This window comes from Marmota flaviventris, chromosome 10, assembly GCF_047511675.1.
Source record: "Marmota flaviventris isolate mMarFla1 chromosome 10, mMarFla1.hap1, whole genome shotgun sequence".
NCBI lineage: Eukaryota > Metazoa > Chordata > Mammalia > Rodentia > Sciuridae > Marmota > Marmota flaviventris.
Window position 1 is genome coordinate 87228702 of NC_092507.1, and position 72089 is coordinate 87300790.

Here is a 72089-nt window from a genome sequence, read left to right on the forward strand (position 1 = left end):
TCTGGCTCTGACATCCCCTGAACAGATGTCCTGAGACATAAATGCCCTTCCCATATTGTCTTACACTCCACACTAGGCAACCTCTTCATGAAAGTGCCTTCCTTACATCACTTGAATTCAGATTACTCTCAACCACCCCCACACCTGTTGTGACCTCCACCTTCTTCCTTATACCTCTTGAGCGCTGACATCTTGCTTTGAAGTACTTGTAGTCTGTCTTAGTCAGCTTTCTCACTGCTGTGACCAAAAAGACCTGACAAGAACAGCAGAGAGGAGGAAAAGTTTATTTGCGGGCTCACTGTTTCAGAGGTCTTAGTCCACAGAGAGCTGGCTCTATTCCTTGGGGCTCAGCTCCATTCCTTAGGGCTTGAGGTGAGGCTGAATATCAGGGCAAAAGGGTGTGGTGGAGAAAAACAGTTCAAGACATCACAGCAGGAAGTAGAGAAAGAGCTCTACTCCTCAAGGACAAAAATATATATCCCAAAGTCACATTCCCAGTGACCAACTTCCTCCAGGTACACCCTTCCTGCCTACAGTTACCAGTTAGTCCCTGTCAGGAGATTAATTCACTGTTTGGGTTAAGGCTGTTATAACCCAACCATTTCACCTCTGAATCTTACATTTTCTCACATGAGCTTTTGGAGAACACCTAATCTAAACCATAACACTATCCTTTCCTTCTTTTCTCCTCCTCTCTCTTATTGTAGATACCCCCTTTATTCTGCCTGCCTAATGAATTTAGGGATGATTTTTTCAGAAAAGGAGACTTCTTTATACTAGTGTGGGTATGTTCCATGTACTAGTGTCCACATTTAATTGTGAGCAGCATAGTTTTATAATCTTATAATTTTAGTAATTTTATAACCTTGTTTTGTTTCATAATATCAGTAGGACTTTGTTATGGCCACGGCTGCCATAACAAAGCGCCACAAACTGAGTGACTTCACAGAAGCTGTTAAACAACAAGATATTGTGTCAATTTCTGCAGCCAATAATCTGAAATCAAGGCATGGGCAGGGCCATTTTCTCTCTGAAGTCATTAGGTCTGTGACAGCAAACCTTCAGTCTTCACTGGACATTCCTTTTGTGTGCATGTTGGTGTCCAAATTTCTCCTGTATAAGGATGCCAGTCATATTGGATTAGGGCCCACCTTACCCCAGTATAACCTCATCTTAACTAATCATATCTGCTGAAAACTAATCATGAATGTGGGCGATATAGTTCAACCACTTACAGATTACACAACTATCCAACTTCAGAGATTTGGCATTTCGCTCTGAAGTAACTTTAATACTTGGAGACATTTAAATAATTTTTCTATATTTTACATTTCTATTTGATAGATTTTTTTAAGGAATATAATACCAGGCTAGGGTCGTAGCTCAGTGGTAGAGTGCTTTTCTAGCACATGTGAGGCACTGGGTTCATTCCTAAGCACTACAGAAAAATAAATAAAGGTATATGTTCATGTACATATACCTTTATTAAAAAATGAATATAATACCTAGCTTCTTTGATAATACCTATCAAAAATAACTCATATTCATCTTATGGAATATTTTCCTATTTAATTATGAAATATTTCCTATATACAGAAGAATATTTGTAACACAGCTGAGTTCCAATGAAAAATAAGGAAATTAATATATTCTCACAACCCCACTTAAGAAAGAAACATTATGGGCTGGGGTTGTGGATTAGCTGTAAAGTGCTGACTTAGCATGGCAAGGCCCTGGGTTCAAAGCACCACATAAAAAAACAAATAGATGTTGTCTATCTACAACTAAAAAAATATTAAAAAAAGAAATATTACAAATTTCTGTATTTTTATTTTTTTGAAATTTGCTTCAAATTTAAGGATGTATTTTGAAACTAAGAATAAATTAGATACAATAATAGTTCTGTGTTCTAGAACACATTTTTAAGCTTTATTAATGCCTCTTAATTCTGTATTAGCGAGGAGTAATTCTAGCTCGTGTATCGTAGGGTTACGGTGAGCATTAAATGAGGTAATGTATATAAATTACTAAAAATTATAACATAAGTGTATACTATATAAATTTGTTATTTAGTAAAATGAAAATGGTCAGTTTTTCTCAGTGACAATTCCTAGTGTTTATTACTTTATTTAGTTTTACAGTTATATCAAGATCACACATGGGATGTACCTCAAAAGTAGAATGCTTGCCTAGCATGTATGAGGCCATGGAGTCAATTCCCAGCACCACACACACAAAAATCACACATACTATCTACATAATTACAACTTGAGTCTTATAATTTATTCTACAATAATGAAATTAAGCCTCAAAGAATATTCCTATATTGCCTGGAATGGTGAGGGTTTACTATATTTCTAATACATAAAAGGATCCTTTGTATTTGAAAGTTATAAATCCTAAGGATGGAATAGGAAAAAGGACATCTTTAGGATATTCTGGTTTATTTTGTTACAAGTGATTGTTTCTGTACTAAAAGGCAAAAAACATGAAGTATTAACTATATTGTTAAAATGTGTTAGATTATGTCTCATAAAAAATCTTTTCTACTTTTCAGATCCCCTTGGAAAGGACTTCCGGAACTGACCAATGAGAATGGCCAGTATTGTCCTTTCAGCTGTGAGACACAAGCCTGGTCGATTGCTGTTATTCTTGAAACACTTTATGATTTATAGTTGGTTCAGATATATTTAATAAATATACAACTTCATTATGCAATGCAAGATCATAATGCAAATGCCTATGTATACAAATTCAAGTTTTTTTAAAAAATCTTTCATATAATATTGATGCCCAATTAGGTAAGATTATAAAAGCATTGATTTATCTTTTTCTTTTTAATGTATGAAGATAGCTTTCAGTTTGAATAAGAGAAAAATATGATTACCAACAGAATTTTCTTTTGAGTTCATTAAGTATTCCTTGAAATCCAGAGTTAGGAAAAGAAAACTTATATAATCTTAATTTTCTACAAAAGTGAAAATGGAAAAGTATCTTTAAATTGTGGTATATATTCAGGAACAATACATACTGAACAGGCTGTGGATAATTAACATTCTCACCATGTACTATGACTTTTTTTTTTTTCTTGGTACAGGGGATTGAACTAAAGGGGCACTCAATGACTGAGCCAGCCCTATGTTTTGTATTTTATTTAGAGACAGGGTTTCCTGGAGTTGCTTAGCACCTGTCTTTTGCTGAAGCTGGCTTTGAACTTGCAATCCTCCTGCCTCAGCATCCCGAGCTGCTGGGATTACAGGCATGCACAACTGCACCCGCCCTGTGACTGCCTTCTTAATACCTTATTCAATATATATTTCAGAAGTGCTTCATGAATGTAGAATTATCAACATTTCTACCATATATGTTCATAAATGAAGCACAGGTGTTCAAACTGTGATATTATTTTTTCACTGATGTATCAATATGTTTTCAAATGTTATGAATGTCAATAGTTTATTAAAGACAACTGACTTGTGCTAATGATGCATAGACTGGGAAAAAAGCAGAACATTAAGAAATTGATTTCATTAAAACCAGTTTTGTAAAATTAGCCTCAAGTTCCAGTTTCCTGTTATATGAGATGACTTACATTTTCAAAATAGAAATTGTTGGACATATTTATGAGAACTTTCAAGAAGACAAGAATGTTATATTAATTTTTAAAACTTGATAGCTCTCTCTAGTTTCTGTGCAAAAGTCTATTGACAGAGCATAATAAATACTGGTTTCTGTTAATGAAAGCCTACATTGACAAGTTCAGTATTCAGAACAATCTATTTTTTTTTTTTTTTTTTGGTACTGGGGAATCAAACCCAGGACCTCATACATACTAGGCAAGCACTCTACCATTGAGCCACATTCCCAGGCTGACAACAATCTTAATATAATAAAAGTATAGATACAAATTCAGTAGTTATCTTGAATCCAATAAAATAATTTGAAACATATTTTGTTTTAAGATACCTTAAACTTGAAAATGACATAAAAGTGAAAAGGTTTTTAACATTTATAAGAATTTACATTTTTGAATAGTACTTATTTCCTAGATGGAATTTTTTTGTACTATTTTTTTTCTCAAGAGTAAATTAATTATATCATTATACTTTTGTTTGGGAGAAAGTAGTTGTAAAAATCCTTTCATTACTATTTAATATTATTCAGGGATATGTATGTTTATATATAAAATAATGATACAGTAGAACTTTTCTCAAGAGATGATATACCTAACAACCTAAGAAATGAAAATAAAGATAGGCATTCAAGGCACAACTTCTAGTACCAAAATCTATAAATGCATCAAATGTCAAATGCCCATGTTGAAAGGCTCATGCAGTTTACTGCAGGATTACCTACCCACCCTTCTGCAAAGCTGACCCTGCTTTAGAAATAGTTTTCACTAGCTTAGTTTTCTGGTACCTAACCTAGAGCAGATTAAGTCCTACAAATTCAAGGAAGCTTGTGATAGTAATCTGACCACCATTTATAAACAAGAATTTCCAGATTTTCCTTTTTTCTTCATTCCCTCCCTTACTCAGTATATAACCTCCTCTAAACTTTGGAGGTAAATGGAATGACCTTAGCCAGGCCTAGAAACCCATACCGGTTATCCCAGCAACTCAGGAGTCTGAGGCAGGAGGATCACAAGTTCAAGTCCTGTCTAGACAACTTAGTGAGACCCTGTCTCAAAATAAAAAATGAAAAGGACTAGAGATGTAGCTTAGTGATAGAGCACCACTGGGTTCAATCCCCAGTACTGGGGGTGGGGGAGAATGACCTTCCTTGAGGGAACTATTAGTTCATCCAAGGTTTATGTAGCTATGTGCTCTACCCTAACAATACAGGAAATAAGAAAGGTAACAGAAAACCTGCATATGTAACTAAAGCAAGAACTGACAGCTGGCAGTTAAATGTGACTAAATAAATAACAAGATGATGGTTTTTAAAAAATAGATATGCTACTTTATCTACTGTAGGGGAAATACCCATCTTGGTAAATCTTTCAGATATTGCATTCTTAATTAGGAGTATTAATGAAAGAACATTGTCATATTATGCATGGTCTGCTTTATAGTTTAAAAAGGCATGTTGTGAGCTAGGGATGTAGCTCACTAGTAGAGTGCTTGCTTAGAATTTGCAAGGCCCCTTGGTTAGATCCCCCACATATCTCTCTCTCTCTCTCTCTCTCTCTCTCTCTCTCTCTCTCTCTCTCTCTCACACACACACACACACACACACACACACACACACATACACACACACACACATACACACACACATTGGGGAAAAGACAAAGAAGAAGAAGGCATGTTCTGCATTATTCCATCCATGGTAGTTAAAGTAACACTTTTAGACTTTAGAAGGATAAATGCCATTTGACTGAAGAACATTTATGTAGAATGCTTCATTCCTGTGCAACACTGGATAAGCTGTTATTATATTACATTTTGACAATGGTCTGTGCCTTGGTTTTTCGTTAATCCAAATCAATCTGAACCCTTCAAAATGAGAATGAAACTTGCCACTTTTACCAGTGTGCTGTGATATTTTAGTAACTTTTCAAAGGTAATTAAGGAAACATGAAACTTATCATATGTATCAATATTGTAATATGAATTGTAATCCATTCTGATATCAGTCTTATGCTGCTGTATCTACTGGGCAAATGTCATTTATATCTCTGTGTGCCAAGAAAATAAAATGTTTTCTAAAGGACTGTGTTTTGATTTCCTTACATCATTTTCCAAATAACTTGACATTTATTAAGTACTTACTTATTTGGGTGCTTACCTTTTTGATAGGATGTGTGGGGACAGAGAAAGAAGAATTTTAAGACATTTGATAATTTAATTAGTCATGTCAAAATTTGGAGCTAATTAAACTCTTGATGTATAAATAGATCTATTAGCAACTATGCACTCCTCTTGTATGTCTTCAATACCATGAACTTTTTTATTTTCCTTTCAACTTATTAAATGCAAATACTACATGCCAAATAGACATACATACATAGTTTCTACTGAAGTAACCAATAAAGATTTTGTCACTTTTATATTATTTTACTGAACAATATATATGTGTGTATATGTATAACCTAAATTGATATTTTTAACTTTTGCCTTAAGTAGTATTGCTTCATTTTTTTAATGTAGATATATACCTTTATCTTCAGATAAAAGGTCTTAACCTAAAAATCTAAACCTGTAACTGTCAAATGGTTTAAGGTTAACTTATCAAACTTGCTAACTTTACTTATTTAAATCCTCAATGTGTTGATATAATGAACTCAAGGAATTTGCTTAGTGGTTTATTGTTTTTGTTTTTTCTATTTGTATGGGCCTTGAATTATAAAATTATAAAGCAGTATTGAAATCTTGTCATTTCGGCTGCAACTTTTTTTTTTTTTTTTTTTTTTTTTTAGAGAGAGAGAGAAAGGGAATTTCAGTATTTATTTTTTAGTTTTCAGCGGACACAACATCTTTGTTTGTATGTGGTGCTGAGGATCAAACTCAGGCCACAGGCATGCTAGGTGAGCGCACTACCGCTTAAGTCACATCCCCACCAGCCCCAACTTTTTTCCTAATATTTGTTTTCTTAATATATTTGGTTTTGTTATTTTGGCTAGGAGAATTTTTTGTTTAACTCATAAAGGCTTTTAAGTTTTCTTTAATCAAATCTTTAATTTTTACTTATCTCTTCTCTCCATTCAAATTTTAATCAGACACACACAATTTAATAAACATTCCTTCTATTTTCCTTTGGGCTTATGGGTTTTTAACAGTTATATCTGATAAACACTTAGGTAAAAATCACTTAGGTTTTTTAAAAATTGTTGCACTCTAAATTCAAGTTGAATATGTTTATGGTAATGCCTTTTTTCAGTCATTGAATTTTTTTTAATAGTAGGACCTACATTTAGGGATTATTGTTGAAGTTATCTGCCTACACATTCACTTAACTACTGTAGTTTTTGTTTTAATATTTATTAGTTTTTTTTTCTTATCACCTTACTTTCTAACCAATTCCCTACTCTTCATTTCTCAGAATTTTCTTATATATTCCCAACTTGGCATTCTTATGTATTTTTCAAATCCAAAAACTATTAGTCTTTTTCACTAAGTACATTTAATAAGAACTAACATAATTACAATATTTAATTTTATGTAAGAACATAGAATGTTTGGGATTTTTTTGTTTGGTCTAGTTTTTTGTTTGTTTGCTTTTGCTTGCTGCAATTCTTCCTAATTTTTATGTTTTGGTTGTTCAAAGCTATTTTAGTTCAACTGATAGCCTATTAGTCAAAATAAGAAATTCAAATACAAGGCTGAAAAGGTACATGTGAAAGTATGTATGAGAATACGTGTATAGACACACACACATACACACACATATAAATACATATATATGTGTGTGTGTGTGTGTGTGTGTGTGTGTGTGTGTATATATATATATATATATATATATATATATATATATATATATATATATATATTTTGAACTAGGGAAAGTTTTAATGTGAGTCATATGAATACACTTATTAAATTTGGTGATGAATGTATATATAGGAATATATAATAATATATATGCAAATATACCATTGATAATTGTTATGACAAAATACACATAATATTTATATTATAATATATGCTTTTATGTAAAATGAAGTTTAGGTTTAGGATAAATTGTATCTAGGAATATATAATGATGTATATACCTTTGATATATACATTGGTAATTGAACATAGAACTCAAATATACTGAATATTCATATGAATATATATGCTGACGTGTATAATTAGGTTTAGGTATAGTGGTAAGATTTAGTACTAAAGTTTGGGTTGAGTTAAGGTAGAGGGTTGGGGAATGAATCTGTATATTGAGAAAAATCAATATTCATAAGAATGTATGCTTGAAAATATGTATCAAATCTTATATAAACATGTTTTGAAATAGGAAATTGTTTTATGTGATGCTTATGAATACACTGCAAAAATCCACTGTATGGGAGTCTTCTCATACTCTCTGAGATGTTGTATTCCGTCTAGGTAAGACCTTGTGGAGAAACTGCCTCCATCTAGGTAAGACCTTATGGAGAAGCTGCCTGTCTGCTTTCTTGGTTTCATGCTACAGAGCAGCCAGAAACAGGACCACCTCTATTCTGCCATCTTGGATCTGCCCAAATAATTTTATTAGGGAGAACTGAGAAGACCCTTCTAAACAGATGGTGATAATAGAAGGATTATGCACCTGTTAAATCTCTAAGGACCTATACATTGAGAATGTGTAGCACATCTGACCCCTTTAGTTACAATAATAGCCCCTTCCACATTGCTTAGAAGATAACACCCTCCAGATGTCAATAGAGTATATATGTAGGTATGGGTGCCCCATGGAAAACAGGGAATTCACAGACTTTCAAAATCATGTAAAGTTCCCCTAACATAGAATGTGTTGTGCAGTTACTTAACTCCCCATCTCATGGTATCCCCAAACCTGGAGGTTCTATTTATTGATCCCTGTGAATAGACACCAATAACTTTTTTGTTCTTTCCATGTCTGGAGCCTCTAGAGCATGTTATCTCTAGGGATGTCAACTACACTTAACAATATAGAGCTAATATTAATAGTTTGCCTCTTCGACGCCCCCCCCAAACCCCTGTACTCAAGAGGATGGCTTCAGGAAACATTTTTGTCTCAGCACTTGCCATCTAAGCATCCTAGACATACACAGGAAAGTTGACATCTCCTTCAGATAGCTGATGTCTGTCTTTGTGCCTGGTCACTAAATGGTTTCACTGACAGGTGGGGATATCAAAATGGATGTTCTCAAAGTGCTTAGAAGAGGGAGAACTGGGATCAGTACTGGACTCTCTTTCTCTTTCAGTTCCCCACCCAGGAAGCCTGTCCCCATGGACTCTTGAATGGAGAGGTGAGCCCCAACATGCCAGAGGTGCAAGCCTCACATGCACACATGGAGTCAAGAGCCCAAAGGAAAATTTGTCTTGGAATGCAACTGGATCTACACTTTGATGGTGATAGCAAAGTCAGCCTGAGCCTTTCCTGCACCAACTAGAGCTTTATGATCAATACTTGCCCTTCTGCAAAATAATGGATGCTCTCCCAAGGTAGGGAAGGAAAGGGGAAGAGGAAACCCAAATCCAAGTGTTGGTTGTCAGGGTGTTGAGGCCTCTCCATGTTCTCTTAGGGTCAGACTGAAATCTGAGATTCTCCAATATGATGAGGTGAGCAAGATTGGGATTAGTATCAGAACTGCCCTCAGGTCCTGGACTGTCCTTGGCCACGTGGATTTTGTAAGTATTTACATCTCAATTCCCTTATTTCAGAGACCTGATAAATAATATCTACATTTATACATGTGTGGTATCATTAATTAAATAATTTTCTTAGTGATAATTCAGTAAACAAATTGTCCAATTAAAGCATTCACTATGTAATATCAAGTTGTTAGGTCTTTCTGACAATATAAAACAAAATGATGTCTAGGAATTTTTTTCATCTGATATAGAACATTTTTTCAGTAACAGTGTATAAATCCTAGGTCCACAACTCTGTTTCATGACATATCCAGCTCCTTTTTCTCCTTTCCCACTCTCTTTGAAATAAAGTACAACCTCAAAAAGAAAGTGCACAGATTGGTCTCCCTGATGATTCCACACTCAGTCCATCCTCTCCATCTGTCTCCATGGCCATGTCCTCAGTGTCCTTCTCAACCAAGGTCCACTTTGCTCAGGTGTGAAGACTGAGCTTTCAGCCCTGAAAGCCCACTTCGTCTGGGTCAGGATCATCTTACTCTCTGGTGTTCACTTCAGGTGGCACCCTCATCTGAGATATGAGACCCTCAGTGCAGGAGGAGGCAAGGGTCATGCCAGATAAGGAGCACCTGCCTTGCACAAGGATAGCTGTCTTGAAAGAGCTCAGTAAGCATCAGGGGTGCATTGTTCTTCACACACATATGATAACATATACTGGTGAACACCTTTTCTTCCCACTGGCCTTCTACTTCTCCATGGGTTCCCACAATCTCTGTCAAGACTCATCCCATGGCTCAGTTTTTGGTCCCCTGCACAACTCCCACAGATACCAGAGCATGAAACCAGCTCCAGTCAAGATTTTGTAAGGATAGTTTGAAACGTCTGTTTAGTCCCACATACCTTCACACTAATTTCTTGTTGTTATCTAATAGGGCATCTGCTTTTCATGACATCTCTCTCTCATTCTTCTCATATTTCTAAAGATTTTCTATTTTCACATGACTGTAATAATAATTATATATCACCTCTCCTGTATTCCTATATAACATCTTTGTTCAGACAAATATCAATACCTACATGATACCTATATGAGGGTTATTATATATATGGGTATGTATGAAGCATATCATTCTTATGCAAGTTTTGTGAAATTCATAGGATTTCTTTTCTTTTCATTAATAGTGGTCTCCTCCTACTTTGATTTTGCTTGATTATTTATTTTCTCCTTCCTGCCCGTAGTGCAAACTATACCAAGTATGATTTCCTTGTCTTTGCCTTATAAACCTGGGAGATATTGGTTTTTAACAATCCTATTTTACTTGAATATTTTTTTATAAAATGGGAGAAACTTTACCTCCCAGAAAGCTTATCATCACCAGATATGTCACTTAACCCACAAATATTTTAGGATCCACTTAAACAAAACATTGGATGATGAATCTTACACTAGAAACTTAAAACTCCGTATTTACCAGAAACTGTACAAGAATTGCTAACTCATGCCTCCTTTGAACTCATGTTTTAAATTTCTAGCTCATTTATAACAAAATGACTCTCAACTTTTAAAGAATAGAAATAAATAATCTGTTGATTTTAGGAGCCAAATAAAAGTTAAAAAAAAAAAAAAAAAAAAAAAAAGCTAAATAAAAGTAACACATTTAAGGGTTGGGGCTGGGGCTCACCTGTAGAGTGCTTACCTTGCATATGTGAGTCACTGAGGCACTGGGTTCAATCCTCAGCACCACATTTTAAAAAATTAATAAAGGTATTGTGTCCATGTACAACTAAATATATATACTTAAATATATATTTAATAGCATAAATTAATAAATATGAATTTAAATATATTAAATAATTATTAAATTATTAATTCATTAATTCTCCCACTTGATATATCTTTTAAGGATTTTTTTTTAATTTTAGAGATTTGTTGTTCTACTTGTTTTCTTGCAACTTAATTTGTTGAAGAAATTGTGTTGTTTGTCCAATAGAATGGACCACAGACCAAGTTTTGTTGGATGTATCGTGTGGCATAATTTAATATTTTTCTCTGTCCTAAAGCTTACAAAGAGGTAGTTGGATCTAGAACCTTTTGGCACTATTAACCATTTGGGGCTGATAATTCCTTGTTGAGGATGGGGGCTTCCTGTGCATGTAGGCTGTTTAGTAGCATCCTTGGCCTCTACCCACTAGATGTCAGTAGAGCCCCCTTAGCTATCACAGTCCTCCATCCCCACCATCCCCCCGAAAAAACACAAACAAAACCCCAGGTCTCAAGATCTTGTCAAATGTTTTCATAGCAGACCTATGTTCCGCTGTGAAAAGTAGGTTACTTGTACTACAAAATTAACAATATGGTTGGTGTCACCACTGCAAATTAAAAGATCATTCAGTCTGGAACCACAGATACTTTGAAGAGAACACCTGAACATGATTTTAGGAATATTTAATTTAAGCCTGCACATAATGGCTGACTCAAAAGCAACATATAGAGAATGTGAATTTCCTTTTGAAAAGGAAAAATATTAGAGACAATAATAAAATAAAATAGTAAAAACGCAAGTAATTTCTTTTCCATGATGGAAAATTCTTTTCCATTATTGGAAACTTCTTTTTCCAGAAGTGTTTTCCTAAGACTTGTTGAACAATTTAAGATGTTGGACTTACACAATAGATATAATGATGGTTTTTCTTTTGGAGAGGCACTTTATACTTTTATTATAAACCAAGCATTTTGGTCTTGCAGAAAAGTATTATTTTAGTAATGCAGTTTTCATGCTCCAAATTGATTTGTGTGCTATAAAATTACTTTAAACACAACACAAGTCAGGGGAGATTAATAAAATAATGCTTTTAATTTAAAGAGCTGGAAGCTGTGCTGCACACCTGTAATCCCAAACGAGTGGGGAGGAGCCTAAGTTCAAGGCAAGCCTCAGCAACTCAGTGAGGCCCTGACCAACTTAGTGAGACCCTGTCTCAAAATAGAAAACCAAAAGGTCTGAGGATGGCTCAGTGGTACATCATCTCTGGGTCCAATTCCTAGTACCAAAAATAAATAAATAAATAAAATAAAAAAATAATTTAAAAATGAACTACCATTTTTGTTTGTCTTTGCAAGTGACCTCATTATCTGGATGCAGGATGACAGATAATATATTTAAAGGATTTAGGAGGAGGTTTCAGATTGAAAGACAACCCTACTTATAATTTAACCAGTGAATATTAATTCTTCAAAAAACTTCTATGTATCAGATTTGACATGTAATACTTGGCTGTTTGAGGATGCTTTAAAGGCACATCTGTTGTGGAGGGTGTTGAGAATAACCTGGAGCAGATAGGGTGGCAAACTTTGCTTCCTTGAACTCTTGAGAGTTGCCCTCTACCTGGTGATTGACTTTCAGAATCCTTATCCCTTCTGTTGGTATCCTTCAGTTTTGAGTCATCAGTGGTTTCATGAGTTGTACATGGTGCATCATTTCTCTAGAGTTTTTGAAGGAATGTTTGTTTGGGGTGTCTTCGGTACTATTAGTGCTATTGATTTGGGAACAGGTATGTTTAAGCCTTATGGGTAAATTTTTAAAAATCAAATCTGAAAAACAATTGTGGATCCAGATTCTATTTATCATTTCCAGGTAATTTAAGGATGAATTGGCCTCATTTCCACCAGAACTTTTTGCATATGAGAAGTGTTTCTCCTTCTTTTCTATCAGTGAATGGTGTCTCTCTTTCTTTATCACCTGTTGTCTATCTTCCTTATCTCTATCTTCATCTTATTTCTCTTTCCCTGACTCTACTTTTCCCTATATCTTCCCCTGTCTCATTTGGTCTACTTTATTCTTTTCTCTTTCTTCTCCTTTCATAATTTCCTCTCCTTTCCATACCTCTGTCTCTATTTTCTTTTCTCTCCCAAACACCATTGCTTCCCATTCCACCCACCATTTCTCTTCATCAGGAACTTGTTCATGATATTGTAAATTACATAGCCAGTTCCATTTTAATCAGGAACACCATCATCTTTATTAAAGGGAATGGTGGATAAATGCATAAGTAATTAATGCATTTTAAAATAGACTTCAGAGGGTGTTTGGGGTTAAGGAACTTCTCCACATTTCCTTCCAGAAACCTTATTTATGATTTAACTGTGGCTGCTCCACTCCAGCCTCTGATTATTCCTTTCTTCTTATTAGTTTGCTTCAATTCAAGCATCATGAGTTTCCATATAGAGAGTGTTTGTTGACTTTATTTTCCAGTAGTTAAAATGATGTTTGGTTTGGAGGTTTCCTGAGTTTCTGTGGCTCAACCTTGGTATTATTCTGTTTGGGGTGTGAAGGGATAAGTTGTGAATCTGAAAAATTCAGCACGGAACTCACATAGTAACCAAAGAGCCTCATTTCTATCTTTTCTAAGTAGTACTCAAGGGACCAAATTTGTTTTATTTTCTCAACACTGTTTTTCCTGTAATGTTTCTATTATTTAAGAAGTATCCTGTTCTCTGTCAGTGAGTGTTTTTTTTTTCTATCTCACCACCCCAACTTATTGGTTTATCATGCTGGCCTCCTTTTTCTAAGTGGGGAGTCTCTTCCTCCTTTTGTTTCTTTTTTGCCTTCACCTGTTACTTTCTTCCATCATTTCATCTCTCTCCCTATGTACACCCCCATTTTCTGTCCACTTCTCACACTCCCCTGGGCCTTTTCAGTTTCTCCCTATAAGGTCATTTTTCTGTGCCCCAGCTTGTTGATCCTAGACATACCACCTGTGTTTCTGTTTTTTTTTTTTTTTTGTTGTTGTTGTTGTTGTTGTTGTTTTTTTCCTGACAGTTTCTCTCCTGAGATAAATGGCATTACTTGTTCCAGTGAGTAGTGCAGGCCAGGAGCTCTTGTGTGGGGGGGGATTAGTTTATATACCCATTCCATAGTCATTTTCTCTCATTCTGAGATGAATTTTGAGAGTGCAGATGGAGAGAGTAAGATAGACCTGCGTGGAAAATGCTGCCCTCTACTGTGGGCAGAGTAGTGGGCTGGTTTCAATTTAAATTTTTGTTTGTTTGTTTTTACCAAAATCTGCCTTTATTAAGGGAACAGACCATCAGCCCCTACCCAGCTTCACCTGCACAGCCACTGCTGGCCCAGCTGCCACCTCACAGCAGGCCATCACCAGCCAGTAATACCCCTGCCATCCTCACGGCCACCTGTTGAAGTCACCATCTCCATGCCTGTAAAGGGATGCCGCAGAGACCGACTGCTGCTTTCAGTGCCTTTAGTGGCCTGGAAATCTCAGTAAACTTCTCTGAGCAGCAAGGAACCAGGACTTGTTCAGACATCCCAGAACTGAATGTAGAGGTTAGCAGTAGAAACAATCAATAAATAGACAACTTCTCAAATAAAAAGACTCCACATGAGCTCCTCTCAGGAAGACATTCACACACCTGACTGCAGAGCACACCTGCCTCTGGCCAACGGGAGGGCGGCAGGCAGCCATTGGAGGGGCAAGCAAGGGAGACATGCGCTGGAGACCTCGCTGCACAATGTCCGGATCTGAGGGCCGGGGTGGTCAGCAGGCACCACCGCAGCTGCTATTTAAAACAGGGCACATGCGCCCCCCTCTGGCCCTCCTGGCATGCCCTGTGCATGCAAGGAGGTGAGAGAGGGCTTGTGTTGTGGTCTAAATGCCTCTGAAAAAGGTCAGTGTCTCTGCACGCTTCGTACCCCAGTAGACGAAACAGTAACTATGGATCCCGATGGCGTCCCCAGACTTCAGGCTGCACTGGGGTCACTTAGGAGTCTGGTTCTTCTTTGGCACTGCGGCCCGCTTGGGCTACCACAGTGGTTATGGTTGGAGAGGGCGTCCATGCTGATAGACATGGTCTTGGCTGGATCAGGTTGAACTGTTTCGGCCTGAGCTGTATTTGTACAGCTTGCCGATCATCTTCTTGGTGATTCTCCTGGGCCCCGTGCTAGTGAGCTTGGAGATCTCCTCGGTGTCGGGGTAGTAGCAGTACAGCGCCCTGAACTGGCAGCCAGGCATCACGGAACAGGATGAAGTAGTGGTTGGTGTCACACTTCTCCAGCTCCTCCAATATGGAGCTCTTGTGAGGCTCTTTCACCTTTCCAGCCAGACAGCAGTGGGAGATGGCGTTGTGGTTGATGGGCTTGTTGGACTTTCTACTGGGCTCCTTGAAGAGCTTGGGACCTGTGTACTCCGCCACTGAGGCCAGGGAAGAAGCTGTTGACGCCATTTCCCAGTCCCTGTCTATGGTCCTGCTTGGGTTGCTGCTCCCTATGGGCAAGGCTTCCAACGATTCCACTCGCTGAGAAGGTGTGCTCCCCAAAAGAATGCTCTCGGGCTCCATGGTCGCTGCATAGGCCAAGGACAGGCTGGAGCCAAATGAATCTGACTCAGGTGATCATGGTGGAGGAGCACTTGCTCCCAGAGTCACTGCCAGACTCTTCCCAGTGCACGGACTTTGGGGGCAGCTTTTTCGGCTTCCACCTGGGTTTGCCGAGCCCTTGCTCCTCTAGGATCCGTTGCTGCTTCCTCCGCAAGTACTCCTGCTTAATGAGCTCTCGCCCTGCGTTCTCCTCCTCCTTCTGGATGTGGTCCTCCTCAGCTTTAGATGGGGCTTCATCCCGTTGGAGCTCCACTTCTGCTTCCAGCTGCTGCTTCCATACTCGAGCCTCTTCAGCCTTGCACTGCTGTTTTAAGAGGAAGGCCGCCCAATTCTTGGCAAGTTCATCTGCTTTCTGTTCATCCTTAAAGAAGAAGCCAAGTCCAGGCTTCTGGTCACTGTCGCCGAGGAGGTCCACAGAGCCCGTATGGCCAGCACCCAGTCCCCTCTTCGTCCTCATTGGGGGCCTGTAGGTGGGACAGGTCCACCTCGATGAGGCTGACCTTGCTCCTCAGTGGCTCTTCCCCAGGAATGTGGTCACTCCCTGCGGGGTCGGAGGAGCACAGCCCTGCCTCTTTCCTACTCCTGTCCATGGCTTCTGTGAAGTTCACATTTTGTCACAGAATATTTGCCTCTTTACAGGAGGATAGAGACAATGTCACTGGTTGCTATCATCATGAAGCCTGTAACTGTCCAACAGACACTTCTCAGGAGGGTTGCTGCCAAGGACTGCAGCACTGTCCACACCTGGGCTGGGAGGTGTTCATGGGTGATCTCCAGAGGGGAAAGGTTGCAAATGCGGGAGGGTCTCCAGGCAGGGTGTTGGGGTCTTGCTTTGAGAAGAGCCCTACTGCCTATCCTCTGGAACCTTCAGCTTAGCTCGTCTTCCTGAATGAGAGCTTAGGCCCTGCCCCAGACGGGGTGGGGATGGGAGAGTGGTGGTGGTGGTGGTGGTGGTTTGCAGTGACCAGCCACCCCAGTGGGAGAAAGCGCTCAATGAAGTGGATTGAGGTCTTTACTTTTTGGTCCTGAGAGTTATTTTTAGGGCCTGGCATTGGTCCCCTGGGGGACTTCATGAGGAGCTGCTCCTGCTGTGGGAGATCTTCAGTATGGCCTGCTGCAGTGTGCTGATGGTCTCGTTCAGCTTCTTGATGGAAAGGTCGCATTTGCTCAGGTCTCCCACTTTGCCAATGCCGTCCTCCAGGAGAGCAGCGGAAAGCGCTCTGCCCTTCTCCCCGTCGTGCACAGCAGTCAGCTCTTTGGGGCTATGAAGCTGGACAAAAAGCTCGGCTTTCTCTGTCCATGACCTGAAACTCACTGACATCTTCCCTCTGCTCTTCCTTGGCGAGAAAGGCTTCTAACTTAGAAATGCCACTGTCAATGTCCATGCCATTGTGCTGAGCATACTCCTTTGCAAAATTCTTGGGCCTCAGTGGGTGTGGGGCGCCATCAGCCTTCCCCTTCTTCACGTGCAGGAAGGTGGCTTTGCCCAGCTTCAGGTGCTGCCATGCAGACAGGGCCTCCATCCTCTTCTTCTGGGTCTCTATGGCCCTGGGCTTCTCCTCCAGGGGCATGTGCAGCTGCACCAGCTCGGATGCCAGGAGGCTGGCAGGATCCCGGCTGTGCCTGCCTGGGCTCTGCTCTCTCTTCTGCTTCCATGTCATCATAGGGGCTAGGCAGCTTTCCGATGCATCTGGTGTGGTCTTCTGGGAGCTGCTGGTACTGGACTTGGTTTCACAGCCGTTGAGTCTCTGGAGCTTCCTCTCAGCAAACCTGGTCATCTTCACGCTTCCACTGGCCATGGACACGCTGCTGAGCTGAGAGGCAGTGCTCAGATGCGGGCTCGAGCGGCCACTAGCATCACCTTTGTCCTCATGCTCCTTCACCTTCATGTCCTCCTGCAACTTGGCTGACTCCTCTTCACCAGTGTACCTGGCAATTATGATGGCAAGGTCCTCGCCAATGAAATCCTGTTACACTTCTTCTTTGTCTCCCATATCAGAGTCAGAATCTGGCCTCAGGCAGCCCAGGCCTCCTTAGAGGGGGTGCCAGAGCTTCTTGGGCCAACACATAACCTCCCCTCTGTGTCACATCAGCCCTGACTAGGTGAAGGAAATGGCCATTGGCAGACTGTCACTGAGACAAGGGATCCAATCTGCCAATGGCCAGAGCCCGCCCCCCCCCCCATGCACTTCTGTAGCCTCTGCAGACTGCAACCCCACTCTGCAGGGTCAGTGCTGGCAGCAAGCTCTGAGGAGGAATTGGTGAAAGTGCTAATCAAGTCACCATGGCAGGTCATCTTCTTCCAGGCAGCAGGTTGAGTGCCCTCCCTGGGCCTCCTGGGCACATTGCTCCAAGGTCTCCTTTCCCCTCGAAGAATGGTCTGCTTCTTTTTGCTGGCCTCAGCACTGCTGGCAGCAGGGGCTCCAAGAAATATCTGTCAGGCTTATTCTCTAGGGCATCCACCTGCCTCTGGGGGACTGGATCAGTGCGCTTCACAGCTGATAGCCTGTGATCCACAGGCCGCCCTCATCTGCCGCTGGCCCTGGTTCCACCCCCACGAGTGAGCGCTGGCCAGTGGCTGGTCTCTGGGGGACTTGGCAGTGCATGGCGGGGAGGGGCTTATGTGGCCAGGGTGGTCTTGGAGGTGGCTTGATAGGGTTTCCAAGGGCCATGCGTGGGGATGGAGGCTGCGAGCTCTGGCCCTCTCTCGCCATGCATTAGGCGGGAGTCTGAGTCCTGGACGCTGGAGGAAGCGCGGGGATGAGTGTGAGATGGAGGTGGTCCTCTGGTGCTGCATTGGGCTGGGGACTGCAGAGATGGCTGCTGACCAATTGCAATCCAGGGTCAGGGCGCCACAGGGTCACGCGGTGGTCCCGCAGGGGAGGCGGCTGCGGGCGGGGCGGGGTGTTCCGGGAGGATGGAACCTTGGGATGGGCGCCCATGAGCGGTAGACGTCAGGAGCGGGCACCATGGGAACCGGAACACTGGTGATCAGTGAGCAATTGGAGCAGGACGACGAGGCTGTGGCAGCTGCGGACCAGAGCGATACTCGTGATACTCAGGATACTCACGGGTTAACTTGACTTTTCCTTCTTGGTTTTCGGGTCTTCACAGTCGTCTTTCCCACTGGGATCTTTTTGTAAGTGTCGTGACATTTCCTGAAATTTCATTTTGATGAGTACCTAGGTAAAGAAACTAACAAGTGCTGTTCCCTTTTTACTTTTTCTTTACCCACTTCACCTCATCTAGGCCTTGGTTGATGACTACTTTGGGGTGGGGAGGGGGGCATAAAGGTGCAGGGACACTCTCCTTGCCTTTATTTCTGAGGGCCCCCTCTGTTGCATCTCTATCCTATCTCTTCTCTGTCCTTCCCTTATTACTGTCCCTTTTGTTTCCATTCACCATTTTTAAACCATGACCTTAGCACACAAAGTTAGGATATAAATTGGAATTGATAAGCTGGGAGATCCCAACTGTTACAAGGAGAGTATGTCCCTGTGAGTATGAGGCCAGGATGCCCCAAGACCCTGTCCGTGATAAAATCTGGTGTTCCGAAGGTCGCCCCCCTTCTGTGGAAACCAAGTGGACCAGGACTGTCTTTTTCTTTGAGTAAGACAGGTGCTGGCTTATTTCACTTTTTCACTACTGTCCCTGCCTTAGAGACCAAGGATAGGGTTCCACACTGAGTCATTTGGATCTTTGACATCCACTGAGTTCTTTGGATCTTTGGGGGGAAGAGAGGAGTGTTAGGTGTTTTGTGAATATTCCAAGACCATTTCTAAACAGCAGGCAGCTTTTTGTTCTGTATCAGTTTTGTTCTTTTCCTCTTTGGGTTCACTTCACCTCCTTATTGAGTTTAGGTGTAGGGGTCTCCCTGTTCATGAAAAAGAATTCAAAATTAGATGTGAAGGTGAGTATTTAGGATGAGTAAATAAATCACAGCACATTATACATGTATACATGTGTGTCTTTGAAATTTAGATCCTCCCCCCCCCAGTGTGTTCTTTAAGCAGTTTGCCAGAAATGCCTACTTAGAAATGCTACCTTATTGTAAGAACTGTGCAAGTGAGGAACAGTGACACTTAAGCCTCATTAGGTTGACAATACCTATAGCTCTGGTCTCATGATTTTGATAAAACCTTTCAGACTGAATTGGAAGAAATCCCAATGGGCCCAGGTAGAAAAGATTCACCCCCCAAGTTGGCAGGATATTGAAGTTTGGCTGAGTTGAAGAATCACTATTCACTGAATGGAGGGTAACACCAGCCCACTCCACCCTCTGGAAAATAGAACAACCTCTCAATTATCATCGCCTTCACCTCCCACCTGTAAAAGCCCTTGACCTAGGAATGTGGGCATTTACAACTGCTCTTGGTCCCAGGGCGTTAGTACTACCAGTGAACAAAGATGATTCTCAGAGGGATTCTGGAAGGATTTTGATTCCTATCTATCATAATTTATTCAGCATTCACTCTGAAAATTTAGCAGGATCTCACTTTATGCTAGACAGAGTCCCTGTAGAACCTTTCCATTTAGTGAGTGGCAGAATACAATAACCAAAAAGTAGAGCCAAAGGAATGATTATTTTCAATGGAGGTAATGAAGTGATATTTTTGTGTGAGCTTGAAAGTAGAGGGTAACTTTAATAAGCACAGAAGTGGGGAGGCTTTCTGCACAGAATTTCTGGTTATCTCTAATGTCTACCAGGATCTCACTGCTTTGACAGTGCAGCCATGTGCTCAGAGCCACTGAGGAATCTAAAAGAGAGCTCTGTAGGTGGCCAGAATGTGCAGGTGTCTCAAATCAAGCCAGAACCACTTGATTTGAGACAACAAGTCACAGACAATAGCTCTGCTTTGAAGTTTTGAAGAGTAGTTGGTTTCCTGTTTCTTTTTAATTTCCCATTCACTTTCATCATGGTGATGAGCCACACACATAAAGATAATTCATGTGTGTAAAGAATCCAGGGGATTGATAAAGGTTGGGAGCACATTCTGGTCTTTTCTGTGGAAAGTGGTATGTGTTTTTTTAATTGTCTTTATTATTACGTGATAAGGAAATGAGCCACCTTGTTCATAGAGCAGATAGATATTCGGCAATAATGCCTCCCTTGATAAGAGTTTTATTTTTCTTGAAGAAAGTTTCAGGGTGTATTGCTGAGAAAGTTTTCAAATGTCACAGTCTTCCTTTTTATTTTATTTGTTGTGGTGTTACATATTGAACCAGGGCTTCAGGCATGCTAGGCAAGCACTCTACCACTGAACTACAGTCTAGCCCCATAGTCTTCCTTTGAAAGGAAGAGGTAGGAGCTAATTAACATGTTTATAGAAGTGTTAGGGAAGAGTAAGTCCAGTTTCAACTTCAGGGTGTATGCAGACAGAACCTTCCATAATTTTACTTATAATATATTTCTCTAATATTCATTGAATACTACCATGATGTCACATTTGTGCTTAGCATGTTAGAATGAATGGCTGGCTTCCACAGGACATTCAGGGGACTCTAGGCTTGGTTGAGCCTTGCTGGAGAGAAATGGGAAGGAGAGTGATGGAGCTTATGAGGATGATCTTGAGATAGCCCAAGTAGATCTTAAGGTAGACTAAAAAAACAAAAACAAGTTTTTCTTATGGGAAATTTCAAACAGGCATCAAAGTAGGCCAAACAGTATTTGAAATCTGTGTATACAACCTCAGTTTCAAAAACTATCAACACCTGAACAGTCTTTTATCTCTACTACATTATAATTAATAATCCTTAAAAGCAATTATACACAATATATCAACATGGCTGTGTTCCCAAAACATCCTTTATTTATAAAAATAGGCAGCTGCCCTTCATAAACCTGAATTCCAAGAAGGATAGTGTTAGGTTGTATGTTTAGTTGTGTGGTTCCTGTTCATTTTAGAGATGACTGAAATAAGGTTTGAGGTTCATCCCTCACATTATGGATATCTGTTATTTCAGCACCATTTATTGAAAGACCACAGAATTACTTTGGCATCTCTGTCAGAAACCAGTTGACTGGGATCCAAGGTGGCAGAGTAGAGGAGATCCTGTTTCTGGCTTCTCTATGCCTGAATCAGAGAAAGCTATCAGGTGGCTTCTCCTGCTCAGGGTCTTGCCTTGAGGGAACACAACATCTCAGCGCATGTGACAGGACACCATCCAGCGGATTTTCGCAGAATCCACCAGAGCTGTGAACACCAAGCAGAACTCAGAGCCTCTCTGTTCAGGTGAGACTCCAGGCTTCCGTCCCAAAGCCTACAGTTTGAGCACAGGCGCGACTCTCAAGTGGGGGAACAGAGACACCAACTCAGCACCTCAGCAGAGTGGCTGTGCTCCCACGCAGGTCCCCAGACCACATTCTAGGCACAGCACTAGGACATCCCAGCTCCCCCCACCTCACCAGACACCCCGACTGGGAAAAGGACTGACTCCACCTTTCTCACCATCTTTGGTGGGTGTGGTTACCAGCCAGATCTGTGACTGAACAGGTACCTGGGTTCCAAATCCCCTCCCCCAGCTGTGATAACTCTGTATAGACACTATCAGCAAAAAATCAGCTCTCAGTTGAAAAAGAGCGCAGTGCCACCAGGACGCTGCCCACCTGGTGTGATCCTAAGGTGGAGGGCGTGAGGTCCCCCAGCTGAGACCTGATAAGCAAGAGAGGGGAGGGGGCTAAAACCCAGGAAAAACTGAGAGAGACCAAGATTAGGGAACCCAGATAAGAGAGGCCGAGCTTTAGTCTTCTCACACTGGTTACCTACACCACCCTGAGGGCAGAGAACCAAGCTTGGAATAGACAACTCCATCTACTGAAAGAGAACTGAAGAAAAGGGAACTCTGAGAGTATTTTGTTGTTTGTTTGTTTTCTTCTCTTCCATTTTATCCTCTTTCTTTCTCCTCTACCCCTCCTCCTCTGGTCCTCACAACCCCAACATATGTGAAACCAAGAACTCTGCATGAAATAGAACTGAGTGACCAGAATAATTTAATAAAAAGGAATTGCATAAGCCACCACTCTTTTTTTTATTTCTCTCTCTCTTTTTTCTCTTTTTTGCTTCCTTTTTATTTTTATTCCTCCCTCTCTTTCTCTTTCAACATCCTAATTTTTACTATTTTTACTTCTTGTAATTTTCTAACACATATATGTGTTTGTTTTTATGCATTCTACTGTCCTCCCACATACTTGTCTCCCCTAAATTACCTCCTGTCTATTCCCCTGCTACTAACCCACTTGATTAGAGTTCTCCTCCAAATTTCCTAAGTTTTATTAATCCATTGCTCTCACATCTTTCACCCTTAACATAACATCAGATACCTGACCTCCAGTTCTCTGTCCACCACCAGAAGAAAGTGTACATCTTCTATGAAACTACTGATTATATTTTAAATTATAATTGAATCCAACAATACTAGAGATTGAGACTAACTATAAATTTCTTAATAGCAGTAACTTACACATAGGTGATGTATTGTTGATATTGGGAACTGTCAACAGTATCCTTCCCCACAAAGAAGGGATCTTGGAATATACAAGAGCACTACAAATATATAGGGTAAAAAGAATAACACTCCAGTCCCACAGAGCAGGAAAGAAATACCAGCAACAAGTAAAGACAAGGGAAGAAAATACCACAAACAATTGAAGACAATGCATCATTAGAAGAATTATCAGAAACAGCAGAAAAAATGACAGAGAAAGATTTCAGGATTTACATTATTCAGATGTTTTGGAATCTCAAAGAAGACATTAGACAACAAATACAGAGAGTGAAAGATCACTTTGACAATGAGCTACATAAACAAATCCAAGAAGCAAAAGATGACCTCTACAGGGAGATTGAGGAGATATATATATATATATATATATATATATATATATATATATATATATATATATATTCAGAAATCCTTGAAATGAAAGAAATAATGAACCAAATTAAAAACACAAATGAGAGCATCACCAGCAGAGTATACAACTTAGAAGATAGGACATCAGACCACAAAGACAAAGTATATCATCTTGAAAAGAATGTAGACAGCACAACAAAAATGATACGAAACCACAAGCACAAAACCCAAGAAATATGGCATAGCATAAAAAGACCAAATTTAAGAGTCATTGGGATAGAGGAAGTCACAGAGGTTCAAACCAAAGGAATGAGCAATCTATTCAATGAAATAATATAGAAATACTTCCAGACATGAAGGATGAAATGGAAATACAAATCCAAGAAGCCTACAAGACAACGAATGTGCAAAATCACAACAGACCCACACCAAGACACATTATAATGAAAATGCTCAATATACAGAAATAGGAGAGAATTTTAAAAGCCGCAAGTGAACAGAATCAGATTACTTATAGGGATAACCAATTAGGATAACAGCAGATTTTTCAACACATTCCCTGAGAGCTAGAAGATCCTGGAACAACATATTTCAAACCGGAAAGATAATGGGTTCCAACCAAGAATCTTGTATCCAGCCAAACTAAGCTTCAGATTTGAAGATGAAATAAAACTTTCCATGATAAACAAAAGTTAAAAGAATTTACAGCTAGAAAACCAACACTAAAACACATCCTTGGCAAAATATTTTAGGAAGAGGAAATGAACAACAATGATAACTGGAAGAAGGAGGTGGTACACTAAAAGAAAAACTAATCAAAGAGGAATCCAAGTCATGTTAAGTAACAAAAATAAAAAATATGACTGGAAATACAAACCATATCTCAATAGTCACCCTAAATGTTAATGGCTGAAACTCACCAATCAAAAGACATAGGCTAGCAGATTGGATTTTTAAAAAAGATCCAAGAATATAATGCCTACAGGATACTCATTTGATAGGAAAAGACATCCACAGACTGAAGGTGAAAGGTTGGGATAATCATACCTCTCACATAGATTGATGAAGCAAGCAGGGGTCTCCAAACTCATATCAAATAAAGTAGATTTCAACCAAAGCTAATCAAAAGGGATAAAGTTGGACATTACATACTGTTCAAGGTAACCATACACCAATGAGACATAACAATCATAAATATATATGCCACAAAAATGGTGCAGCTATGTTCATCAAACTCTTCTCAAGTTCAAGAGTCAAATTGACCTCCCAGCACAATAATCTTGGGTGACTTTAACCCACCTCTCTCACCACTAGACAGAACTTCCAAACAAAAGTTAAATAAAGAAACTATAGAGTTCAATAACATAATATCTTAGACTTAACACAGACACAACATATCAAAATCTCTGGGACACTATGAAAGCAGTACTAAGAAGAAAATTCATTGCATGGAGTTCATTCCTTAAAAGAAGAAAAAGTCAACAAATAAATGACCTCACACTACACCTCAAAGCCCTTGAAAAAGAAGAACAAATCAGCAGCAAAAGCAGTAGAAGGCAACAAATAATTAAAATCAGAGCTGAAATCAATGAAATCAAAACAAAAGAAACAATGGAAACAATTGACAAAACTAAAAGTTGGTTCTTTGAAAAAAAAATAAAATCGACACACCCTTATCCATGCTAACAAAGAGAAGGAGAGAGAGAACTCAAATTACTAGCATATGTGGTGAAAAAGGCAATAACACAACAGACCCTACAGAAATACCGAAGATAATTCGAAATTATTTTGAAACCTTATCCTCTAATAAAATAGAAGACAGTGAAGGCATTGATAAATTCCTTCAGCCATATGATCTGCCCAGATTGACTCAGGAAGATATACACAACTTAAACAGACCAATATCCAGTGAGGGAATAGAAGAAGCCATCGAAACACTACTAATCAAGAAAAGCCCAAGACTGGATGGCTACACAGCTGAGTTCTACAAGATCTTTAAAGAAGAACAAATACCAACCCTCTTCAATGTATTTCAGGAAATAGAAAAAAGAGATAGTACTTCCAATCTCATTCTATGGGACCAATATCACCCTGATTCCAAAACTGGACAAAGACATTTCAAAGAAAGAAACTTTCAGACCAATATCTCTAATGAACTTAGATGCAAAAATCTTCAATAAAATTCTGGCAAACCCAATGCAAAAACATATCCTAAAGATTGTGCACCATGATCAAGTGGGATTGATCCCAGGGATGTAAGGTTGTTTTATCAAACAAAAATCAATAAATGTAATTCATCATATCAATCAACTTACAGATAAGAATCATATGATCATCTTGATAGATACAGAAAAGCTTTTGACAAAAGACAGCACCCCTTTATGTTCAAAACACTAGAAAAACTAGGGATAACAGGAACATATCTCAACATTATAAAGGCTATCTATGCTAAGCCTCAGGCCAATATCATTCCAAAGGGAGAACAATTGAAAGTATTTCCTCTAAAATCTGCAACTAATCAGGGATGCCCTCTTTAACCATTTCTATTCAACATAGTTGTTGAAACACTGGCCAGATCAACTAGACAGATGAAAGAAATTACAGGAATAAATATAGGAAAAGAAGAACTTAATCTAGCACTAATTGTTGATGATATGATTCTATAATTGGAAGACCAAAAAACTACATCAGAAAACTTCAAGAAATAGTAAATTAATTCAACAAAGTAGCAGGATATAAAGTCAACACACATAAATCAAAAGCATTTATGTATATCAGTCACAAATCCTCTTAGCAGGAAATGAAGAAAACTCCCCATTCACAATATCCTGAAAAAAAAATAAGATACTTGAGAATCAACAAACGAGGTGAAATAAATATACAATGAAATCAACAGAACCCTAAAGAGAGAAATAAAAAGAAGACCTTAGAAGATGGAAAGATCTACCTTGCTTATGCATAGGCAGAATTAATATTATCAAAATGACCATATTACTAAAAGCATAATACAGGTTTAACACAATTCCGATCAAAATACCAATGGCATTCCTCATTGAAATAGAAAAAAGCAATCATGAAATTCATCTGGAAAAATAAGGGATCCAGAATAGCTAAAGCAATTCTAAGCAGGAAGAACAAAGCAGGTGGTATCACTATACTAGAACTTAAACTATACTACAGAGCAATAGTAACAAAAACAGCATGGTATTGGCACCAAAACAGGCTGGTAAAGCAATGGTACAGAATAGAGGACACAGTGACTAACCTACAAAATTTCAATTACCTTATAGTAGACAAAGGAGCCAAAAGCATGCACTGGAGGCAAGAGAGCATCTTTAAAAAATGGTGCTAAGAAAATTGGAAATACATATGCAACAAAATAAAATTGAACCCCTATCTCTCACCATGCACAAAATTTAACTCAAAATAGATCAAGGACCTAGGAATTAAACCAGAAACTCTGCATGTAATAGATGAAAAAGAAGGCCCTAATCTTCACCATATGGGATTAGGCCCCAACTTCCTTAATAAGACCCCTATAGCACAAGAATTAAAAACAAGAATCAATAAATGGGATGGATTCAAACTAAAAATTTTATTCTCAGCAAAAGAAACAATCTGCAAGGTGAACAGAGAGCCTACATCCTGGGAGCAAATTTTTACCTCACACATCAGATAGAGCACAAATCTCTAGGGTATAGAAACAACTCAAGAACCTAAGCACCAAAAAAACAAGTAATCAATAAATGGGCCAAGGACCTGACCTGACACTTCTCAGAAGAGAATATAAAATCAACCAACAAATATATGAAAACATGCTCATCACCTCTAGCAAGCAGAGAAATGCAAACCAAAACTACTCTAAGATATCATCTTACTCCAGTCAGAATGGCAGCTATTATGAAGACAAACAAAAACAAGTGTTGGTGAGGATGTGGGGAAAAAGGTACACTCATACATTGCTGGTTGGACTGCAAATTGGTGGAGCCAGTTGGGAAAGCAGTAAGGAGATTCCTTGGAAATCTGGGAATGGAACCACCATTTGATCCAGCTATTCCTCTTCTCTCACTTTACCCAAAGGACTTAAAAACAGCATACTACAGGGACACAGCCACATCAATGTTTATAGCAGCACAATTCACAATAGCTAAACTGTGGAGCCAACCTAGATGTCCTTCAGTGGATGAATGGATAAAAAAAAATGTGGCATTTATACACAATGGAAAACTACTCAGCATGATAAAAGAACAAAATCATGGCATTTGCAGGTAAATGGATGGTGTTGGAGAAGATAATGCTAAATGAAGTCAGCCTTCCAGATTTTAGAAGGAATGCCTTCAATTTTTCTCCATTCAGAATGATGCTAGCCTGAGGCTTAGCATAGATAGCTTTTACAATGTTGAGGTAAGTTCCTGTTATCCCTAGTTTTTCTATTGTTTTGAACATAAAGGGATGCTCTAGTTTGTAGAATGCTTTGTCTGCATCTATCGAGATGATCATATGGTTCTTATCTTTAAGTCTGTTGATGTGGTGAATAACATTTATTGATTTCCGTATAGTGAACCATCCTTGCATCCCAGGGATGAATCCTACTTGATCATGGTGCACAATTTTTTTGATGTGTTTTTGTATCTGATTCGCCAGAATTTTATTGAGGATTTTTACATCTAGGTTCATTAGAGATATTGGTCTGTAGTTTTCTTTCTTTGAGGTGTGTTTGTCTGGTTTCAGAATCAGGGTGATGTTGGCCTCATAGAATGAATTTGAAAGAGCTCCCTCTTTTTCTATTTCCTGAAATAACATGAAAAGTATTAGTATTAATTCTTCTTTAACTTGAAGGCGTTCCCTCTAAAATCTGGAACAAGACAGGGATGCCCTCTATCACCACTTCTATTCAATAGAGTTCTCGAAACACTGGCCAGAGCAATTAGACAGATGAAAGAAATTAAAGGCATAAAAATAGGAAAAGAAGAACTTAAATTATCACTATTTGCGGATGATATGATCCTATACCTAGAAGACCCAAAAGGGTCTACAAAGAAACTACGAGAGCTAATAAATGAATTCAGCAAAGTGGCAGGATATAAAATCAACACACATAAATCAAAGGCATTTCTGTATATCAGTGACAAAACTTCTGAAATGGAAATGAGGAAAAACACCCCATTCACAATATCCTCAAAAAAAAAAAAAATACTGTGGAATCAACCTAACAAAAGAGGTGAAAGATTTATACAATGAAAACTACAGAAACCTAAAGAGAGAAATAGAAGAAGATCTTAGAAGATGGAAAAATATACCCTGTTCATGGATAGGCAGAACTAACATCATCAAAATGGCGATATTACCAAAAGTTCTCTATAGGTTTAATGCAATCCCAATCAAAATCCCAATGGCATTTCTTGTAGAAATAGAGAAAGCAATCATGAAATTCATATGGAAAAATAAAAGACCCAGAATAGCAAAAGCAACTCTAAGCAGGAAGTGTGAATCAGGCGGTATAGCGATACCAGATTTCAAACTATATTACAGAGCAATAGTAACAAAAACAGCATGGTACTGGTACCAAAGCAGGCAGGTGGACCAATGGTACAGAATAGAGGACACAGAGACTAATCCACAAAGTTACAACTATCTTATATTTGATAAAGGGTCTAAAAGCATGCAATGGAGGAAGGATAGCATCTTCAACAAATGGTGCTGGGAAAACTGGAAATCCATATGCAACAAAATGAAACTGAATCCCCTCCTCTCGCCATGCACAAAAGTTAACTCAAAATGGATCAAGGAGCTTGATATCAAATCAGAGACTCTGCATCTGATAGAAGAAAATGTTGGCTCCGATCTACATATTGTGGGGTCCGGCTCCAAATTCCTTAATAGGACACCCATAGCACAAGAGTTAATAACAAGAATCAACAAATGGGACTTACTTAAACTAAAAAGTTTTTTTCTCAGCAAGAGAAAAAATAAGAGAGGTAAATAGGGAGCCTACATCAAGGGAACAAATTTTTACTCCTCACACTTCAGATAGAGCCCTAATATCCAGAGTATACAAAGAACTCAAAAAATTAAACAATAAGATAACAAATAACCCAGTCAACAAATGGGCCAAGGACCTGAACAGACACTTCTCAGAGGAGGACATACAATCAACCAACAAGTACATGAAAAAATGCTCACCATCACAAGCAGTCAGAAAAATGCAAATCAAAACCACCCTAAGATACCATCTCACTCCAGTAAGATTGGCAGCCATTCTGAAGTCAAACAACAACAAGTGCTTGCGAGGATGTGGGGAAAAGGGTACTCTTGTACATTGCTGGTGGGACTGCAAATTGGTGCAGAAAATTTGGAAAGCAGTATGGAGATTCCTGGGAAAGCTGGGAATGGAACCACCATTTGACCCAGCTATTGCCCTTCTCGGACGATTCCCTGAACACCTTAAAAGAGCGTCCTACAGGGATACTGCCACATCGATGTTCATAGCAGCACAATTCACAATAGCTAGACTGTGGAACCAACCCAGATGCCCTTCAATAGATGAATGGATAAAAAAAAAATGTGGCATTTATACACAATGGAGTATTAGGCAGCACAAAAAAATGACAAAATCAAGGAATTTGCAGGGAAATGGATGACATTAGAGCAGATTATGCTAAGTGAAGCTAGCCAATCCCTAAAAAACAAATGCCAAATGTCTTCTTTGATATAATGAGAGCAACTAAGAACAGAGCAGGGAGGAAGAGCAGGAGGAAAAGATTAACATTAAACAGAGACATGAGGTGGGAGGGAAAGGGAGAGAAAAGGGAAATTGCATGGAAATGGAAGGAGACCCTCATTGTTATACATAATTACATATAACAGTTTGTGAGGGGAATGGGGAAAAAAACAAGGAGAGAAATGAATTACAGTAGATGGGGTAGAGAGAGAAGATGGGAAGGGAGGGGAGGGGGGATAGTAGAGGATAGGAAATGTAGCAGAATACAACAGTTACTAATATGGAATTATGTAAAAATGTGGATGTGTAACCGATGTGATGCTGCAATCTCTATTTGGGGTAAAAATGGAAGTTCATAACCCACTTGAATCTAATGTATGAAATATGATATGTGAAGAGCTTTGTAATGTTTTGAACAACCAATAAAAAATAAATGAAGTCAGCCAATTCCAAAAAAACAATGCCAAATGTTTTCTTTGCTATAAGTGGGGTGACTTATAGTTGAGTTGGGAGGAACAGCATGGGAGGATGAGATTAATTCTAGGGAGGGGTGGGAGGGAAAGGGAGGGGGAAGGGGATTAGCAAGGATGGTGGAATGTGATGGAAATCATTATACAATATACATATATGAAGACTTGAAATGGGTGTCAACATACCTTATGTACAAACAGACATATGAAAAATTGTGGTTTATATGTGTATTAAGAATTGTAGAGAAAAGGCCCAGTGGCCCGCGGCGGGACAGAGCTTCCAATCACTCCTGCAAGGTAGGCGGGCCTGTGACCCACCGGCAGAAGAGGAGCAGCCGCCTGCTGAGAGGCTGAGCCGCCCCCTCCCCCTGCGCAGGCATAGTAGAGGGAACTGTGACCAAACACAGAGCAGGCCCAGCGGCCGGCTGAGGGGCAGAGCCGCCCCCCACCCCCCTCGCCTGCCAGGTAGGGGAAGGGTGACCACCGACAGAAAAGGCCCAGTGTCCCGCGGCGGGACAGAGCTTCCAATCACTCCGGCAAGGTAGGGGGGCCTGCGACCCACCGGCAGAAGAGGAGCAGCCGACTGCTGAGAGGCTGAGCCGCCCCCTTCCCCTGCGCCGGCATAGTAGAGGGAACTGTGACCAAACACAGAGCAGGCCCAGCGGCCTGCTGAGGGGCAGAGCCGCCCCCCACCCCCCACGCCTGCCAGGTAGGGGAACTGTGACCACCGACAGAAAAGGCCCAGTGCCCCGCGGCGGGACAGAGCTTCCAATCACTCCTGCAAGGTAGGCGGGCCTGCGACCCACCGGCAGAAGAGGAGCAGCGGCCTGCTGAGAGGCAGAGCCGCCCCCTCCCCCCCGCGCCTGCAAGGTAGTCGGAACTGTGACCACTATCAGAACAGGTCAGACCTGCAACCGAGAGACAGAACAGGCCCAGTGGCCTGAGGAAGGGTAGAGCCGCCCCCCCCCACGCCTGCAAAGTAGGCGGACCTGCGACCCACTGGCAGTACAGCCCCAGAGGCCTGCAGAGGGGCAGTGCCGCTGCCTGCGCCTGCAAAGTAGGCAGAACTGCGACCACCGACAGAACAAGCCTAGCGGCCCGCAGAGGAACAGAGCCGCCGCCCGCGCCTGCAAGGTCGGCGGACCTGCTACCGACTGGCAGAGCAGGCCCAGCGGCCTGCCGGCGTGGTAGGCACATTGCCCCAATTGGAGGAGGGGCAGAGCCACCGCCCGCGCCTGTGAGGGAGACTTTGCAACTATACAAGACCAATATAAATATATAGGGGGAAAATTCAATAGCACAACAGTTTCACCAAGTAGAAAGGAACGCGAACAGTATGAAGAGACAAGGAAAGAAAGGACCACAAGCATTGCAGGTCAACTCAACGTTAGAAGAGGTAATAGCTGCAGCTGATGGAATGTCAGATAAAGAATTCAGGATATACATGCTTCAGATGATCTGGAGTCTCAAGGAAGACATCAGACAGCAAAATCAGACAATGAAAGATCACTTCAACAATGAATTACATAAACAAATCCAAGAAGCAAAAGATCAACTATACAGGGAAATAGAGGTTATAAAAAACAAACAAACAGAAATCCTAGAAATGCAGGAAGCAATAAGCCAACTTAAAAACTCAATTGAGAATACTACCAGCAGAGTAGAACACTTAGAAGACAGAACATCAGACAATGAAGATAAAGTATTTCAACTTGAAAAGAACATAGACAGCTCAGCAAGACTGTTAAGAAACCATGAGCAGAACATCCAAGAAATATGGGATAACATCAAGAGACCAAATTTAAGAGTCATTGGGATACAGGAAGGGACAGAGTTTCAAACCAAAGGAATGAGCAATCTATTCAATGAAATAATACGAGAAAACTTCCTAGACTTGAAGAATGAGACAGAACCCCAAATCCTAGAAGCCTACAGGACGCCGAATGTGCAAAATCATAAGAGACCCACACCTAGACACATTATAATGAAGATGCCCAACATACAGAATAAGGAGAGAATTTTAAAAGCTACAAGAGAAAGGAAGCAGATCACATTTAGGGGTAAGCCAATCAGGATAACAGCTGATCTTTCAACACAGACTCTGAAAGCTAGAAGATCCTGGAATAACATATTTCAAACACTGAAAGAAAATGGGTTCCAACCAAGAATTGTGTTTCCAGCGAAATTAAGCTTCCGGATGGAAGATGAAATTAAAACCTTCCACGACAAACAAAAGTTAAATGAATTTGCAGCTAGAAAACCATCTCTTCAAAACATCCTTGGCAAAACATTACAGGAAGAGGAAATGGAAAATAACAATGAAAACCAACAGTGGGAGGTAGGACACTAAAGGGGGGAAAATAATCAAAGTGGAAAACAAACCATGTTTAGTAACATAAATAAACAAATATGGCTGGAAGAACAACCCATATCTCAATAATAACCCTAAATGTTAATGGCTTAAACTCACCAATCAAGAGACACAGGCTAGCAGAATGGATCACAAAACAAGACCCAACAATATGCTGCCTACAGGAGATGCATTTGATAGGAAAAGACATACATAGGCTGAAGGTGAAAGGTTGGGAAAAATCATATCACTCATATGGACTTCGGAAACAAGCAGGAGTATCCATACTCATATCAAATAAAATAGATTTTAAGCCAAAGTTAATCAAAAGGGATAAAGAGGGACACTACATACTGCTCAAGGGAACCATACACCAACAAGACATAACAATCATAAATATATATGCCCCAAACAATGGTGCAGCTATGTTCATCAAACAAACTCTTCTCAAGTTCAAGAGTCTAATAGACCACCATACAATAATCATGGGAGACTTCAACACACCTCTATCACCACTGGACAGATCTTCCAAACAAAAGTTGAATAAGGAAACTATAGAACTCAATAACACAATTAATAACCTAGACTTAATTGACATATATAGAATATACCACCCAACATCAAGCAGTTACACTTTTTTCTCAGCAGCACATGGATCCTTCTCAAAAATAGATCACATATTATGTCACAGGGAAACTCTTAGACAATACAAAGGAGTAGAGATAATACCATGCATCCTATCTGATCATAATGGAATGGAACTGAAAATCAACGATAAAAGAAGGAAGGAAAAAGAATACATCACTTGGAGAATGAACAATAGGTTACTGAATGATCAATGGGTTATAGAAGACATCAAGGAGGAAATTAAAAAATTCTTAGAGATTAATGAAAACACAGACACAACATATCGGAATCTATGGGACACATTGAAAGCAGTTCTAAGAGGAAAATTCATTGCTTGGAGTTCATTCCTTAAAAAAAGAAAAAACCAACAAATAAATGATCTCATACTTCATCTCAAAATCCTAGAAAAAGAAGAGCAAAACAACAGCAAAAGAAGTAGAAGGCAAGAAATAATTAAAATCAGAGCTGAAATTAATGAAATCGAAACAAAAGAAACAATTGAAAAAATTGACAAAACTAAAAGTTGGTTCTTTGAAAAAATAAACAAAATCGACAGACCCTTAGCCATGCTAGCGAAGAGAAGAAGAGAGAGAACTCAAATCACTAACATACGGGATGAAAGAGGCAATATCACAACAGACACTTCAGAAATACAGAAGATAATCAAAAATTATTTTGAATCCTTATACTCCAATAAATTAGAAGATAGTGAAGGCATAGATAAATTTCTGAAGTCATATGATCTGCCCAGATTGAGTCAGGAGGATATAGACAACCTAAACAGACCAATATCAATTGAGGCAATAGAAGAAACCATCAAAAGAGTACCAACTAAGAAAAGCCCAGGACCGGATGGGTATACAGCAGAGTTTTACAAAACCTTTAAAGAGGAACTAATACCAATACTTTTCAAGCTACTTTGGGAAATAGAAAAAGAGGGAGAACTTCCAAATTCATTCTACGAGGCCAACATCACCCTGATACCTAAACCAGACAAAGACACTTCAAAGAAAGAAAACTACAGACCAATATCTCTAATGAACCTAGATGCAAAAATCCTCAATAAAATTCTGGCCAATCTGATACAAAAACATATCAAAAAAATTGTGCACCATGACCAAGTAGGATTCATCCCTGGGATGCAAGGCTGGTTCAATATACGGAAATCAATAAATGTTATTCACCACATCAATAGACTTAAAAATAAGAACCATATGATCATCTCGATAGATGCGGAAAAAGCATTCGACAAAGTACAGCATCCCTTTATGTTCAAAACTCTAGAAAAACTAGGGATAACAGGAACATACCTCAATATTGTAAAAGCAATCTATGATAAGCCTCAGGCTAGCATCATTCTGAATGGAGAAAAATTGAAGGAATTCCCTCTAAAATCTGGAACAAGACAGGGATGCCCTCTCTCACCACTTCTGTTCAACATAGTTCTCGAAACACTGGCCAGAGCAATTAGACAGATGAAAGAAATTAAAGGCATCAAAATAGGAAAAGAAGAACTTAAATTATCACTATTTGCAGATGACATGATTCTATACCTAGCAGACCCAAAAGGGTCTACAAAGAAACTATTAGAGCTAATAAATGAATTCAGCAAAGTGGCAGGATATAAAATCAACACGCATAAATCAAAGGCATTCCTGTATATCAGCGACAAATCCTCTGAAATGGAAATGAGGACAACCACTCCATTCACAATATCTTCAAAAAAAATAAAATACTTGGGAATCAACCTAACAAAAGAGGTGAAAGACTTATACAATGAAAACTACAGAACCCTAAAGAGAGAAATAGAAGAAGATCTGAGAAGATGGAAAAATATACCCTGTTCATGGATAGGCAGAACTAACATCATCAAAATGGCGATATTACCAAAAGTTCTCTATAGGTTTAATGCAATGCCAATCAAAATCCCAACGGCATTTCTTGTAGAAATAGAGAAAGCAATCATGAAATTCATATGGAAAAATAAAAGACCCAGAATAGCAAAAACAATGCTAAGCAGGAAGTGTGAAACAGGCGGTATAGCGATACCAGACTTCAAACTATATTACAGAGCAATAGTAACAAAAACAGCATGGTACTGGTACCAAAACAGGCGGGTGGACCAATGGTACAGAATAGAGGACACAGAAACCAATCCACAAAACTACAACTATCTTATATTTGATAAAGGGTCTAAAAGCATGCAATGGAGGAAGGATAGCATCTTCAACAAATGGTGCTGGGAAAACTGGAAATCCATATGCAACAAAATGAAACTGAATCCCTTTCTCTCGCCATGCACAAAAGTTAATTCAAAATGGATCAAGGAGCTTGATATCAAATCAGAGACACGCCGTCTGATAGAAGAAAAAGTTGGCTACGATCTACATACTGTGGGGTCAGGCTCCAAATTCCTCAATAGGACACCCATAGCACAAAAGTTAATAACTAGAATCAACAAATGGGACTTACTCAAACTAAAAAGTTTTTTCTCAGCAAAAGATACAATAAGAGAGGTAAATAGAGAGCCTACATCCTGGGAACAAATCTTTACTCCTCACACTTCAGATAGAGCCCTAATATCCAGAGTATACAAAGAACTCAAAAAATTAGACAATAAGAGAACAAACAACCCAATCAACAAATGGGCCAAGGACCTGAACAGACACTTCTCAGAGGAGGACATACAATCAATCAACAAGTACATGAAAAAATGCTCACCATCTCTAGCAGTCAGAGAAATGCAAATCAAAACCACCCTAAGATACCATCTCACTCCAGTTAGATTGGCAGCCATTATGAAGTCAAACAACAACAAGTGCTGGCGAGGATGTGGGGAAAAGGGTACACTTGTACATTGCTGGTGGGACTGCAAATTGGTGCAGCCAATTTGGAAAGCAGTATGGAGATTTCTTGGAAAGCTGGGAATGGAGCCACCATTTGACCCAGCTATTCCCCTTCTCGGTCTATTCCCTAAAGACCTAAAAAGAGCATGCTACAGGGACACTGCTACATCGATGTTCATAGCAGCACAATTCACAATAGCTAGACTGTGGAACCAACCTAGATGCCCTTCAATGGATGAATGGATAAAAAAAATGTGGCATTTATACACAATGGAGTATTACTCTGCATTAAAAAATGACAAAATCATAGAATTTACAGGGAAATGGATGGCATTAGAGCAGATTATGCTAAGTGAAGCTAGCCAATCCCTAAAAAACAAATGCCAAATGTCTTCTTTGATATAAGGAGAGTAACTAAGAACAGAGTAGGGTCGAAGAGCATGAGAAGAAGATTAATATTAAACAGGGATGAGAGGTGGGAGGGAAAGGGAGAGAGAAGGGAAAATGCATGGAAATGGAAGGAGACCCTCAGAGTTATACAAAAGTACATACAAGAGGAAGTGAGGGGAAGGGGAAAAATAATACAAGGGGGACAAACGAATGTCAGTAGAGGGGGCAGAGAGAGAAGAGGGGAGGGGAGGGGAGGGGAGGGGGGATAGTAGAGGATAGGAAAGGCAGCAGAATACAACAGACACTAGTATGGCAATATGTAAATCAATGGATGTGTAACTGATGTGATTCTGCAATCTGTATATGGGGTAAAAATGGGAGCTCATAACCCACTTGAATCAAATTGTGAAATATGATATATCAAGAACTATGTAATGTTTTGAACAGCCAACAATAAAAAATTTTAAAAAAAAAATTGTAATGCAAAAAAATAGAACATACATAATGGCATAAACTGACGTGAACATACTTTATATCCAGAGATACAAAAATTTGTGCTCTGTATGTGTAATAAGAATTGAAATGCATTCCAGTGTTGTCATATATTTAAAATAAATTAAATGAATTAAAAAAAAAAGAAATAGCTTCACTAAATACAAGAGAGTCTACTTTGAATTCTATTTTATTCTGTTGATTTGCATGTCTCTTCCTAGGCCAAAAGCACACTGGCTTGATTCCTGTAGCTCTACAGTGAATTGTAAAGTCAAGCAGTCTAGATTCTCTAAAATTTCTTTGGCTCTCCTATGTCTTTAACATTTTCATATAAACTTTAGAATCAACTTGTTAATTTCTGCATAAAAATGTGCAGGGTTCTTCCAAAATCCTATATACTCAGCAATAAAAGAGAATAAAATTATGGCATTTTCAGATAAATGGATGGTGTTGGAGAAGATAATGCTCAGTGAAGCTAGGCAAGCCCAAAGAAACAAATGCCAAATGTTTTCTCTGATATAAGGAGGCTGATTCATAGTGGGGTAGGGAGGGGGAACAAGGGAGGACTCTGGAGCAGAGGGGTGGGAGGGGAAGGGAGAGAACATGGGGTTAGAAATGATGGTGGAATGAGAAGGTCATCATTATGCCAAATACATGTATGAAGACACGAATTGGTATGAATATACTTTGTATATGACCAGAGATGTGAACTATTGTGCTCTATATGTGTAATATGAATTGTAATGCATTCCACTGTCATAAGTAAATTAAAAAAGAAAAAAAAAATGTGTGTTTTATAAGAGATCAATAAATGAGATGCGTTTTTATGTTAGAAATTCAAAATAATAGCTTTTTGTAATATATAAGTAATCTCAAAATCTAAAAATTATTCCAAGCACAATATCATGTGGTATATGTTTTTGTCATTTTACGCTTCTTACATACTAACATTTCTGTTGTTAGGACCCTGCTCCCTTGGAACATTTCAGCAATCATTAATGGCAAAAGCAGCTGCCACCCATAAGTTCAGAAAATGGAGATTTCCAGCAAGATGTAGATACTGTGAACACATTGTCATATTTGGAGGTCTTAAATGCGAAGAGGTAAGATCTTTTTGGAATCACAATTTTTTCATTTGCTATATACTTTTTTGTTATGATTTTACTTATTTAGAGATGTGTGTGTCCAGACACAAACACACATTTAAATATATATAAATTTGTTGTTTGTACTCCTGGGAACTAAATTCAGGGTCTTGCACATGCCATATTTTTAGAGAGAGAGAGAAGAGAAAGAGAGAGGAAGGGGAGAGAGAGAGAGAGAGAGAGAGAGAGAGAGAGAGAGAGAGAGAGAGAGAGATTTTTTTAATATTTATTTTTCAGTTTTCGGTGGACACAATATCTTTTTTTAAATTTTATTTTTATGTAGTGCTGAGGATCGAACCCAGCGCCCTGCGCACACCAGGCGAGCGCATTACCGCTTGAGCCACATCCCCAGCCCATCTACCCTTTCTTAAAATTGTGTTTTGAAATGGGTTCTTGCTAGATTGGTCTGGCCTTCAACTTGTGAAATTCCTGTGTCAACCCCTCAAGTAGCTGGAATCATGGGCATATGCCATCACACCTGGCTTGCCAGTACATGTTTATTAAAGTCCCACAGTTTATTTCTATACTTTTCTTGTTAAACGTAATTCACAAACCACAAATAGTACTTTTTAACTTATTTTTGTCGTTATTAGTCGGCCTGTATTTTGCTTAGTTGTGAATAATTTTAAGGTGAGTCAATCAGTTTTCAAATATCATTTTCTTATAGTGTCTTCTTGTCTGCCATAAAAACTGCATGGCAAACTTAACCATCATTTGCGGACATCGGAAACTTTGGGGGAAAATACACTTATTTGGAGCAGAATTGTCCTGTGTTGCCAAAAAGGAGCCAGATGGCATTCCTTTCATAATCAAAATGTGTACTTTAGAAATTGAAAAGACTGTCTTGTGTTTACAAGTATCTTGTTTACTCTTAAAACTCTAAAAACATAAATGCCTTTGTGATTTGTTTTAATGAAAAAGAGATTTTAAGAAAATCAGCACTCTCCATTTGTAATAACTAAATTTATTCACATTTATTTGGAAAATGTTAATTTATTTGACTTCAACTTGTATTTTTTAAATACTAATAAAAATTGAAGTAGATACATCAACTCTGTCTAGATGTCTGCATTTAGCCCTTTGTACTAAAGTAAAATATTGCATTCTGTTTTTCTTTTCTCTTCAAGGGAATTTATCCAGTCAGTGGCAACAAGGCAAAAATCGCAATACTGTGTCAAGCTCTGGAAAACGGAAGACATTTAGTAGATCTGTCCGAATTTTCTTCACACGATATCTGTGAAGTGTTAAAATTTTACCTTCACCAGGTAAAAGTTTTATTCTAAACCTACCATCAAATGCAAAGAGCAAAAATATTTTATATTTCATATTTTTCATTGTTATAGACTATGTCATCACCCCCCTCATTATTCTAAGATTTTATAATGATGTACTTTGATGTGGATATATTTCCATCCAGTATTCTGGCCACTCCATGAGCTCTGTCAGTTGTGAGCACATTAGTTCTTGGAACTTTTCCTGATTTTTATTGCCATTCTCCCACCCTTGTACTTGAAGCTCTTGTTTGGAGATGTGTGTGTGTACACATACACAAACACACATATAAATATTTATAAATTTGTTATTTATACTCGTGGGGATTAAAAATTCAGGGTCTTGCACTTGCTTGGCAAGCATACTTGTTCTCCAGTTTCCTTACCTTTTCTTTATTGTTCTTTTTTTCTTCAAAAACTTTCTAAGACATTTCCTTGTCTTTTTCTTCTTGAATAAGTAAATTACTCCATTTGTGAGATCATGTTTCAATACTCAAGAAGTCTGATTTTCTATTCTTTTGATAACATTTTTTAAATGATTATATGATGCTCTTTTATTGTGGATATTCATAGATTTTTCTCATTAAGGGTTCTTTTGTCTATTTGGCCTCTAACCTCTGTAGAAATACAATGTGACCCTCATATATAACATTAAATTTTCTATAGCAACATAAAAATTAAAAATAAAGTGAAGCAAATTTTATTATATCATTTAACATTTTGAATATCTAGTTTTTCAAATTATGAGGTATTTTTTTTATTTATTTATTTGTATTGCAGCTCTTCTTCTTTGAAATCTGGTATCTATTTTTCATTCAGAGCACATCTCAGTTTAGATCAGTTGCATTTCCAGTGCTCTTTCACCATATCTGACTAGTTGCCAGCATATTGACAGCATCATTTTACACCTTCAATTTGTTCTTTTTCTACCCATTTTGATTTTTGTCTTTCATGGTGTCTAGTTACACGAGTTTGGACTTGAAATCACTTTGGAAGCACTTGAACACACATCTAGGCTTTTTAAAAACCTTGAACTTTACTATAAAGTGGTCTAGGTGGACTGTTTGTTATATGCCTAACTACATGTCTCTAGTTCCCTGTTCTGGCACTGGTGTGATCCTCCTGGGAAGGCATTTTTTTAATTGTAGATGAACACAATACTTTTAATTGATTTATTTATTTTTATGTGGTGCTGAGGATCAAACCTAGTGCCTCACACCTGCCAGATGAGTGCACTACCACTGAGCCACAACCACAGTCCCCCAGGAAAGGGTTTTTTCCTTGCCTAGAGATACAGTACCAATACTGTGGAAGCCAGGGTTACTAAGACTGTAGGATCTGTGCTTTCAGTGTGCATATAGCCAACATATCCCCATTTGAAGACAGTTACCTCTCTGTTCCTTATGTTTGGCATTGCCTCGATTCAGAAGCCTCTGTATCCCATTGCCCAGAGAAAAATTTTCCAGAGTTTTAGAAAGGAGATTGCCCTAGTACATGGAGTGGAGACAGGATTCTATAGAGAGCTAAGCTTTCTCAGCTGGCCCACCTGCAACCTAAGCCAAGATCAGAGGACCTGGTAGTGATTGTCCTCGTCCCTTTAGGATTCTGAAATCATGTTGAGTGACAAAGGGTCAGTTCTCTTGGAAATGCTGCATCAGGACTTATTCATCTGCTCTTCTACTTGTGAATTGTTGCTTTTTGTTTTCTCCATTTTCCTAGTCCTTATGAGCCTACTGTATTTTAGTGGAATTGCAGGAGGGAAAGAAATTAAGTATAAATTACTGGATCTATAAGGTTAGCCCAGGAAAGCATTGATGACCCTTTAATCACATTCTACAGACCCCTCAACTGAGAAATGGAGGTTGATACCTTTGAATGACTGGAAGTCTCATAATGTGTCATCCTTAATCTTGTTTAGTCAGTCAGGAAGAGGAGATGAATTGGGTACAATACAATACACTTGCATTCTGTTGAGGAATTTTGTGTGTCTAAGACTTTCATTTGGGAAAGTGTGCTCAATTCTTGCAATATTGTTAGAGAGTAGCCTTTATCTAACTCATTGACCTAAAGCTCCAAGAGGTGATGTGACTTGCTTCAGATCCCAGAGTGGTGAAGATAGAAACTGATCACAGGGCAACACCTTAACTTCCCACAGATATTATAGGACATCAAGTAGCTAATGGTTCACTGAATTTTCTATTGTAGATCAGTAGAAACATCGAAATTCATTATGGCAGTGGATATTTGTTGTAAGAACTACTTCTTTTGATCTATTCATGGCAAATCAGCCTGTTTTAAAGTTTCATGAGATGATGACAGTATGTTTTTGTAGGTCATATTATCTTGTGCTGATCTTCATTCTTGCCCAAGTAAAATCTGTGCCCTTTAGCACTTTGATATTTTTACCCCTTACTCAAAAAATCCATGGGTTTCTGATTCATTTTATAGATTTTGTTCACTATTCTATGTTTGTTCCAGTAAAACAGATGAAGATTATGCTATTTGGGGGGCAGATGTGAATATAATGTGTTTAGGATAGAGATGAAGAGTTTTAAAATCCCATAATGAAGCTTAAAGCTTAAACTTCATTTAAAGTTTAGAATTTCACTCATTATCTATTAATTTGTTATTAAAATAAATATAATTTATAGTCAAGATTTTGATTTGCTTTCTAAGTCACTTCTCTACCAAACATATATATTTTATTTTATGGGCAGGGATGAAGCTCAGTACTAGAGTGCTTGCATAGCATGCTTGAGGTCCTAGGTTCAATCTCCAGTACTGAAAAAGATATCAATAAATACAGATTGACTTTAGATTTTGTTAATCTAAAGGGACATGCTAAATTAATTGAGTAACTCTCACTTATAGTTGACTTTAACAAAGAAAACAGGCAGAAGATTTTTTCAAAATATTTATTTTTTGGTTGTAGCGGGATGCAATACCTTTATTTTATTTATTAATTTTTATGTGGTGCTGAGGATCAAACCCAGGTCCCCGCATGTGCTAGGCAAACACTCTACCTCTGAGCCACAACCTCAGCCCAAAGGTATTTTTAATATAATTTTGTTTCTTTAGCTACCAGAACCATTGGTTTTATTCCAATGGTACCAGGAATTTATGGAGCTTGCAAATGTCATCCAACATATTAACCAAGAACAGGACACCAAAAGGGACAACTCTGAAGACAACACATCTCCAAATATGTGTACGGGAATCAACCAAATTCTTCTCAAAACCAAGGACCTTCTAAGACAATTGCCACCGTCCAATTTTAACACTCTACATTACCTTGTCATCCATCTTAAGAGGTAAGAACTTTTATACCATCTTAGCCATTTTTAATTGAACAGGGCAATAGTATTCAGTACATTTATATTGTTGTGTTATGATGTTCAAAATGATTTTTAGGATGTCTTTATTATGTGTTGGGAGAGGGAGACATTGAATACATGTTCATGCAGCAAACATGGTTCCCTCAGATGCTTCCTGTGTGCCAGGCTCTGGCTGGGGAAACTAGGATGGAAACACGGGGTTTCTGCTATTTGTGAGCTTATCCTCTTGGGGTACAGATCTGTATATAACCACAGTTCACCATCATCCTTTTTCTAGTAGCTGTGCACAGCTTGTAGGCATGCAGAGGAAGTTTTGGGGGTAGGAATAGAGCAGAAGAGGCAAAAGGCCTTGTGTCTGATTTTAAGAACTGAGTGGTGATTTGGTAGTGAATGTACAGAAGAGCATATGAGGCAGAGAGAAACAGACATGGAGACACAAGAAAGCATTTTGCATTTAGAAAATTTGATTTCATTAGGCTACAATATAGCAAGCAGTAGCAGGAACTGTGCTACCTTCCTAGAGACTTGATAAAAAATCTTATGTACCTGGCAGATGAGTTGACCATGTTGTTTCTATACCCACTAAAGAACTTGGAATCAGGAATTTCACATATTCAGATTTGCCTGGCAGACCTTTCTGACAGCAATTAAGATCTCCTTTTTGAATTTTTTTTTAAAATTTATTTGTTATGGCTGGAATTGTGGCTCAGCAGTAGAGCATGTGCAAGGCCCTGGGTTTGAACCTCAGCCCCACATACAAATAAATAAATAAAATAAAAATTTTAAAAAAATTTATTAGTTCAAATCAGTTATACATGACAGCAGAATGCCTTTCAATCCATTGTACACAAATGGAGCACAAATTTTCATTTCTCTGTACATGATGTAGAGTCATACCACATGTGCTGTCATATATGTACTTAGGGTAATGATGTTTGTCTCATTCCACCCTCTTTCCTACCCCATACCCCTCCTCTTCCTTCCCTCTCCTGAGCCCAATCAATGTTCCTCTATCCCCAGAGACACAATTATGTATCAACATTTATTTATCAGAGAGAATTTTGGCCTTTGATTTTGGGGGATTGGCTTACTTCATGATATTCACCAACTCCATCCATTTACATATAAATGCCATTATTTTATTCTCTTGTAATGCTGAGTAATAGTCCATTGTGTATAAATACCACAGTTTTTTTTAACTATTCATATCTTGAAGGGCTTCAAATTATTCCACGAAATAGAATAGCAGGAAACCCTTCCAACCTCATTCTGTGAAGCTAGTATCACCCTGATACCCAAACCAGCAAGAGACACATCAAGGAAAGAAAATTTCAGACCCATATCTACCCGATGAACATAGATGCAAAAATTCTCAATAAAATTCTGGCAAATCACATACAAAAACGTATGAAAAAAAACAATGCACCATGATCAAATTGTGTATCCAGGGATGCAAGGTTGGTTTGACCTACAGAAATCAATAAATGTAATTCATCACATCAATAAACTTAAAGAGAAGAAACCTATGATTATATCAATTGATGCAGAGAAAGCATTTGACAAAATACAGTACCTTTTCATGTTCAAAATATTAGAAAAACTAGAGATAGTAGGAATATACCTCAACATAGTAAAAGCTCTCTTTGCTAAACCTAAGGCTAACATCATTCTAAATGAAGAAAAATTGGAAGCATTCCATCTAAAAATTGTTCAACATAATCCTTGCCACTCTAGCCAGAGCAATTAGGTGAAAGAAATTCAAGGGAATACAAATAGGAAAAGAAGAACTTAAATTACCATTCTTTGCCAACGACATAATTTTATACTTGGAGGATCCAAAAAACTCCACCAGAAAACTTCTAGAATAATAAATGAATTTGGCAAAGTAGCAGGATATAAAATTAATACCCATAAATCAAATGCATTTCTATACATCAGTGATGAATCCTCTGAAAGACAAATAGCAAAACTACCCTATTCACTATATATATATCACAGTTTTTTTACCCATAGATGAATCTAGTATCATCCTGATAGCTAAACCAGGCAGAGACAGATTTCTTTGGATAGTCATAGAAATAACAAGCTGAGAGTGTTTGAAGTAAAACCAGAACATTGATAGTGGCAATAGAACAGAGACATGTTCAGGAGAGAGAATCATCTAGGCTAGAAAACTAGCTGTGGGCAGCTGGGAGTGTGGCTAGTGATAGAACACTTGCCTAGCACATGGGAGACACTGGGTTTGATACTCAGCACTGCATAAAAATAAATAAATAAAATAAAGGTATTGTGTCCATCTCTAGGTAAAAATTACTTTTTTAAAAAAGAAAACTAACTGGGCAGTGAGAGAGAAATTGACAGTGCTGTTTCAGTTTCCCATATAAGAAACGGGGAGTATATCCCACATACAAGGATGGAGCAATATTTAGAGGAGTTTTTCTTCCTTCTGCTACTGAGTTCAGTAGTTCCTTCTACTTACATGCATTTTATCCTAAAATAGTACTCTGAAACTCAGTTTGGTGTGTGGTAAGTATCATAATGAAACAAAGGATTCTTTCCCTAGACCCACCAAACTTGACCCTTGACAAACATTTTGTAGTCTTCTATAGCCCGAGTTTTCTCCACCCTTCTCAAGTCATAGTAAACTACCATTAAGGACATCTATTAGGCAAATCTCATACACTTTATGTGTTCTTCTTTTCAGGGTTGTAGACCATTCTGAAGAAAACCCGATGAACTCAAAAAATTTGGGGGTGTTATTTGGACCCTGTCTGATGAGGCCCAGGCCTACAACCACTCCTGGTACCATCTCCTCCTCTCTTGTTGCATATGCCAATCAGGCCCTGTTGGTAGAATTCCTCATTACCAATGCACAGATGATCTTCGATGGGTCCCTAGAGCCACAAAATGTTTCATCTAGTACTGATGTTGTTGCACCTTGGGTACATAAAAGCCCTCCTTCCAAACCCGTAATATCAACAGAACATTCCACAAAGTCACAGTATTTTTCTACAAAGCAAGTGAGTTTTGACCATTACAGAATTGGAATAAATTTGTGATGTTTATGTTAACAAGTTAATAGTCTTTGAACTGTTTGTTTTGAGATGTGTTTTGCTCTGTTTAAAACTTTTCTTGTATCAATAGGACATCCACACTGAAGATATTGAAATTAAAAATTATGAATTGGCTACATCATTTGAGGAATCAGAATGCAAGCAAAATGCATTGGAAAAAAAGGGATGCATGTCTCATTGGTGAGTGGTTATGTAACATATATCTTTGCGTATTTCAAACCTTGCCAAGAAGTCGTGATTAACAACCAAGGTGAGGGCTGGGCTTGTATCTCAGTGGTAAAACGCTTGCCTTGGCATGTGTGAGGCCATGAGTTGGATCCTCAGTACCATATAAAACAAATAAACAAAGAAAAAAATATTGTGTCCATCTACAATACTCATCCTTTAAAAAAAACAAGGTGTATTAAGTTGAGGTAAGTTCAAACTTCAAGGTTTTATTAGTTAACTTTTCTAGCCACTGAGAAAGTTTAATGAATGTCATTTAAATGAATATCATGCTTTGTTTCTTTCTTGTAAAAAGATATCTTGAAATTCATAAATTATATTTGTTCTCTTTCTGAGATTTGTTTTCACCTTTACTTCTTTGTCATCAATTAAAGTCAAAACAGAAAAAAGCTGGACTCCTGAAACTCAAAAAAAAAAAAAAAAAAAAAACTCCTGAAGTTTTTTGTGTCCCTTTACCTGTGGCCTACCTTTAGCACATTAAGCACACATGTCTTCCATTTTCCTGGCTCCAGTCTTTTTGTTCAGTTTTTTGATCGTTTTATTTCAGTGAATGGTTTCTGGTAAGGGGGTTGAAAACCTTTCATTCGTTACTGATTTAGTAGAGCTAAATCCGAATTTTTCAATATATAGTCATAAATGTTGAATTTGATATATAAAATTAATGAAATATCAATTAGTGTAGCCTGAGAAAGTCTGAAAACAAAGATAGTCCATTACCTCTCTGCAAAGAAAAGCACTGGACTCACTGATTCCATTTATCTGATTTGATCTTCTTAGCAATTCTGTGCTATGAACCTTGGCCTCCTTTAAGCCATAGCTAACAGTCTGAGGAAGGTAAATAATGCCAAGTGTCATATCCCTAAATTATTGTTGATTCAGGATTTGAACCTCATCCTATCTCATTCCTAAATGTAACCTTGTTTCACTGTCCAATGAAATTGGATTCCCAGGTAGGTATAGTAATAACAATAAATAATTTTAAAATATTTGAAATTTTCATTACATATCAGGTAATTCTGAGCCTTTTCTTTAGAAGATCATTAACACCACATGCCAACTTATCTCCACATAGGAGTTTGTCTTGACAGAAGAAGGCAAGTAGGGCTAGTGCACTAGCCCTACTTGCAGAACTGGAGCAGGAGCTGAGCCAGCACCCAGGCAGCTAGAAGTGGTGCTAGAAGTTCTGCAGGACTGTAAATATGTTCTGGTGGTTGCCATCCAACCACAATGGCTCAGCTCACTTCCATCAATGTGGTGAAGGGTCTAGGAGAGCAAATTACATGAGCACTGCCTGGGAACCAGGGAAGAGAGGCCAGCAGCCTGAGGTGAATAAGGAGGTCAGATGATGACCTGCGATCATCATCAAGTGATGCTGCAGTGCACCTGTCTGCAAACCACTGCCCAAGGATATGGGAGAAGGACCAAGTGGCAGATGGCTGCACCTTTCTAGCAACAGGAGCTTCTGGGGTACATGCAGCAAAGACAGAGTGGGAGATGCTAGGGTTCTAGGTGAGAAAACAGGGACCTTGGGACCAGACTAGAGGAGAAAGAGAAGGAGGTAAATCTGGAGTCTCCAGGACCAGTAGCAGAATGGCAATTTTGACAGCTCTTCAACCTTCCTTTGTCCAGAGGATATTGCCATGTATTAGTGGATCAGCTGGGAGAGCATCCAAGTCCTCTTTTGTGTTTTGCCCTCAGTATGGACAGAATGTAGCTGGAAAGCGGATTAAGTGACAGGCAAAGTCCTTGGGATTCAGGACATGGCGTTTTTTGGCATACAGAATAGTGTTACTGTTCTAGAGTTACCATTGTCTGCCTGTTGAAATCAGGAAAGTCTTAACACAGAAAATATTCATTCATGGGTAGTATATTAAAACAAGTTACTACAGGAAGTGTTTTTTTTTAAAATTTTATGTGCTTTGTGACTATTTGTTCTATTAAGATAAATTTTAAAAAGTAATGCTTTAATTAAAAATGTGCCTTCAATATTGTATGGATTTTTAATTCCTCTGCATAGATGACTGAGAAAATAATGTTGGAAAAAATATGTAAGACTCTGTTGTTTGAGAGAATGCCCATTCATAAATAACCACACTTCCTTATTAACCAAACTTCATGAAGTTAAAAAAAAATCTCTTCTTTTTCAGATCACAGAGAACTTGAATCATCATCACAAAAGATGGACAATATGTGTAAAACCACAAAACCACTTAGTCTGAAATCTGATGTGACAACAAATGATATACAGAGGCCTATGCCAAGCCCCAAGTTCAGATGTTTCTGTTTTCCTGTAGATAGGTTCCATCTTGCAAGCTCTCCTAATGAGAAAAACAGCAGAAATGTGGGAAATGTCAATTCAGACAAGTTTTGCCAGAATCTTACCTTTGAAGGACTTAATAGAAAAGATACCCCTACGAGTTTTGGCTCCCAAATTAATGGTTTTGATCAGCAGATTCCACAAAAAACTCAGGGACAACAATGTGAACCAAAGAACTTAACTGGCATGAGTGCAGTGATTGTGCCAAGTATACTCCAGGAAAAAGTGACAATGAGCATCAAGGTTAGTGGTGACCATTCCAACAGTGCCACACAGCCCAACACATCAGCCAGTTCAGCAAGAGAGGCACCAGTGAGACTGTCCTCTCATTCTCACCATCTTGCTCCTGCAAGAGCACCCAGAAAACTGCAGCCCCATCTCGGGACAACATTTTACAAACCACCTACCCCGACCAGCAAAGTCAGGGGGACTGAGGAGAGACCAGCTTCACCTTCAGCAGCAGTGCCTCCTAGCACAGCTCTTACTCCCCTGAGTCATGTGGAGAAAGATGTTCCAGAGGCAGACAGCACATCAGCTTATGCTTTGCAGCCAGCTCCTGAGCCTAAAGAGCACTCTGAAGAGCACGGCCGGCCTGACGTGAATCCAATGTGCCAGGGACTCAGGCTAAAACAAATGGAAGAGTTACAAGACCTTGAATTTGAAATGCCACAGTTTGTGTAGATTGTCAAAATTCAGTTTTTCTTTTTCTTGTTTCGTTTTTATGTATTGTGTTTATTTTATGAAAGAATGTTGATACAAAACCCCTTTTGTATAGGATTGCCAAAGTATATATTTTGCCGTTTGGCCTTGTATTTTGTTTGCTAGTCATATAGAATGATAGTGTTTTAGTCATACAGAATGATAGTGCTCACTGGTATTGTCTTTAAATTCTGTGTTTTTGAAGTTATGCATAAAATAAGTATTATAATTTTAAATTTAAAATAATTTTCTCTATAAAATGATTCATGTAAATGCATCTTTAATGTATAATATTGTTCTCAATAAATAGGGGTAGTAGGGGAAAATGAGCTTTATTTTGGAGCAAACCTGGTGCTGATTCATAAAATGCTTCTGAATGCAAGTGCCTGAAAAATCTTGATTGGGTATGAATATATTTTTTCCCACATAATGTTCTAGTGCATCTTTGACCACTTGTGTTGTTATAGCATGTATGGAAGCATTGGCAATTCACTTAACTTTTTTAATATTTACATAGTGGCCTAAAAGCTTGTGAATCTGTGTTTAGGAGCATTCTACTTGTCAATTTTTACATATGGTAATTAATACAATTGTAGAAAGAAAATGCACTTCAATACTAAAAAGTTTGAGACGTTGGCAGAGACAACACAGACGGACAGAGTTGAGGCATCTCGAGTGTAAGAGACCTGTAACCTCTCTGCTCTCACCTGTGTCCTTGTTGCTGGATTGCCTGCGACTTCTGGCTTTCTGCTGAGGAGAGCAACTGGCCAGCAGCAAGGGCAAGATGAAGCTCTTTCTGGTGGCCACGGTTCTGCTGCTGCTCTGTGCAGCACGGCTGAGGAGGATGACAAGAAAAGGACATGGGTACCATGGTCGGCATTGAACTGGGGACCACTTACTCCTGCATCGGGCTGTTCAAGAATGGCCACTGGAGATCATCTCCAACAATCAGGGCAAATGCATCAGGCCGTATTATGTGGCCTTCACCCCTGAAGAAGAACGTCTGATCCACCATACAGTCAAGAATCAGCTCACCTCCAATCCTGAGAAGACGGACTTTGATGCCCAGTGGCTCATTGGCAGCACTGGGAATGACCCTTCTATGCAGCAAGACATCAAGTTCTTGCCTTTCAAAGTCTTTGAAGAGAAACATAAACACAAACCATACATTCAGGTTGATATTGGAGGTGGGCAAACTAAGACATTTGCTCCAGAAGAAATATCTGCTATAATTCTCACTAAAATGAAAGAGACTGCTGAGGCTTATTTGGAAAAGAAGGTTACCCATGCAGTGTTACTGTACCAGCCTATTTTAATGATGCCACTGGCAGGCAACCAAAGATGCTGGAACTATTGCTGGCCTGAATGTTATGAGGATCATTAATGAGCCTACAGTAGCTCTATTGCTTATGGCCTGGATAAGAGGGAGGGAGAGAAGAACATCCTGGTGTTTGATTTGGGTGGTGGAACCTTCTATGTGTCTCTTCTCCCCATTGACAATTTGATGTCTTTGAAGTCATGGCCACCAATAGAGATACTCATCTGGGTGGAGAAGACTTTGACCATCGTGTTATGGAACATTTCATCAGGCTGTACAAAAAGATGACTGGCAAAGATGTTAGGAAAGAAAACAGAGCTGTGCAGAATCTCCGGCATGAAGTAGAAAAGGCCAAGTGGGCCCTGTCTGCTCAACATTAAGCAAGAATTAAAATTGAGTCCTTCTATTAAGGAGAAGACTTTTCTGAAACCCTGACTCAGGCAAAATTTGAAGAGAAAACATGGACCTGTTCTTGTCTACCATGAAGCCTGTTCAGATAGTACTGGAGGATTCTGACTTGAAGAAGTCTGATATTGATGAGATTGTTCTTGTTGGTGGCTCTTCTCAAATTCCAAAGATTCAACAACTTGTTAAAGAGTTCTTCAATGGCAAGGATCCATCCTGTGGTATAAACCCAGATGAGGCTGTTGCATATGGTGACACTGTTCAGGCTGGTGTACTCTCTGATTATCAAGATACAGGTGACCTACTTCTGCTTGATGTATGTCCCCTGACACTTGGTATTGAAACTGTGGCAGGTGTCATGACCAAACTGATACCAAGGAACACTGTGGTACCCACCAAGAAGTCTCAGATCTTTTCTACAGCTTCTGATAATCAACCTACTGTTCCAATCAAGGTCTATGAAGGTAAAGGACCCCTTAAAAAAGACAACCACCTTCCGGGTACATTGGATCTCACTGGAATTCCTCCTGTGGAGTCCCCCAGATTGAAGTCACTTTTGAGATAGATGTGAATGTTATTCTCTGGGCGACAACTGAAGACAAAGGTAAAGAGAACAAAAATAAGATTACAATTACCAATGACCAAAATTGCCTGACACCTGAAGAAATTGAAAAGATGGTTAATGATGTTGAGAGGTTTGCTGAGGAAGACAAAAGACTCAAGGAGTGCATTGATACTAGGAATGAGTTGGAAAGCTATGCCTACTCTCTAAAGTATCAGATTGGAGATAAAGAAAAGTTGGGAGGCAAACTTTCCTCTGAAGATAAGGAGACCATGGAAAAAGCTGTAGAGGAAAAGATTGAATGGCTGGAAAGCCACCAAGAAGCTGACATTGAAGACTTCAAAACTAAAAAGAAGGAACTAGAAGAAATTGTTCAGCCAATTATCAGCATATTCTATGGAAGTGTAGGCCCTCTCCCAACTGGTGAAGAGAATACAGCAGAAAGAGACGAGTTGAAGACACTGATCTGCTAGTGCTGTAATATTTTAAATACTGGACTCAGAACTTTCCTTAGGAGAAAACTGAGAGAACTTAAGTCTCGAATGTAATTGGAATCTTCACCTCAAAGTGGAGTTGAAAATGCTATAGCCCAAGTGGCTGTTTACTGCTTTCCATCAGCAGTTGCTCACATGTTTTGGGCTGGAGAGAGAGGAGGAATTGGCTATCTTAAAAAACTGGATATAAAAATGTGGGTCGGGATGTGTGTTCACCTCAGAAATGTTCTATTTAAGGATTGGGTCATGCACATCTGGTGTAGGAACTTTTTTCTACCATAAGTGACTAAATGTTTGCTATTTAAAAAAAAAATACTAAAAGTTTGGAACAGTCATAAAATAAAAATTTGTACAGATAAAGCTAAGGGATAAAACACTATCAGAAGCATTAAAACCATCTAAAGCAAAATAAGTAAACTATATAATTTAAATTATAATATATTTATATATTATATATTAAGTATTATATATTATATACTACATATTATAGATTTACATATGTCTATATGATAAGTTGTTTATATATAATTATAATATAATCCATATGTTTTATATATTATATTAATATTAATTATACTAATATAATAATTGTATTGTTATCTTATTAATAATAGAAATTATATTATTATATAATTACATGACAATGATATGCAATATAATATATATTAATATAAATCTAAATATATTATATGATTTATAATAAATATGTTATATATAATAAAATAATATTTATATATTTAATTTATATATTATTTTATATATGTGTATATAATATATATTTCATATATTATATACAATTTATATTAAATACATATGAATCATAAACATTTTGATATGTAATATATATAATTTATATAATATATATTCTTATATATTTATATATTAATATATACAATTTATACATAAATATATAAGTATGTTATGTAAATATAATATATAAATTATATATAATATATTTTGAATATATAATATGAATATATAATATATTTATATATTAATATATATAAAATTTATATATATAATGTATATATATTTTACTATATGTATATGATAAAATAAATGTATTATATTCAATATAATATAAATTAGAATGTTATATAAATATATTGTATTTAATTTATATTATATGTGTATTATATAATATGCAATATATTTATATAATATTATAATTTAAATTATATAGATAAATTATGTCTTATTTGACTTTAGATGATTTTAATACATTTGATAGTTTTTAACCCCTTAACTTTATCTGTATAAATTTTTATTTTATGACATTTTTAACCTTTTTTCTATTTTTTATAATGGTCTTAAAAAATGTGTGCTTCAGATATTTTTAATTTCAATGCATTTTCTCTTGACATTATAAGGGTTTGGTTAAAACCATTCCTTTGGATGTATGCCTGTAATCCCAGTAGCTTGGGAGGCTGAGACAAGTGGATCTCAAGTAGAAAGCCAGCCTTAGCAATGACAAAACTCTTAGCAACCCTGTCTTTAAATAAAATTCAGAATAAGACTGGGGATGCGGCTCAATGGTTGAGTGTCCCTTAGTTCAATTTCAAGTACCCCCAAAAAAATCCTTTTGTATGAAATGTTTTGACTTATAAATCACTTTACATACTTTTTCAACCTGGACTATCAACCAGTGAAAACGTGTATGTCATTAGAATTGAGCAATAATTTATTTAAGTTCATTTTGAGAGTACAGTAAGTCACATTGTTTGCAATTTGAGAGATGTAGATGACTGAATGTTTTTCACTTATAAAATACCCAGTTTTTATAAACTAGTCCATTCCTATTATTTTCTGGGTTTCATCATCTTGCCTAAAATATGATGTAAAAGAGATAAAAATAAAATAGCCTTCCTTGGTATGTGTGAACTATATTGTGAGTCAATGTTTTTGTATGATCATATTATACTTGATAAAAATTATATGTACAGGTTTATACACACATTATTATATATAAATTATTTCAAGTACAATAAGTTATTGTGGCTTCTCTGAAATTGTTGCCTCTTGGAGTATGATACTTCAAGATTATTAACTATTGACTCAGTGGTCAACACATGGGCTCATCACTTGACTATGATATGAAATGGGTTTTAGGGCATGTTGTTTTATAGTTCTCCATAATATTAAGGACTAAGGAGAAATGAACAAATGGCCTTTTTAATGCTAAAGCCATTTTTGAGCCTTCCTTATACAAAGTACAAGAATCATATTGGTTTGAAAACTTAAAAATAAAATCAGAGCTAACATTTATTGAGCTTTGTCTATTTAGACTTTACCAAGTTGAAATTTCACAGCAACCTCTAATGGGTAAGTAAGCATTTTATAATTCCTGTGTTACATGTGAGGAAACTGAGGCTTAGCTAAGTGACATGCTTTTAGTTTTCAGAGATGCAGCAAGCAGAATTGAATCTCAAATACAGGGTTGTGAAATTTTGATTAGTGCTTCTTTTTTTGGGTACCAGAGAGCCACATCCACAACCCTATTTTGTTTTTTATTTAGAGTAGGATCTCACTGAATTTCTTAGCACCTTGCTTTTGCTTTTGCTGAGGCTGGCTTTGAATTGCAATTCTCCTGCCTCAGCCTCCCGGTGGGATTACAGGCATGAGCCACTGTGCCTGGCTGGTTAGTGCTCTTAATGAATATGATTACTAAATAATAGCAGGGAACACTGAACAATAGAAAATGCATCTTTTGATGTTTTTATTGTAAAATACACTTACAATTTGCCATTTAGACCATTTTGAAGTGTACAGTTAAGTAACACTAAGCATATTCACATTGTCCAAGGTGGCATGTATTGCTGCATCATCAGTTGACAGAAAGCAGAAGGGGGAAAAAGGATGTGAATGATGTGTGAAGCCTCTTATATAAGGGCATTCATTCTGTTAAAAAATATAGAGCTCCATGACCTAACCACACGTTTTGACTTATAAATCACATTACATACTTTTTCTACCTGTACTATCAACCAGTGAAAACGTATATGTCATTAGAATTGAGAAATACTTTATTTAAGTTGATTTTGAGAGTATAGTAAGTCTCATTGTCCCTTTTGCTGCTGTCACAATGGTGATTGTCACAACATATACATTTGGGAAGAACATAGTCACACCATAGCAGCCATGTTTAATACACTGTAAAGAGAAATACTTCTGGGGAAAGAATGTTGGTTTAAATCATGTGGAAAGTCCTTTCTAACTCTGAACCTAAGACTGTAGGGTAAATAGACCTTGATTCTAGTGGGCTGTTTCCAAACATGTGTCCATACACATGGCAGTGCCCTGTGCTGATGCAGCTTGCATCCTGAGGTTTCAGTTACCAGCCAGGGATCACTGCACTGTGGCCCTGGTTCCCATCTCCATCTTGCTACTAACATAAACTGATGTCACTATTGGATTGTAGGATTTAAGGACTGTTGTGTAGTTTAAAGCTTTAGGTTGTTGATATTTAATTACAATAATTAAACAAACATTTAATGACAATTTACGATATACCATCACTATGCTAGATAACAGAGACAAGACAATCTTTAAAAACACTTTCTGGGCTGGAATAAAGCTCACAGTTAAGTGCTTGCTAACATTTGCAAGGCTCTGCGTTCAATTTCCAGTACTAAAAACAAACAAAAAACCTTTCTGTATTTGTGGAACTTACAACTAAATACTATCAGGAATTGGCAGCTAACTATCAGTGGATTCTATTTTCACATTTGAAAAAGTCAGATTTGTTTAAGTACCATGTTTTCAAGAAAAAAATAGCAGAATGTCCTGTAAATAAAGTCTGAGAATAGGAGTAAACTTTTAAATTGAAGCTAAAATTATGTAACTTGTATTATTTCAAAAATGTTATTTCCCATTTGTAAAATTCTTATCTTCCCCTTGGAACTGCAGAGTGAACCCTGGGGAGCTTAACCACTGAGTCACATTCAGAGATCTTATTTTTTGAGACAGGATCTCTCTAATTTATTGAGACTGGCTTTGAACTTATAATCCTCCTTCCTCACACTCCCAAGCCACTGGGATTAAAGGCATGGACCTCCCATTCTAAAATTGTAAATATCATATTTGTGCACCCAGCTTTCTTTCAGGAGACTTTAATTGAAAACTCTCCTGAAGGCTGGGATGTGTTTCAGTGGTAGAGCGCTTTCTTTGCATGCTGAGGCCCTGGGATTGAGCTCCAGTGCTAGAGACAAGGAAGGAAGGAAGGAAGAAAGGAGGAAGGAAGGAAGGAAGGAAGGAAGGAAGGAAGGAAGGAAGGAAGGAAGGAAGGAAGGAAGGGGGAAGGAGAGAAAGGGAGAAAGAGAAAGGGAAAAGTGAGGGAGAGAGGGAGGAAAAAGGAATGGAAGGAAGGATGAAACAAAGAAAGGAAGGCAGGCAAGGAAAAAGATCAGGAAAAGAAAATTATAATGAACACCAATTAAAAGGTCTTCTGCTAACCTACATATTAGTCATTCAATACAGGAACCAAAGCCCTTGTATGACTATTTAAATTAATTAAAATTCTACAAAATCAAATTTCAGTATCTCAGTCCCACCACTTATTTCAAGAACTCAGTAACCACATGGGCTCATGGGCTGGTGACTATCATACCTGACCGTGCAGTGCAGATACTGTACATTTCTGTCATGGCAGAAAGGTCTATTGTACAACACTGATAAAGAGGAAGCATCACATGGCAGAAAGGTCTATTGTACAACACTGTTAAAGAGGAAGCATCACATTTCCTGAACCAGGAAAACTAGTTCATCTCATGTATAATGGCACAGCACTAAAATAACAGACTGGAAATTCTATCATGAAACAAAGCCAAGTGAGGGGTGTGTTAACACAGTGAAAGTTCTTTCTTGACTAACTGCTCAACAGGGGTCAAACTAGACTTTTGAAATTCATAAGGAATTTTCTAACTTTTTTTGACTGTGGTCTGCCTTTAGTGAATATACATATGTGAATATACTTTTTAAACTATATTTCACTCAATTTTTTCTAATATATTTTTGTTGTAAGAGTTCTTAAACACCGATTTAAAAAACTACTTCTTGCTACTGCAGTTCTAGATACTAGTAGAGCTAAATTCCAATTGATATATGAAAATAGGGTCCTATATGATATCTTTGATCTTAAATCTGGTATCAATAATGATAAAGTCTAAAAACCACTGCACTGAAGTTTAGTAATTCCTATTTATTACATGCTGGGCATTATACAGAGTGCTTAATTCCATTTATATTGTTTACTTCTGTAACAACTGTATGTTATGAAGTAGGTAGTATAAATCCTATAGCCTAACAGGCTGATCTTATTTTAATAGTGTGCTCCAAATTGTGCTCCCAATGAGTCATTCAGTCAGAATTTGAACCCAGCTAGCTTCCATTAATTTTACTATCCCAAGATCTAGAGCTCCTAATGAGGAATATTAAGATAAGTTAAAATTTTTAATTTTGACTGCTTATTACATACCAGGTAATTCTAAGCCTGTTCCTTAGTAGATCATTAAGACCACATGCCAACATATCTCCACATAGGAGTCAGTCTTGACAGAGGAAGGCAGGTAGGGCTAGTGCAGTGGACTTGCCCAGGGCAGAACTGGAGCAGGAGCTGTGCCAGCACCCAGGCAGCTAGAAGTGGTGCTAGAAGTTCTGCGGGACTGTAAATATGTTCTGGTGGTTGCCATCCAACCACAATGGCTCAGCTCCCTTCTATCAATGTGGAGAAGGGCCCAGGACAGCAAATCACATGAGCAGTGCCTGGGAACCAGGGAAGAGAGGCCAGCAGCCTCAGTTGAAGAAGGAGGTCAGATGAGATGATGACCTGCAAATGATGCTGCTGGGCACCTGTCTGCAAACCACTGCCCAAGGATGTGGGAGAAGGAGCAGGTGGCATGGATGAGGACCATGGGCTATGAACAGGGCTGTTGGAAAGCCATCAGACCACTGACAAGGCACACAGTTCCACTATCTCAGGATATATAGTACACAATAAGAAATGTTGATCTTAACCAGGTGATGGTGAAGTGTACTGAGAATTTATTAGGTCAGTTACTGTTCTAAGCACTTTTCATCTCAACAAACTCAAAGGAACTCCTAGTTGATCTACATAAGAGTCGGCCCTTTCTCATTCTGTGATTGCAAGAAGAGTTTGTGGTGCTGTTTAGTTCAGGGCCAGTGCAAATGGTGTGAACAGTTTGGTCACGTGGGAAAATCCTCAGGGAATTTAAATTAAAGACAGAGACACCATTTTATCTTTAAACCAGCTCTGGGATGGCTCCTTGAACCCTCAGCCTCAAGCTCCCCAGGGGGGCAGTTAGGTTTTACTGAAGAGGGGGGAGAGAGAGAGAGAGAGAGAGAGAGAGAGAGAGAGAGAGAGAGAGAGAACACGCTAGAGATAGGGCTTTATTGGGGAACAAAAAATTCTGGGGAAAATTTCATCCATTGAAGGTCAAGGGGGGGGGGCAATGTGGCAAGGTCAGGTGCGATGATTGGATCTTTGGGGCAGTGGTGAGACACACAGAAAAGCTCTCAAACCCAAGAAGGGTGGGGAGAGCTCTGCCACATTAAAAGTGTGTGAGCACCTCACACCTAGCCAGGGAGTAAACTCAGTCACATTCAAGGATGGACTCCCACACTGCTGCACTTCAAAGGGAAAGGAAACAAATATATATAATGACTCCTCTCTAGGGAGTGGAGTGGCTCAGCAGCTCAGCAGCTTGGGGGTCGCCCAGTTCCAGGAATGGGGCGGGGCGTCCAGAAAACTCACCCAGTGCCAGAACTGCAGGGTTCTGGTAGATCACTCCATTTTATGGTCTAGGATTCTTATCTAGTTCCAGGACTGCAGAATCTTGGGAGGCCTGCCGCCCCCAGCAGTGCAGGCAGCCAAACCAAAGGCTGCTCCAGTGAATTTCCTAGGATACCAAATAAAACACCCAGGACAGCCCCTCTGCCTCAAGCTCCCCAAATGGGAGATCAAGGAATGTCATGAGCGGCTAGTGAGAGTGAGCATGTCTAAGAGTGGACTTTTACTGGGGAGACCCTCATTCTTTAGAAAATTCCATCCAAAAAAGGCCAAGAGGGGCAGGGTTACAAGGACAGGTAAGGTAATTCGACCCCTCGGGTTATAGGAAGGCACACCTAAGCATGAAGACACATTCTGCTACTTCCAGGATCAGGGCAGCCATCTAGGGCCTCTTTGAATGTGGCCAAATCACTGGAAGTGACTGACAGAGCCACAACCAATCAGGGAAGGAAAATGCAACAGCCCCCCACAGAGGCCTATCCAGTTCTAGGACTGGAAGGTCTAGGAAGCTCACACAGTTCCAGCATTGCAGGGTCCTGGGTCTTACCCAGGATTGTAGGGTTTTCTGACCTGTAGGGTGAGGATGCAGCTCAGCCAATGCTCTGTTTTCTGAACCCATGGCACTACATTCATCTCAGCCCTTGCAAGTCTGGCTGCTCAGCTAGGTCCCAAGAAGTGATGTGAAACTTCAGTCAGACGTGGGTTATGACTGCTGTGGGCACTCAGATGCCTCTTCCAGGAGGCAGCCTACAGTCCCAGCCCAGGCCCTGAGGGCAGGGTGCACCAGAGACTGGGAGCACTGATGTGTGGCTTCACTGCAGCCTGGCCCCATGGGGTAGGCTGTGACAGGGGCTGAGCTCAGGAGTGGCAGGCCACCAAGTGTGGGTGGTTTAGCAGTGCCTAAGTCTCAGGGAAGGTGGGGTGCCATGGCTGTTTGTCACCTGAGCAAGACACAATCCAGCAGTATTTCCAGTCCCCAGGTGCCATGGTCTAATAGCTGTGCTGGCCACAGGAGTGGGGTACACCGTCACCTCCTTCTCTTCTGGAGCTCAGATGTGTGGACTCCAGGCAGTCCCCTCAGGGGAGCTGAGTGGCGTGAGAATACAAGAGTCCTAGTAGTGAGTATGGAAGGTGTCCAAGGTTTGGGTGGGAGCTGCTGGGGTCCTCTTGCTTGATTAGTCCACACAGGGAGGAGGCTCCCTTGTTCTGAGCTGCTCCTGGCTGCTGATGGCGTGTCAGACACTAAGTGTGTCCTATACTCTGTGTGAACATCCCAGGTTCCCATGCTGTATCTGGCTTCTGCTGATCCTTAGATGTGCTCTGAGGCTCTCTTCACTTACCCTCACCAAAATGCATTGCTTATTTTGGGAGTTGTCTTTGTGGGAGGAAGGATGGTAGGGCTTCTAGTCAGACTTCTTACTAGCATCTCTCCTCCCTAGAAATGTTTACTTTAAAATCAGAATAATCATACCCGATATCACCATGTTTAATCAAATTTGTATTGGAGATCCTCATGAGTAAAAAATAATGAGAATAAAAGAAAGTAGAAGAATGGAATACTAAAATATAGAAAGTTTAAACTTGCATTATTTTCAAATGATGACTATTTTTTAAATATCTTTTTTTAATTTTAGATGGACCCAATATCTTTATTTTATTTTTTTAATGTGGTGCTGAGAATCGAACCCAGTGCCCCCTGCATGCCAGGCAAGTGCACTACCACTTGAGCCACATCCCCAGAAAGATTATTGGAAATACCTATAGAAATTGTCAAGGTTCCTGAATAAAAGCTTGAGGTATTAAAGTTTTATATTCCAGTGGCAAATGATTAGGAATTGGGATTGAACAGGATATACTATTTACAATAGTATCAGAGACTGAAATTGCCTAAATAATCAAATAATAGACTTAACACTTCTGTAGACAAATTATAAAATTTTATTAGGAGATGTTCAAAAGAACATAAATACATAAAGGCATATACTACATTTGTCAATATAAGACTTAGTCTAGGTTATTTTTTAAAGTATTTTTAAGGTAGCCAGGTGCGGTGGTGCACACATGTAATGCCAGCAGCTCAGGAGGCAGAGACAGGAGGAACATGAGTTCAATGCTAGCCTCAGCAAAAACAGGCACTACACAATTCCGTGAGACCATGTCTCTGAAATAAAATACAAAATAGGGCTGGGGATGTGGCTCCATGGTAGAGTGCCCCTAAATTCAATCCCTAGTACATCCTCCCCCCAAAAAATAAAAAGTATTTTGAAGGCTAAAACACCATGAAATCTAAAGAGGAACCTGGAGTGGGTCTGGCTTATCAATTAACTATTAAGCTATTATTATTATAAATTAAGCTATTGTCATTATAAAGTTGTTCTGAATAAAATAGTATAATGCTGGTGCAGATGTAGAAATTACATTAAGTACAAAACTACTTTGATGTAACAGCAACCTCCTATCAATTAGACATTCCATTTTGCATGAAAACACAGAGGCTCACAAAACAACTCAGCATTCTAGAATCACAGAGTTTTTGAAGAATTTAAAAATGTTCAGTAAAATGCAAGAGGAAATTCATTGCAAAATTACACACTAGGGTAGTGTGCAAGAAGAATGCAGAATGGAAGCAATATACAATCTTAATGTCTGAATGTTCTATTCCTCATGACATACCCACTCCCATGCACACATTAGGCTTTCTCGGTAACAGTGTAAGAGGTTAGTTTTGAGGACCAGACTGAAGGTAAGCAAGGCTTCTCAGCAGAGGGAGTTTTCCAAGAGCCATGCACTCTTGCTCTTTTGGGAGATGCAGGGGCAACACTATTGGTCAAAGCCACAATTCTCTCTTTTTTTAATTTTTAATTTGTTTTAATTAGTTATACATGACAGTAGAATGCACTTATATACTTTGATATATTATACGTAGATGGGATATAATTTCTCTTTTTCTGAGTGTACATATTGTAGAATCACATTGGTTATACAGTCACATATATATAAAGTATAATGTCTGTTTCATTCTACTATCTTTCTTATCCCCATATCCCCTGCCTTCCCCTCCTTTCACTTCCCTCTACCTAAGGTAATGCTATTTTTTTTTTTTGCATTACAATTCTTAATACACATATATACCACAATTTTTGTATTTCTGTTTGTATATAAAGTATGTGGACACCCAATTCAAGTCTTCATACATCACATTTCACCATCCTTTCTAATCCCCTGCCCCCTCCCTTTCTCTCCCACCCCTCTACCCTATTTCTCCCATGCTCTCCCTCCCAACCCCACCATGAGTCAACCTTCTTATATCAGAGAAAACATTCAGTATTTGTTTTTGGGGGATTGACTAACTTCACTTAGCATTATCTTCTCCAGCACCATCCATTTACATGCAAATGCCAGGGTTTTATTCTCTTTTAATGCTGAGTAAAATTCCATTGTGTATATATGCCACATTTTTTTATCCATTCATCCACTGAAGGACATCTAGGTTGGCTCATGTCTATTTCATTCTACTATTTTTCTTATTCCCACATCCCTGCCTTCCCCTGCTTTAGCTATTGTGAATTGTGCTGCTATAAACATTGATGTGGCTGTGTCCCTGTAGTATGCTGTTTTTAAGTCTTTTGGATATAGTCCGAGGAGAGGAATAGCTGGGTCAAGTGGTGCTTCCATACCTCCATACTGTTTTCTATATTGGCTGCACCAATTTGCAGTCCCACCAGCAATCTATGAGTGTACCTTTTTCCCCACATCCTCACCAGCACTTATTGTTGTTTCTCTTCATAATAGCTGCCGTTCTGACTGGAGTGAGATGATATCTTAAAGTGGTTTTGATTTGCATTTCTCTGATTACTAGAGATGATGAACATTTTTTCTTATATTTGTTGATTGATTGTATATCCTCTTCTGAGAAGTGTCTGTTCAGGTCCTTAGCCCATTTCTTGATTGGGTTATTTGTTTTTTCAGTGTTTAGCTTTTTGAGTTATTTATGAACCCTAGAGATTAGTGCACTATCTGATATGTGAGGTGTAAAGATTTGCTCCCAGGATGTAGGCTCTCTGTTCACCTCACAGATTGTTTTTTTGCTGAAAATAAACTTTATAGTTTGATTCTTGGTTTTAATTCTTGTACAGTAAGAGTCTTATTAAGGAAGTTGGGGCATAATCCCACATGATGAAGATTAAGGCCTATTTTTTCTTCTATTAGACGCCTATTTTTTCTTCTATTAGACAACTCTCTTTACAATACTGAGTAAGTGGCAATTATTTTACTTGGATAGACTTTTCATAGGGTCAGAATATATGTCATGAAAGAAAGAGAGCTGTCCATCGGTAGGGGACAGGTCTCTGCTTCATGGCTACTTAGTGTTGAGTGGGTTCTATAAGCAGTGTACTGATACTCCCAAATTTACAAAAAAATTATGTCCAACATATATTCTTCCCAAGGAAAGCTCTATCACACAGGTTACTATTATTACCCTTCTATACAAGTGGATGTCTTATGATCATATTTTTTTCTTTTTACTCTGTAGTGGAAGGAAACATTCTCAACCGATGTAGCAAGAATCATTTATCAATAGAATAAAAACACAAGTTTATCAACACATTCTTAAGAATCCCAGAAACAGAACTGTCCACATGAACAACTTGGATTCATGATGGAGATGGCATCATAGAGAAGTAGGAAAAGAGAGAATTACTTAACAAATGGGACTCGGGAATCGACATTCCACAAATAAAATACACACTTGCATTCCTACGTCATTCCATATGCATTGTCAACTCTAGATATATTAACCATGTTAATATTTTAAAAGGAAATTTTAAAATGATTAGTGAAAAATATTGTGGATAGCTTTTAAAACTTGATCTTACAAAATATTTCCTAAGAATGCACGCATGAAAACACATGATCACATAAGAAAAGATTAGTAATTTGAGCACATAAAATTAAAAACATCTGGGGCTGGGGCTGAAGCTCAGCGGTGGAGTGCTTGCCTACCATGTGCAAGGTGCTGGGTTTGATTCTCAGCACCACATAAAAATAAATAAATAAAATAAAATATTGTGTCCAACTATAACTAAAAAAATATTTTTTTAAAAAAATTAAAGACATTTGTATGCCCAAAGATGTCTTAAACAGGAAGACCAGGGTGCTGCTGGGTGAAATATGGTGCCCAGCGAAGATGCTGCTGGACTTGTCAGAAGAGTATAAGGAGCACCTGGCCTTCCTGCCGAAGTGGTGGTGGAGTTTGGGTGGATCGGGTTGGAGTTCCTGAGGCGAGGGACCATCCCCAAGGTCTATGAGGGCACCGCCAGGAAGCTCAATGTGAGCAGCAACATTGTCCAGCATGGTGTGGAAGGGTTGACCTACCTGCTCACCGAGAGTTCCAAGCTCATGATTGCTGAAGTGGATTTCCAAGACTATGTTTTTGTTCTGGGATTCTCTGAAGAACTGAACAAATTATTGCTTCAGCTTTACCTGGACAACAGAAAAGAGATCAGGACTATTCTGGGTGAATTGGCACCCAGCCTTCCCAGTTACCACAGCCTTGAGTGGCGACTAGATGTACAGCTTGCAAGCAGAAGTCTCAGGCAACAGATTAAGCCAGCAGTGACTATAAAACTACACCTAAATCAGAATGGAGACCACAACACCAAAGTTCTGCAGACAGACTCAGCCACCCTACTTCATTTAGTTCAGCAACTGTAACAATCCTTGGAGGAGATGAAAACAAACCACTGTAGGAGAGTAGTTCACAACTTCAAGTATTACCAAGTGTTAAGGTCCTAATGCCTTTGACTCACTTGTGAATGGATGACATTCAGGAATTACTTTTCAGAATTAATTTTTATTAATTGGGATTGATAAATGCATCTAGATTCCATGAAATTCATTTTCCTATTCCAGGATATTGAGGTCATGATCAGAAGCTAAAGTCAAGTTCCTTTTCTGGTGCAAAATGTGGTCAGCTTCTTGACAGATTGAAATGTAATTTTGTATTTTAAAAGTGTAAATAGGATTGAGTCAACTAGAAATGAATCTATACTGTTCATATCTTCTGTATATATGAGCAATACCCTGGTTTTGGTACATTTTTGTCTGCTTAACTAGTATTTTCCTCCTTATTGATCAATTTTGAGAATAAAATTTACAGCGAATTCCTTTCCTATTCAGAGTATTTCTAAATAGTACAATATTTCTGACTTTTAAAAGCATCTCATGATGTTACTAGCTACAGAATAATGTAAAGTGAGTATGAGTTTTTTAAATTATATGCCCATATTGTTATAGGAAGTTCATACATTTTTCTTTGAATGTAAAGATAAGTAGTTTTTACCATTTTGCTGAAATTTGACTTATGTTTCATTGACTTAAGTAGTACTCAATTTTGTGTGATTGTTAATAATATTTTCACAAGGATTAATTTTTCCCATATACCCAAAGCAACTAAGAGACATACTGTCATTTACATTTATAAATAATGGATACAAGAATAATGTAATCAATGCTTGATTATCTGGGGGGAATAAGATGTCTTAAACTAAAAATGTTTAGAAATTTAAGAATATATATTCAACATAACTGATAGAGTTTCAATATAACTAACACACTTGAAAATTAAAAATATGTAAAGATAACCTACAAATTGGTAAGAAAAATATAGTTAATCTAGTTAAAAATGACCAAAATATATGACCAGAAATTTTACAAAGGAATACAAATGACTATCAAACACAGAAAAGGAATGTAACATTATCAATGACAATAAGTATAGACCTCATAATGAAATAGCTTCTGAAGGTTTTATTGACAACAGCTAAGAGACTGTGAGAAAGTGCCTGGACACCTCCAAGGAGACTAGACCAAGGGCATCTCACATGTGATCGACACTTGTGGCAACTGATGCTGTTTCTAGGAAGAGAGCTGGGTGTGATCCCTGGACTGACCTCTCATATGCCCTGTGACCAGCAGCCACATTCCCAGCACATATACCAGAGACAGTCCCACACAAGGGAGGCCTGTGCCTAAAGCTCATAGCAATGAGGTTCAGAGCAGCAAAAACCTAGAGACCTCTCAAAACTGCATAAGCAGGAGAGTGAGCAAGGCAACCAGGTACATCCACAGGCTGACTCCAGTCAAAACCAGTGAGCACAGTGGGTGAGTTTAAGGACCACCACTCTTTGATGGCTATTTTTATGTGTCCAGCTGGCAAGGTTATAGTCCCCAGTTGTTTGGTTAAGCATCAGTCTAGATGTGGAAAAATACTTCTTAGCTTTGATTAACATTGACTTTGAGTAACATAGGCCACGCTTTATAGTGTAGGTGGGCCTCATCTAATCAGTTGACAGCCTTAAGAGCAAGAACTGAGGTTCCTAAAGCAGAAAGGATTCTTATCAAGGCTGCAACATAGAAGACTCATCTGAGTTTCCAACCTGCTAACTTATGGAATTGACTCGAGATTGCCAGCATCTACTTTTTCCTAAATTTCCAACCTTCTGACAAGTGCCATGGATTTCAGATGGTCTGCTCCCATAATATGAAACAACACATCAAAACTAATCTCTCTACCATTCTCTCTCTCCTTATCTCTTCCCAGACTACACAGAATGCAGATACATTCAACAGAATATTTTTGTTAAATTAAAGGATCACTAAAATGTTATACATTTATATGCATTTGTACACACACACAAACACATACACATACACATATAATGTTAGGAATACTAGCAGCTTCAATAAAACTTCAAAGAAAGTGAGAGAATAAGGACTCCTAAAGGTGGAAGGAGGCAGGTGAAAGCGTATACTTCCATGAAAGTTGTTACACTTGAATTTTCAAGGTAGGTTTATGAGAAATAACTAAAAACTTAATAAAAGCAGGCCAGTGTGGACAATGTAAGTGTGTTATCAATGTGAGTTATGGGCAATTGAATCTTTGGCATCTGATATCTTTTGAAACATAAGAAAATTAGTAATCAATGTTTCAATGATGTGCATGGATTTCTGGTGGCAGTAGATGGAGGTGGAAGAGGAAAACAAAGGCCACATGCTGAGGAGAGGCACTTTCCCACACCTGTGCTCATTTTTCAGTCATCTGACCAGCGAACAGAACTGTGGAAACTTGGCTGTCCCTGGAGTCACCTGGGAAGTTCTTAGTGCCTGGATCTCAACCCCAGATATCCACATTTTTTGGCCTTAGAATGAGTTTAGGAAAGGACATATCTGAAGGCTCACCAGGGGTTCTCAGTGCAGGTCTGGGACTCCCTGCGGGACAGGATGCTCTCAGGCTACAGGTGCCTGAGCTCTGATTTAAAGTTAGTTTCAAGCAAGTGAAGAGCACAACCAGATCTGCTTTGTACAAAGAGTACAGGGCAGAGGGTAGAGGACAGATGAGCAAGAGGACTGGCTGGCAGTTGCAAGGCAGTTGGACGCCCTTCTTGGTGGCTTTGGAGAAAGGTGAGGCATTTGGAAGCAAATGTGCTGACTGTGGGGTGTGGAGACCAAGAGGGGAAGATGCTCAGGGGTGTCTGGTGTGACCCAGGATTTCAAGTTGGTGATTAGGTAGGTTGGTGATAAGTAGTGATGGTGAGCAGATTGGAACCCCTGGCCCTTTGATGTGCCAGCTTTGCAGTGCCTGGGAACTCTTTGCTGCAGAAAAATATTTGTTAATCATTGGATGGCTTGAGAGAAGGTTAAAAGCAATGAGTGATTATGGGCGGGGTGCACATTCCTATAATCCCATAGGCTCAGGAGGCAGAAGGATCCTGAGTTCAAAGCCAGCCTCAGCAAAAGTGAGATGCTAAGCAACTCAGTGAGACTCTGTCTCTAAATAAAATACAAAAAAAGGGCTGGGATGTGGCTCAGTGGTTGAGTGAACCTGAGTTCAATCCCTGGTACTCTTACTCCAAAAAAAAAAAAAAAATTTTAAATAAAAGTAATGGGTGATCTGTGCATTTCCTCCCAGAGGGCTGTTCAGGAAACTTTGCTTCTCATTCTCTGGTTCCTTGTGCCATGTCTGTTGGTGGCACAGCTTTTCTAGAGAGCAGGATTGATGGTTACTCTGAAACCTACAGACTTCTCATGAGTTGTTCCATGGGGCCAGTTGCACTCACCTCTGTCTTCAGGTTTCCAAAATGCTGGTGTAGTCCCATGAACATCTTCTTGGTTTTATTTTAACTATTTTTAAACAAAAAGTGAGGATCTATTGAATTGTCACCTAAAGTAATTAGCAAATAACAAATAACATTTTCCCGTTAGTTCACAGTGTCACAGCAAACCATCTAAAAGGTATTCATGAGTAGAGTAATTTTAATATTAATAAACCTAATTATGATTTAAAAGCAAATTAAAATTTTAATCTTTTGTTAATTCATGACATAGTTATAGAAAGCCTAGTTTTTATGACTTCAATAAAAGGTCTTTTGGAGATTATCACATTTTATTTGGAAAGAATCTGAAGAGCAAAAGTTTCTAAATCTAACTTGCAGTTCAAATCTTCCAATTTCTCCTCCTTTTCTGGAGGCAGGATGAGACTTAAAGACTTCCTTTCACTCTTTTCTGCTTTCTTGTTATGGACTTCCCATCTCCTCCTGGCTGATGATTTATTTGAGTTTCTTAGGATGGAGGAGGAATAATCCAGGGGGTGGGAAACAACCTTCAAGAGCTGCAGCTTGACTAGACAGCACACGGACAGGTACCCGGTTGAAGAGCTGCAAGTGCTGGGTCCGGGGCTCCCCGCAGCCCCAGGCACAAATGTTTGCCAAATTAAGCTCAGAAATACGTCAGGATTTTTTAAGGGAGTTGGGAGTAGAGGAAAAATATCTCTGGTTTGTGAGATCACATGAGGAGAAGATGGTTGCCTGGGCCGCTGCTCTGTCAGGTCACTGGCTCTGCAATAGAGCTCAGTACAGAAAAGGTCAGAGCCCAGCCAGAGGTTGCCCTGCCTCTCGCCTCCCTGTAACTGTGCTTTGGCAGCCTGCACCTTCTGATGGACTCAGCGCCAGTATCTGCAGCTGCTCAGTCTGCCAGAAGAGCTGTGTGAAGACAGGCATGTCAGGAGGTGTCAGGAGTAGTAGGGATGAGAGCCTGGGCCTGGCTCCAGCACAGGAGTGAGTCTGAGCCGCACCAGGTTGTAGAGACGGCTGCATGGCAGCCTGGCAAAACTCAACTGTCCTGACCTCTGAAGGTAAGGAGGAGCCCACATTGCTTTTGGGACCATGCTACATACCACTTTTAAATATGTTTGTAAGGAACTGGCTTCAGAGTTATCACCAGGCACTGCTCACAGAGTTCGGTGAGAGGCCAGCACACGTTTCCAGAAGGTAAGACAGAGATACCCAATGAGATCCGACCCCTCACACAGCATCCTCCTCACCCTCTCTCCTGTACAATAAAAGGTGTGAAGGTCATTACACCTCTCAGCACTGGGCTGGGGACACATGGGTGACTCGGTACCCCGCTTCAATTCTGGCTGGTGGCGTGACTATAACAGTGCATGTCTGGAATGTTAGGGGGGCATTTATGATCATTAGAAATAATCAAGTCCAGACCAAGGAAAAAGGTCTAAGAGAATGTTTGATAATTTATAGCTAAATGACTTTGGGACCTCAAGATAGAATATCCAGGTGGTTCTTAAAGGACTCATAAATACTCAATTTAAAGGGGAAATATTAACATGGAGGTTTATGATCAGAGCATTGAAATTACATTGATCATGTCTACTCTGGCTCTAAAAATAAAAATGGAATAATAATCCAGCTACCTAAGCAAGAAGGCTGCAAGCCATGTCTTGCATGGTAAAGCAACATCTGCCATTGGCACAGATCAGGGACCATGCTCCAGGAGACCTTCCTGGAAACGCCCCCAAGGACTCTCAATCGACCCAGCTTCTAGCCCCAACTCTGCCTGTCAGGGGTGATGTGTGCATCGTTTGCTGTTAGATTTTGTTTCTTTGAGGCAGAGAGGACACATATCAGAGTGAGAGAGGTTGATGGAGGCAGCTTCTCAGGAAAAGATCTGCCCATGAGCTGGAATGGGACCTTCCAAAGTTCTGGTTGTCCTGGGGCTGGCATGGAGAATGCAAAACAAGAGGTGATCTGAGGGTCTTTGGTGAGGGTTTACAGGACAGAGGGGTGGACCACGATGAGAAACGGAGAAGTGTGAGGCCTTCCTAGGGAAGCAGAGTGCCCAGGCCTCTCCTTAGATACCTGCAGCTCCTGAGAGGGTCAAGGAAATACCAAGCTGGTTCAGACACCTCCTAGAATGGAATTGACATAAAAACTCACAATTCCTGCCCTACCTACCCTAGGATCTGTTGGGAAAATGCAGTAAGATCATCCTGGAAATAGATGAATTCTAGATAGGGCAGAGGGGTGGGAGGGAAAGGGAAGGGGCAAGGGATTAGCAAGGATGGTGGAATGTGATGGACATCATTATCCAAAGTACATGTATGAAGACATGAATTGGTGTCAACATGCTTTATATACAACCAGAGATATGAAAAATTATACTGTATACGTATAATAAGAATTGTAATGCATTCCGCTGTCATTTATTTTTTTAAAAAGTCAATAAAAATAAATTTTAAAAAATGAGAACTAAAAAAAGAGATTAATAATAATAAAATAAAATAAAAAAATAATTATAATGATTTCTCTGGAAAAAAAAAAGATCATCCTGGAGACTAAAAAGCACAGTCCAAATGCAAGCCCCACAAAACACACATGAATGTTGATTAATTATTTCCTGAATGGACAAAGCCAACAAATGGGTAGTGGTGCAGAGGAGAGAAAAATCACTTCCCAGCAACTAAAAAGAATGAATCACTGCCTCTCCTAAGACATTCACTGGCCATATTGGGTGGATTGGTACATTAGTTAAGAATACAGACCTGGGGCTCTCACTTGACTTCACACTCAGCTTTCTTACTCTGTGCCTCAGTTTCCTCATCTACAAAATAAGGCGATTGTGATATTTCCTATTGAAGATTTTCTGTCTTGATCTGAGTATGTAAAATACTCCATAAAAGAAACACTGAAAGGAAAACCAGGGCTAGAAAAATAACCTGGGGGTGGAGTTATTGTTTTAGATGTGGTATCCAAGGTCAGGAGACTGAACAATGCCTCAGGGAAAGATCTACACAGCGAGCTCAAGAATTGAGCCCCAAGGCAAACTGACTTAGGAGGTTAGGAAAATAGCAAAGAAATTGCCTTTTACCTAAGATTGCGCAGCCATTTGGGTTGGAAAGAAGCAGGACAAGAGTGTCATTCTGAGCTCTTTAATGAGCTGAGAGATCTTAAAACTGCTAATGTTATGCCAGATTCGTGGGACTCCAATAGACCTCCAGGAGCTGAATCCAATGCAATCACACAAGAGTCTTTATTGCAAGCTCAAGCCTGGACTCACAACCATTCCCAATGCAGCAGTCCCAGGGAGTGAGTCCTGGTCCTTTGTTCAGTGAGATTTTACAGGTTTTGGGAGGATACTGTATGCATCACAATATCACACAGCAAATCATTCCATACCTCAGGAAAGTCAAACAACAACTCTTAACATTGATTAGCACATTCAATGGCAGGAACAAGTTGGGTAGGGGTAATTGGCTAGTACAAAAGGGGGATTTGTTTGAACTGATTGGTTTAGGCCATGAGGGATGTACATGTTAAAATACATGGTTTCCCAACATGTTATCAACCACCATAAACTACTTGGGGGTCATCTGGCATTCCAGGTATTTTCCCTGTCTCATGCTGATTGGAGGATGCTAGGGGAGTTGCTATGGGTCCTCATAGCTCAGAGAGACAGTCTAACTGAGTCAGGGACATCTGGCACCACAGACCTCTTCTGTTATTTACAGACAAACGACTCAGCAGGGTGGGTATGTGCTTAGGAGTGCTCTGTGGGTTTTTCCAAGGACAAGGGTCATGCCCTCTTCCTTAGGGCCTTGAAGTAGGAGCTGCTGTTATTTATTTATTTTTAAAAATGGAGTCACATTAGTTTCTCACTAAGAGGGAGTCAGGGGCT

The 72089-nt window shown here is 39.0% G+C and overlaps 2 protein-coding genes and 2 pseudogenes across 2 annotated transcripts; 3 read left to right on the forward strand and 1 right to left on the reverse strand.

The window, feature by feature from the left end:
- Positions 1-15041: 15041 nt before the first annotated feature.
- On the reverse strand, positions 15042-18374 carry LOC139707390 (calmodulin-regulated spectrin-associated protein 1 pseudogene; annotated as a pseudogene).
- Positions 18375-18629: 255 nt separating this feature from the next.
- Positions 18630-49458, forward strand: LOC114081348 (rho GTPase-activating protein 29-like). The gene is given in 9 exon segments (XM_071618627.1): positions 18630-18711; positions 25330-25569; positions 38374-38513; positions 39223-39411; positions 39683-39820; positions 42905-43137; positions 45866-46181; positions 46306-46406; positions 48582-49458. Coding segments are annotated over 9 exon segments (2316 nt in total).
- Positions 49459-51874: 2416 nt separating this feature from the next.
- LOC139707391 (endoplasmic reticulum chaperone BiP-like) lies at positions 51875-52234 on the forward strand. The gene has a single exon (XM_071618628.1). The coding sequence runs from the start codon at positions 51875-51877 to the stop codon at positions 52232-52234; it is 360 nt and encodes a 119-aa protein (XP_071474729.1).
- Positions 52235-64248: 12014 nt separating this feature from the next.
- On the forward strand, positions 64249-64856 carry LOC114083797 (COMM domain-containing protein 2 pseudogene; annotated as a pseudogene).
- The last annotated feature ends 7233 nt before the right edge of the window (positions 64857-72089 follow it).

Bases quoted from the DNA above. Each gene is read 5' to 3' on its own strand.
- LOC139707391 (XM_071618628.1), top strand. From the start codon at position 51,875: ATGGTTAATGATGTTGAGAGGTTTGCTGAGGAAGACAAAAGACTCAAG.